We start from the raw sequence: 72,089 nt of genomic DNA on the forward strand, positions 1-72,089 counted from the left end.
CGCATCATCTAAAAGGAAAAAGAAAAAAATAATAAGAACAATTAATTAACTTGAACAAAAATTGTTGTACATAATCAATACCGTATATACCGGCGTATAAGACGACTTTTGAACCCCGAAAAATCGGGTCTGAAGTCGGGGGTCGTCTTATGCGCCGGTAATACAAAAAAAAAAAAGTGTAAAAAAAAAAAATTTATTACTCACCTCCCCCGGCGTTCTGTCGCGCTCCGGCAGGATGTCGCTCGCTCCAGCAGGCTGTCGCTCGCTCCTCGTCCCCGGCGCAGCATGGCAGCATAGCTTTCTGAATGCGGGGCTTGAAATCCCCGCTTCCAGAAAGCTAATACACACGCCGGTAGCCATGACAGCATTGAATGGCTGTGATTGGCTGAAGGCGCACGTGTTAGCAATCACACCCATTCAATGATGTCATTGAATAATGTGATTGGCTGAAGCCACGTGCGCCTTAGCCAATCACAGCCATTCAATGATGTCATGGCTGCCGGCGTGTGTATTAGCTTTCTGGAAGCGGGGATCTCAAGCCCCGCATTCAGAAAGCTATGCTGCGCCGGGGACGAGGAGCGAGCGACAGCCTGCCGGAGCGAGTGACATCCTGCCGGAGCGCGACAGAACGCCGTGGGAGGTGAGTAATGAATTTATTTTTTTTTCTCCACTGAATACCGGCGTATAAGGTGACAGTTGGGGGGTCGTCTTATACGCCCCGTCGCCTTATACGCCGGTATATACGGTACTTAACACATTAGATGAAGAGAAAGAGATACACTAAATAAATGGCATAAAGTGGTAGTCAGCATTGAGGCCTTTGGGGGCTAATGTGTCGAGGTCATGGATCCACTTCAATTCCCTTTTTTTTTTAACAGTAATTGGCGATCCCCCCCTCTAACCAGAGGTGGAATGTGGTCAATGACCTGAAAGCATAATTGGCTCACAGCGTGTTTTTTTTCAAAGAAGTGTTTAGGAACCGGCAAATCCATATGTTTATTACGGATGGTACTCTTATGACTGGTGATCCTGCTTCTCACCTCCTGGATTGTCTCACCAACATAGCCCAACCCACATGGGCAGGTTATGAGATAAATAACGTAGCTGCTGGTGCACGTGAAGCGTTGCCTAATCTTAAATTTCTGTCCTGTGTAAGGATGACGAAAGCTTGAGCCCTTGACCAAATTGCCGCAGCAAGAACAATTGAGACAGGGATACTTACCATTTTTTGGGGGTGCAAGTACCCTTTGTGAAGCCAACGAAATTGGCCTAAATAATGGTTTTACCAATTTGTCCCTTAAATTAGGGGGCCGCCTGTATGCCATGAGGGGTCGCTCCTTAAATTCGACCACTCTCTCGCAGCCATGGCCAATGTTTGTTGATAATCCCTGATATTTTTCTACTAGTGATACCATAGGTAGACACGAAAGGGATCCTCTGAGTGCTCTTTCTCGTTGTATTAGATGTCAGCAAGCTGTTGCGTTCCACGCATGGTACATTACGCCTAGTTTTGTTAATCAGTGTGGCGTGATAACCTCTAGTGGTAAATTTCTGGCACATTTCATTCAGCCTCAGATCAAAATGGGAGTCATCAGTCAAGCGGCATACCCGTAGCATCTGGCTAAACGGTAAAGATTCTACCATTTTAGTAGGGTGAAAGCTACTGAAATGTAAGACACTATTTCTATCTGTTTCTTTAGTAAACAGGTCGGTGGACAGTCTATTAGAATCCTTGTAGACTAGTACGTCCAGGAATTGTATTTTATCCATGGATGACACAGATGTAAACTGTAGTTTTGGGTAGATAGAGTTTAAAAAAACTCTGAAATTCCATGAGTAGTGTGGCACTCCCATCCCAAATTAGAAAGATGTCGTCAATGTATCTCAACCTTTGACGTACATGAGGCCAGAATTGAGAGGTGTAAACATATAATTCTTCAAATCGCCGCATATATATGTTGGCGTATGAGGGGGCTACATTGGAGCCCATGGCTGTGCCCTGACGCTGCCCATAGTACACACCCGCGAAGAGGAAGTAATTCTTCGCGAGTATGAACTCGAGCAGCGACAGGGCAAAGCCAACACAGCCATCTGACCAATCCGAATTTCTGATGTAAAATTCAACTGCTGCAAGGCCCAAGTTGTGTTCAGTAGAGGTGTAAAGTGAAGTTACGTCAAAAGACGCTAAGATTGTATCAGCGTCTACTTCAATGTCCTGTATGATCAATAGAAGATGGCTTGTGTCCCGGACAAAGGAATTGGCCTCACATGCAAACGGTCGTACAATTTTGTCCAGAAATCTGTCTGCGTTGCTAAAGATGGATTCACAACTTGAAACAATTGGCCTCCCCGGTGGATTCAAGAGGTCTTTATGTATTTTTGGGAGAGGGTAGAGAGTTGGGATGTAAAACATCAATGAACCGCTGTAAGTCCGAATCAATGATTCCGTCCATAACGGCATCAGTTAAGAGTATTCTAAGTTGAATTTGTAATCGTGACGTAGGATCATATTTCAAAACCTCATACACTTCCCTATCATTAAATTGCCTCATGACCTCTTTGTGGTATTGGGTGATATCCATGACAACGACCGCCCCTCCTTTGTCTGCTGCTTTTATGATAATAGATTGGTCCTCTGTAAGCGAATTCAACGCTTCGAACTCAAGTTTATTCATGTTGGATCTTCCAAATTTTTTACTACCATTTTGACGCCTTAACTTCGCCACGTCCTTTTGGACTAAAGAGATATAGGCTTCTAGACATGAGTCGGAGCATGAAGGTTGATAGCGGCTTTTGTTGCGCAGTCCAACGCCTGCCAATGAAAAACCATTATGGGCGTTGGACTGTGCAGCAACCCCGCCAGGTCTACCAGAGAAAGAACGCTTCAGTCGTAAGTTACGAAAAAATCACCTCAAGTCTAGATCCAGTTGGAACCAATCTGTGTGTCCAGTTTTTGGGCAGAAAGACAGGCCCCTAGCGAGTACCTTAGTTTCAATCTCAGAGAGCGGCCTTGAAGAAATATTGACGACTAAGTTACATTCAGCGTCGTTCGACCCATTGGTGGTCTCGATGGCGTGGGTCTGGTTGAAGGACTCTCTCTTCTTGGACCTCTTGTGCTTGATGCCTCCTCTTCGCTTCCTGTGTCGAATTCGTCCTTCTTTTTGCGTTTGTTCGATGTGCTCCATCCTAAAAAAGACCTACCATGTTCCAGTTATGCCCACCTACACTATCGTTCCCATACACTATGGATTTGGCAAACACTATATTTTGAATTGTTTCTTACACATCTGATTCCATTTTTTGCTTCATTGCTTTCTCTCCACCCCTTTTTTCTTTCTTTTCCCTTCTGTGTTTTTGCTCCCTTTTTTTGTTGCTGGATATTTCTTTCCTTTTTTCTCTCCCTTTTCCCTTTTTTCTCCATTTTTTCCCTTCTTGCTTTCTTTTTTTTTGTCCCCCTTTTTTCTTTTGCTCTTCTTTTGGTTTCTTTTTTTCCTCCTTTTTTTCTTCTTTTCTCCCCCTTTTTTTCCCTTCCCCTTCCCCCTGTTCCCCTTTTCCCCCCGTTTTTTCTTTTTTCCATCCTTTTCTTCTTTTTTTCTCCTGTCCTCCTCTTTTCTCTCCCCCCCCCCCTGTTTTTTTCCCCCTTTTTATATTTTTCTCTCCCCTTGATTTTCCCTCCCCCCTTTCCCCCTTCTTTTCTTCCCCCCCCCCTTTTTTTCTCCCCTTGTTTTTTTTGCACACTGGCATGCACGTATTTTCCTTGATTTTTAACACTATGTGTTTCTTCACCTAATGAACCTATTTATATCACACCACGTTGTGTGTATATTATATATTCACTTTTAGTGCATTATTTCATTTTTATTAGGTTTTTGAAGTATTTGTGACCATATGAAATATTTTCCTTATCAATACTGATTCATTGGATAGACACTCAGTGATAATTGTGGGCACCATAATTACACAGCATGTGCTATGTGCTCTATATGCAGCGACTGACCATCATTATAGGCCAGACGTTTAGGCCCGTAGATGCGCCTTGTTGTGGCATAATTATGTAGCTGGGTGGCTATGGGACGCTTGCGATGCGCATGCGTGGGTGACGTAAGCTGTAGCGTCATGCCCGCATGATCATCGCTACGCACTGCGTCTGACGTCACACGTTACATGTTGACGCGCCCGGATGCGGCATGACGAGATCAGTCATGTGCGCATCTACCATACACAGGCCGGCCCCTTCACGTCCTTCTGACGTGATGACACGGCCATGGACGTAATGACACGTCCGCGTTAGTCACAAATTACCGGTATAAGCGGGCCAACATGGGTGTCTAACAAAGTTTGCACTATACGTTATAAATAAATCTTGGTATTTGTATAGCGCCAACTTGTTCCGCAGCGCTTTCAGGTAATTGCTGCTTATTACCCCCCCACCAAGCTGGGTTCTCATTTTGCCACCCTTGGAAGGATGGAGGGCTGAGTCGGCTTTGGGTCGGCTACCTAAATCAAGCGGGGATCGAACTTGCAACCTTCAGGTCGCAGGCGAGAGCTTACACTCTGTGCCACACAAAGCTCTAGGCATTTCCCTATAGCTCTGAGTACCTTGCATAGATATTTAAATGGCGGTTTTTCTTCTGACTACATATGGTCAGATGTATGTTGTATGTGTGTTGCCTGGCAACCTGGGGTAACCCGGATGTGACATCACATGGGTGGGGTTATGCACAGTATCATTCCACCACCATGCTATTTAAGAGCAGGCTGTTGCACTAAGTGGGCATCCGGAACATGGAGTCTGAACCTTGTCTCACTAGTTTGTTGGTGCGTATCGGCGCAGGTTTTAACCTTTTTCTTTTATACTAGGATTTTATACTAGTATGTACATGTGCTTCTATATGTATGTATGTATATATACTCAGTGGCTATACATGTGCTTCTATATGTATGTATATATACTCAGTGGCTATACATGTTTGTCATTGTCTTTGTAGGCTTGAAAAAGACCTTGTTTGTAGGTTGAAACGTTGCCTCTTTTAAAACTGTGAAACAATATAATATGCTCCTCTAATTAAGAAGCCTTTTTCTCTGCATCATTACATGCTGCCACATCTTTGCTATATTATTTGGATTGTTGAAGGGGTCTATGTCCATAGCCCCGGTGCTGGCTCTGCATGAATATTTTTTATCGCCACAGAGAAGGAAGCCTTTTGAATTTCTCTCTGTCCCCCACCCCCCAAGTTCTTTTTTTCTGGTGGGGTCGAGTGAGTGCCACGGTTCTTTTTTGCTAATTATTGTGCAGGAACTATCTTGTCATTTGTTATGTGTATTGCACAGCTGCCGTGGATGAAGAGTTGGTGTCTGAATGTATCCGTGTCATGTGGTATGTTTGAAGTCTATAAATATGAGTTGTTGGGTGTGACAAGAGGCTTCTAGTTCTTCTTCAGAGATTGTTCATCTGTTCTTCTGAGTGCCAGCCACATGGGGGTACCTTCAACCCTCATGTGGTGAATAGAATGAAAGGGGAAGAAAGGTATCTTCAGGACATCAATGTGAAGAGCCAGTATTGAGTGAGGAGAGAGTGAGTAGAAAGATGAACCCAGACCACCGTGCAGAGGTACTGTGTCCAGAAATTATCTGTGTAGCGTTTGCCCCTTCCCTTTTTCCAGGAGTGGTCCCAGACAGATAACTAGGACTGTCGGAGCGGTGTCATCCTGAGTATACCCCTTCCAGGAGCGGTTCTGTACAAGTCTTAGAGATTATAGGACCAGCATCATCCTGTGTTCTTCCTAGACCGTTTTCTCTGTATTGCCTGCACTGGTGTACTACTGTATCTTGTGAAGTGTTCCAATTACTTAAAGTAAAGTTTTTCCAGGCCATGACTCTTCCCAGGGACTGAGGTACTAAAAAGTTTAGTGTGGGGACTCTGCTTATTATATATGATGTTCTATACCAGTGGGAAAGGAACAGTAGCATCCCCCGTGACAACCTCAAAATCTCAGTAAATGTTTATTGGCTATACCTATCCTAGAGGTGTCTGGAAGCGGCCTGATGGCACTTGGGCCGAGGTCATGTGTAGCCCTCCGATAAGGAAACTGATGAGTGCTGCCATGACCCGTGACAGTTTTAGCCTCCCAGCTCCTCCTCGTAGACCTCATGTCCCGAGTAGACCGTGCGGGTCACCACACTCCTTTATTTTCCCTAGAGACAAGCAGCGGATGTGTCTGGTAGAAGCTGATCTCCTCCACTGAGACAACATGCAGCGTGTCTAGCCATGCCGGATATACATGTGTATGAGGATCCTGAGGGGTCATTGAGCCGCCATGTAATATCTGTCTGGCTTCTAGACTGGCAGCTATGTGGCTCAGATAACTACTCCTGTCAGGTCATTATGCCATAAAACCTTCCACACGACTTCTCCAACCGGCTGCTGACTTTTACAATATTTGTCTCACAGCTTTTGTATGAGGATGAAGATCTGACCAACATAAATACTACAGAGCTAAATATTGTGGTCAAAGAGGAGTTTGAAGAGGAGATTCCTATAGATAACCTCTCAGGTGAGTAGTAACCACTACATACAGCAGAGAAGAGTCACAGATTCTCCTCGGTCACTGGCTGCAGATAGTTATGTAGATTTATAAGCTCTGGGATCTGTCAGATTTTCCGCTGTATATTCCCCCATTCAGCCAAAGTACAAACTAAATATGGCTGACAATGTGATCTGTTATAGGAGATAACACAGGATGAGCATTTATAATATGGATGGGGAATATATGTGTGAGTCTTTCTTCATCATCTGCTGTCAGTACTAATTGGGGAAAAGTGCCTAAGTTTCGGAGTTCAGAACCAATAGACTCCTATTGTTAAGGACCCTTACACATGACCGGTCATATTAACCTTTCAAGCCTTGGGTTCCAAATTAGTTCGTACCTGGATGCATCAGGGAGGCCAAAAACTACACAAAGATAGTTAAATGGTTCCCACAGATACGTAGAGTTGAGCCGCGGCAGATATACAGCTCACTCTGCTTAAGGCGTGCGTACACTGAATCTTTATTCACTTTGGTATAGTTCTAATACAGGAAAGGAATACGTCATTAGTCATAGGGTTAATCTTATTGGGTTAGAAAAACATCAAGAATCATGTATTGTTCAACAATCAGCGTAGTGAGAATATATATGTGAAATGTCCTTCAAATGATTATTCCTCCCTTGTGAGTTTGGATGATCGCAGCGTCTTATCAGCACGATTTGCTCTTTTCCCAAAGCTCAGGACGTGGGGGAGTCTCTTCTGATAGCGACTGTACCAGGCAAATGTTCTCGGATGAATAGAAAAAAAAAATCATTAGACATTGCACCGAAGCTCATGCTCTAAAGTTATTTCTGCTTGAATTATTGTTTCACTACGCACAAGCTTATTTACATCTTATAATGCTCCATTTTGTATCTAGCGGCCATTTTGAGACAGATTCTTCCATTTTATGGACCTGTACCTTCTCACTATCACATTACTATGTGCTAACACAATAGACCATGGAGACATAGACCTAGATAACAGAAGATTCTTTGGAGGTTTGAAGGTTACTGCTGTGAGTGTCAGGACTTCTGCTCAAAAGGGACTTGAAGAAAACCATGTGATGCTTTATATGAGTTCTTTAGGGAAAAACAGCAACTAATCTTGGGGCAGAAATGGCCAAACTCAGTCTGTATGGAAGATACTATTTATGTAGCCATCCTGAAGGGAAAGGAACCCAAGGCTTGTGGAGGACTCTTCTGTGAGTGTTTTTGCAGGACCCTTTAATAGATCCCCCAGGGCCCCCATATTATTGCTAGCAGTGACAGTTAGTTACTTATAAGACCAGATTCAGATTTGCAGATTTGCTTTTTTTTTTTGCAAATATTTCGATCAACATCAGGAATAGAAGGAAACCTATAAAGAACGTGTACTTCATTATAACAGAAGACGCATCTGCTAATCTGGTATCTGGGCTGAAGGCTTCGTTTGTAGACTCTGGTATAGATCCGGCACCAAATAATGGACAATATACTGTAGCATACTGCACTGTCTTGTCCAGGACATATCAGCGGGCATGGCATGCCTGAAGCCAGATGGACCACATTGTAGGCAGTTATAATGCCATGTGATAGATGTGGCACTCTTGTGTTTTCTGTTAAGCTTCTAGTATGGAGCTAAACAACGTATGGCGGCAGCACTAGTGTGTGTACTAATCCGGCCTTACACTTGCTCCACCGCCATGACTTCTTTATACATGACCATACTGCTCCCCTCTGTGATAAAGTACATGTAGCAGTCAGGAGTGTGTGAGACGGACACCACCTAATAGCACTGACTCAGAGGGACCTTTATGGTTCCCCACTGAGCATTTACTAGAAGAGTGGTGACAGGTACACTGATACATGACCCTGTGAAGATGGGGGCTTCACCACAGAAGGGGGAACTGCAAGAGAACAGCCTGGTAGGCCGGACATCATGATCTGCTGGTCCACGCTCTGAGCTCCACTGATAGACTGGGATGCCATTGCTGTTTTTAGTGAGTTAATAACTGAGTTTTGCCACCTGACTTGTAGTTGGTATTGAAATGTTTCTCAACAAATCTAATCCTCTTTATATAGCGCATGCATATTCTGCAGCACTCTACATCACTCGACATTTTGGGTTCTATTTGGGCTTTCAATTTTTAAATTTACCTAATAGCATGTTTTTTTTAAATATGGGAATAAACCCATACAAACTCCATGCAGATGTTGTCCATAGTCAGATTTGAACCCAGGACCCCAGTGCTACAAGGCAACAGTGTTAACCATGAAGCTACTGTGCTGTTTAATAATATCAATATAACTTGCGAAATAGTAAAATCCGCTCTATTCTTGGCAGATGCTGGTATCTGGAGCTCAGAAGGACATCTGATGTCTGCAGATTGTAAAGTAGAAGATTCTCATATCACACAAGATCTATATGAAGAACCTGCTATTATACCAGATATCCTCTCAGCCCTTTACAGCAATGATCCATCATCTGATCCTCTTATACAGTTCCCATCTTCTGATTTATCACAGACTCATCAGCAGAAGAAAGATCACAGAAGGGGAGAGCATCAAAGAGCTCACTCAGGGGAGAAGCCATATTCATGTCCAGAATGTGGGAAATGTTTTATAGACAAATCACGTCTTGTTAAGCATCAGAGAACTCACACAGGGGAGAAGCCATTTTCATGTTCAGAATGTGGGAAATGTTATACTCAGATTTCAAGTCTTGCTATACATGAGAGAATTCACATAGGGCAGAAGCCATTTTCATGTTCAGTATGTGGGAAATGTTTTACTGTAAAATCAAGTCTTGTTGCACATGAGAGAATTCATGCAGGGGAGAAGCCATTTTCATGTTCAGAATGTGGGAAATGTTTTACGGAGAAATCAAATCTTATTAAACATCAGAAAATTCACACAGGGGTGAAGCCATTTTCATGTTCAGAATGTGGAAAATCTTTTCTAGACAAATCTTATTTTGTTAAACATCAGAGAACTCATACAGGGGTGAAGCCATTTTCATGTTCAGAATGTGGGAAATGTTTTAGAGCAAAAGAAAATCTTGAAACACATCAGAAACTTCACACAGGAGATAAGCAATTTTCTTGTACAGAATGTGGTAAATGTTTTACAGTGAAATCATATCTTGTTAGACATCAGAGAATTCACACAGGGCAGAAGCCATTTTCATGTTCAGAATGTGGGAAATGTTTTACAATGAAATCAAGTCTTGTTATGCATAAGAGAATTCACGCAGGAGAGAAGCCATTTTCATGTTCAGAATGTGGGAAATGTTTTACAAAGAAATCAAATCTTGATAAACATCAGAGAAGGCACTCAGGAGAGAAGCCATTTTCATGTTCAGAATGTGGAAAATCTTTTATAGACAAATCCTGTTTTGTTAAACATCAGAGAACTCATACAGGGGTGAAGCCATTTTCATGTTCAGAATGTGGGAAGTGTTTTAGAGCGAAAGCAAATCTTGTAACACATCAGAGAATTCACTTAGGAGAGAAGCCATTTTCATGTGCAGAATGTGGGAAATGTTTTACATTGAAATCATATCTTGTAAGACATCAGAGAACTCACACAGGGGAGAAGCCGTTTTCATGTTCAGAATGTGGGAAATGTTTTACAGTGAAAGCAAGTCTTGTTATGCATAAGAGACTTCATGCAGGAGAGAAGCCATTTTCATGTTCAGAATGTGGAAAATGTTTTACAGAGAAATCAAACCTTGTTAAACATCAGAGAACTCACACAGGGGAGAAGCCATTTTCATGTTTAGAATGTGGGAAATGTTTTATTCACAAAACAAATTTTGTAAGACATGAGAGAAGTCACACACGGAAGTAGCCATTTTGTTTAACTCATGTTATTTACAAATTGTAAAACAAAAGTGAGATCTTCTGCAGGAGATAGGGGTGTATAGTTGGAGCAGTAAATGATGATGATTTTCGCACAATTGCCACTAAACGTCTGATATCCAAAGAGCAAATACAATTCTGATAACCCACCATATAATGCCCCGTAGCTTTCCTATTAACCTCTTACTAAGTCTATTTTGGGGTTAAAGACCTAAGTGGTTATTGTGGCATTGCAAAAGTCATAACTCATTGACAGCCACAAGAGGGCTTGCATATTTTTGGACTTTTTAATGGCAGCAATCTGGGTAAATAGCCTGTGTTAATGAAGTTTTTAAGGGGAGATGGTAGAAAAACCCTTCAGAAATGTCACCATTGTTTTTGGCATTTATTTTAATGGCATTCACTATTCAGTAAAAATAAGTATCTTACTTTGAATTGCATAATTACTGAGGTACCATAAAGGGAAATATAAAAACTTACAGTTTTTATATTTCCCTTTATGTGATACATTTAGGTTAGTGTAGGGACTCCCAAAACGCGAGGAGCCATTACTGTGATTCCAAGCTTACATAGATTTTGAAAAAAAAATTTTCTACTTCTGAACAATAACATATTTTAAAAGTAAACAATTGAATATGTATCACTGCATTCTAAGATCAATAAACTTTTTATTTTTCAAGGACACTAAGCTATATGAGGTCTTGTTTTATGTGAGGAGAGTTGTAGTTTTGTTGGTACCAGTTTGAGGTACGTGGGACTTTTGGAGAGCTTTTTATTGCAATCTTTGGGGAGATAAATAAAGGAAAAATAGCAATTCTGCCGTTAGTTGTACTATTATTCTTACAGCGTTCACCCTGCGCGATAAATAACTAAATATTTCTTTATACTGGGTTATAATTTTACACATTTCCTTGGTATTTTATCCAAGCCGGATTTTTTTTTTCTTTAAACTCAACTTATGTAATCTTTTTGGATGCTATTTTTTTTTTAGTCCCTTCAGGGGACATGAGGTTGTGATAATACATTGAATTACTTATGCGGTGCATTCTACCAAGCCTATGACAGCAGCCTATTAGACTCCACTGAAGGCGGAGTCTAATAGGTTGAGCTACTTCCGTCTGTCACGGGAACCCATTGGTACCTTGTGATCGCACTGTGGGGGGCTGATGGCTGACAGAATGGTCCCCCACCCCCTGCTTACATGCTACAGTTGTTGGTGACTGCGGCATGTAAGGGGTTTCACTAGCAAGATCCGAAGGCTCTCTGCTACTGCCTGTTAAAGCCGGAGTCTGGCCAGCAATTGACAGTCAAGCCACTGCCTTAAAAAGATGTATGAGCAAATTAAAAGCCCTTTAGTGAGGTCAGTAAAAAGGCGTATTGGCTGTCACTAAGGGGTTAATATAAAACCATCTCTGAACTTGTTAATAATCATTATTAAACATTTGCTTTTGAAACATAGCTGCTTGTTTTGTGTTTGCGCCAATCTTTCTTCATCAGTTCGATGTTAGGATGTTGCCTGAGATCCGATGGACTGGAGGGAGGGCTGGCAGGCAGTTGGTATACAGTGAGGAGAGGATCACACTGCGGATCCCAGACTTTGTGGAGTTTAGGACCCTTTATTTTCCAAGAGCCTCCTTTCATTCTCCTGTGATCAGGGCTTCCATCTATCTTTCACTCGCAGGTATCAACTAATCTGTAGCAAAACCTTCAATAAAACGGATGGACTTGTATCAGGGAATTGAGCGATCCCAGCATGATGCCATTGTAGAAACCTTTACAAACTTGTACAAGTCATCTCCTGTTATGCCGTTTGCCGATGATACCAGGGTTCCCATCGCATATAGATGTTCCAGAGAGCTGATAGCCCTTTCTTTCCAGAGGCTTGTATCTTATAAATGCAGAAATCTCTTATTATTCCACAAAAGTGTTTCTGCAGAAGATCAGTAATGCTAGCAATATTTTCTATTAATTTCTATACTTGTGCTGATAACCTATGGATAAGCAGACGTCGGGGATTTAGGTTCATGGGGTCGAAGATGAAGAATGGGTACTATAGAAAATAATCTCTGTTGGGTAACAATATGTTGTCAGCAGAACCAGCCATGTAATTTCAAGAAATAAAGTGAAAGCGTGGCACTTACTCGAGAGGAGGGGGGTATAACTAGCAAAAAGCCCCCTGCTAGAAGTAAAGACTCCTATGTCATGAATCAGTATCCAGAACACTCCCAGCACAGATACAAATAGATGACAATAAACTATACAGGTGGCAATGCGTTTCTGTGCTCCAAGGCACCTTCTTCAAGCCAATGATAACAAATACAATGATACATACACATATATATAATAAAAAAAACATATACATTACATTTCTTCTGATTAGCGTCCTCCAGCGCCATGATGGTGGGCGGAACTGAGCACGTCCTAATGCCGCGTCATCACGGTGGTCATGTGACAAAATCCAAACTGCGCTCCATGAAATGCGAGCTAACAGGAGTGTCAAAAAGGTCATCCAGTAAAAGAAGATCACAATGGAAATTAATAAGAACAAGGTGTCTAGAAGAAAATATATAGTAAGACACTCAAAATATCAAGGAAATAAAAAATATATTTTCATCATCAATTCCCAAAAATTATTATATTCAGAATAAAAAAATTGTATATAAAATAAAAACGACTGCACTGTGCATGACCGATAGCAAGCTGCCACAGTCATCCGCGATACATATAATTCACGTATGTGTGGTTATCGACCGGGCTCACAGCCGGAAGCGACTGTGTGCCTCCCGCATGTGGAATCCGGCCGTGTGAGGTGGTCTAAGAGAAATATAGTAAAAATGCAGCTTTAAGAGCTACAAGTAAAAATCATAGAAGGCGAGAGGTTACAGGCAGAGCTGAGAAGGCAAGTGGAAATGGAATTGCAAATCCAAGAATCTCCAAAACTGTGCAAGAAGAGACGTGCTAGAGGCTTGGCCTTAGTGCACACCTGATAAGAATGGAAGATGAGAAAAATGTGTTCCTTAAGCAGTTTGGGGAAGGTGCCAAAATCAAGAAATCTTGTCAAAGCAGATTTCAACACTTCAGGCTCAGGTGTTAGGTATGGAAAAGAAAATGGAGAAGAATACTCCATAAAATCACTCAATACCAATCAAGAAGCCACTGTGAGAACACAGTATGGGGACACAGATTGGTTTGGCATCGGCAAAGGCGTCCGACAGGGCTGCATCCTCTCACCCTTCTTGTTTAACTTACATACGAAAGTGATCATGTGGAAAATGAACCTAGATGAGTTGGAAATCGGGGTGAAAATACGTGGCAGAACCATCAACAATCTGTTATGTGGATGATACAACTCTGCTTGCAGAAACAGAAGAAGGTCTGAAGCAGCTGATATGTAATATTAAAACTGAAAGTGAAAAAATGGGCCTCTACCTGAATTTAAAGAAGACTAAAATTATGACAAAAAAATGGCCAAATTCAAATCAAAATTGACAATGAGACCATAGAATGCGTGCGAGACATCATCTTCTTTGGTTCAAAAATTGACCAGGCTGGAGAATCTATGCCAGATGTAAAACATATGATAGCATTGGGGTGAAGCGCAATGCTAAACATGGACAAAATCTTGAAAAGTAGGGATATCGGCATAGCAACTAAATGCTATTACTGGGGGTGTGGGCAGAGGACGAAGTCCTGGGGGAAATGCAACTGCACCAGGTTTGGCCCGTGTAACTTCTTCCTGGTTCATCCAGTCTTTGGAGCGATGAAAGCAACCGTAACTGATTTAATGAAACGTTCACAGCTGTACTAGCATCAGAGTCCGCTTTATGCCAACGATTGCTGAGGGTGTGTGCAGAGGCCGAGGTCCTCAGGGGAGTGAAAGTCTGCCATGTTTGGGCACTGTAATTGCTTCATGTTTAATACTTTCCTTGGGTTTTATGGGCTCGCCTATGCCGTGGGTGCCCAAAGTTTTCCCATTGCAGTGTTTTAGCTATCTGGCGCAAATACACTGGGTAGTGTGCAAACGACTTTCCTAGTGCGGTGTTCAGCTATCTGACACCTACACAGAATGAATTGTGTGGGGACACATGGATTTCCCATAGCTATGTAACTCACGGCAGCTTGAGTCACACAAGGTGGAGGCTGGGACCGAGCCTGACCCAGGACCCGCTCATGTGCTTCCCACACAGAGTATTGCGGGTCCTACCTCGGTCATGGTTTCTCAGGCTTATTATGTCACCTCCTCCTCCTCCTGCTTGGGGTCGGGGGATCTGCGTTGGTCGGCATGTATTATCTCTCGTGCTACAAATTACTACAGTTATCCGAGATACAGGATTGGAGCATTCACAAGAAGCGTTAGTGATTTCATGAGACTTTCACAGGGTCACTGTACACCTGTGGTGGTTACTTTTGCGACACCTCTTGCTTCAAATCAATCTTTGGTGTTAGTATGTGCTGCTGCATTGTGGAGATGTGTAGAAGTGCTGGCACCAGAGTCCCCTTTATGCCCACGTTTGCGGCTCCTGACAATTTTGTGACAGAGGTGCCACAGGATTGGAATGATGATCGTACGTCAATCTATCATCAATTCTCAACAGCATTGTGGGCTATCGCCCACACTTTCAAAGAGGGTCGCTGCCTGGCCCTGCCAACCCTCTGCAGTGTGTGCTTCCAGTTCCTCCTCATCCAGTACGCACTTAGAAATAGACATGAGGGTGGTGTAGCTATGAAGCGAGCGTGTGGCATGAGGGCAGCTGAACGCAGCGCAGGGAAACTTTTGTGTGCGCTGTGGACACATGGTCTTGTGGGGGCACTTTTAATGAATAAACACAAGTTCTATCGGTGTATTTTTAACACATAAAAGAAGTACAACATGGCGAAAAAGAATGTCAAAATTACGTGGATATGCAAAACTTTTACGGAGCTATTCTTTGTTAAAGTGACACGTCAGATTTCTAAAATTTGGCCTGGTCATTAGAGCTCAAATAGGCTTGATCACTAAGGGGTTAAGGCTGCTGTAAGATTGTGGTCTGCTAAAGCCATTAATGGGAGGAATATGAGGTTAGAGTTAGAAATTATACTTTAGGTAATTTTGGGATTGTTTTGAAGTCACAGTATGGATAATGTGGAAAATTGCCGCTAAATAAAGAAAGAGTACCCCATGGCTCATTTCCTATAAGGGCCCACTAACAAAGGGTAATTGTGACATATATATCATGACGGCACAACAAGTCTTGCCCAATTGCAACATAGCAAAATAAGATGACAAGGCAGAAAATAATATCCTATGAAAAACATGTAATTTGGGAAGAAGCACAACTGATTTCTATTGTCTGGGAAGATAGGCACACCTGTGAATGGAAAGCATAAAGTCTGCAGTATGGAAAAATAAATCAGAGATCATTTTTTGGTTACATCAACAACTTGGCTCATGGCCCTTTTCATCGATTTCTATGACTCTATACTCTGCCATTTTTCTTCACTCTCTGTGCCTCCTGTTTGACAGCAAGAACTCTTGGTTCTTCTCTGCCTTTACAGCCGTGTTTCTTTTTCCACTGCTTTCGCTTTGCCTCCTCCACTTGCCTTCTCTCCTCTATACAGCAATGGTGTCGGGATCAGTGGAAGCGCTCCAACAGTGCCAAATGACTTTATCAATGTATAGAGATATAAAGAACAAAGGACTTACCCGGCACTGTGTGAGTAACCCTGTAAAGGGTTAACTCACTAGTGCCTCCACATCCGGGATAGCCTGTAGTAAATTAGACAAACTTCCTTCCCTATCCTGTCCGGAGAGCCGCTTGGATGTCTGGGGTCCCCAGAATCAGGGAGCCCAGTATGCACAGGAATCAAAAGAGAAAAGTGTATCCAAAATAGCGCTTCACGGGATGAAGTATATTATTCTACACCTTGAAAGGTGTAGGTTTTAATGCAACGCGTTTCAACCCACTCACGGGTCTTTTTCAAGCATATATAAATACAATTTACAGTGTTATAAATAGTCTAAAAGAGATGACTCACATTTAGCAGTCACAGCAATGCTCACGGCCCCCGCCATCCTGTGGGCGGAGTCACCACGTCAGCACGGTAACGTCATCATTCAGAGACATATAGTGTTCTGAAGTTGGAGAATGACAAATCAATATTAAAATTAGTTATAGAAACGGGTTGGTGGAGAAGCCAGCCCTTATTAAAACCTTAAGTTGTTTCTAAATCCCATTAGTAGCGTGCCGGTAAATGCCCCGGTCATGTGGGGGATGCGTAATGACGTCATTACGTCATGCGTGCGTTGCCTTAGTAACGAGGAACGCCGCGGTTCCCCGGGATCGCAGCTAGCCATATGAGGGGCACGTAGTGACGTCATTACGTCATACGTACGTTGCTTTGGCAACGAGGAACGCCGTGGTTCCCCGGTATCGCAACTGACCTCCAGACCGTATGTATTCTGATGTGTCTGCACTGTGACATCCCTACATGATACATTGGCTGCCAAATCTTGCCCTATGGTTCATGTGGACTATATGGCACTATCATGAGGTGCAGAAGTAAATTACATACAAATTTAAAAATAATAAAAAGTGAAAGATAAAAGGTAAAAAAGGAGATGGGAGTGAAACATGAAAATAAGGGGGGGGGGGGAGAAAGGGGGGGGAAGAGGGGGAGGGGAGGGATGCAGTGCAGTTACACTGTTCCTATTAATCAAATATTATTATGTTTCATGTTCTACTCCCTTTTACCACAGAAAATGTGAATAAAAACTATTTTGCACTTATTATCATTACCATTACTGGCATAAACCTAATGTATCATGAATCATAAATCATGAATCATAAATTATCATAAATTGTCATAAAATCTCATAGAAGACCCATACATAAATTATCTTATGAGTTATATGTCCCTGCAATATATGTTCAAACGAGATATAGGGTTTTGTTATATACAATAAAAGTTTTCCAGGATGCAGTCAAGTTCTTTTCTTATCTTTTTTATAAAGTGATATTCTACCATATTTTTTCTTCCTATATTTTCTCCAATACCTCGTTTAGGCCTTTTGGGACCAGTGTATCAAGTCTAAAAATCCAGAACATTTCCTTGTTTCGAAGATCTGAAATGGATTTGTGGGAAATGTATTCTAATGGGGTTACCCTTAGTCCTGACGGATCACACTTATGTGCCTTAAAAAAATGTCGAGATACGCTGTGCTTTAAATAACCTTTTCTGATGTTGCACTTATGTTGAGATATTCTTGTTCTAAGGGAATTGCTTGTGCGGCCTACATATTTCGCCCTACATGGACATTCTAGAAGATAAATAACGTATGATGTGCCACATGTTAGATGTTGTTTGATATCAATGTGCTCTTTACCATTGGCCATAATCTGCTTAGTTTGGTGTGTTAAATGTGAGCAACACTTGCATTTTTTCTTTTCACATCGAAAGACGCCATTCTCTTGCTTAATCGTTTTCTTTTCTTGTTTTTCTTTTTCTTTTGCTGGACGGGAAGGTGCCAGTATATTTTTTAGCGTTCTGTTTTTGCGGAATATGCAGATCGGGTTTTTTGGTAGATTTCTACTCAAATACGGGTCTTCCCTTAAAATGGACCAATTTTTCCATAGTATTTTTTTGATGGAGCTGAAGTGGGAACTATATTTGGTGATGAAAGCCGATTGAAATTTCTTTTCTGGTTCTATCTTTTTTGTTATTCCGGTGATCCTTTTAACCGATGCATCTCTTGGTTCTCTCAATGCCTTTTTGAAGGCACAATCTGTAATTGCTTTGGGGTAGCCTTTTTCTGAAAATCTCTCGGTGATTATTTTAGCTTGTTCGATAAAGTCACTGTCATTAGTGCAATTGCGTCTTACTCGTTTATATTGGCCATAAGGCACATTCACTTTCCATTTTTTGTAGTGACAACTCTTAAAGCTGAGGTAGCTATTTGTATCTACCCGTTTGAAATGGGTTTTAGTATTGATTATATTACCCTCTGTTATGGACAGTTCTAGATCCAAAAAAACTACATTATTTTCGCTGATATGACCAGCGAATTTTAGATTATATTGATTTTTGTTGAGAATAGTAATATATTCCTTGAGATCTTCTTTTTTCCCTTTCCAAATTAGCAGGATGTCGTCAATGTATCTCTTGAAGAGTCTAACCACAGCACAATGGATTATTTAAAAGAAGAGTGGTTATTATTACCAACCAAAATTATAGATTTTTTGGGAAATTACCATAAAGATCTCCCTAAAGCCACTTTCCCATCTGTAACTAGACTAAGTCAAGATCTCCCCAGATGGGATGCCACAGTAGAATCTACGGGTCAACAAACCATAGTAGAACCTTCGTGTCAACAACCCACGACAGAAATTACAAATCAACAAACAACCTTATGCTCCTTTAAGACTTGTATACTTAATGCTTGGAGACATGCTCTTGACTGTATATTTTTGAACATTTACCAAACCAACAACCTTTCTCCCAGAGGGCTGAGAGTGGGCATTAGATCAGCCTTCCCGGATGATGAGGTTTTTTCAGGACAATGGTGCTTAATGCTGGGAACATTTTCATCTTTAATGTTAAATAAATTAATAGAGAAAAGGGGCTTATTAACATTGCAGTATCTACAAAAAGGTATTTCTTTGGGCAATACCAGTCCCAGAGAAGAAATAATACATGTTATAGACACTATTTACAAAATAGAAAAAGAAATTTTAACTAGGAAGATAAAAAAGCTTACACGCGATTATGAGGACTATCAATCTGAAACTTTTTTTTCCCACTGAATACAAAAATAAAAATAAAAACAAAAATAAAAATAGAAACACGAATAACAACAATAACAAAAACAAAAATAAAAATAATACCCTAACCCAACCAGGGTCTAGGACCACACCATTATCTTATCATAATAAGAGTGGCCACACTCTAGCTCCAAGGAAAAGAATATGGGCAGGTGAAACCATCACCTATACCAACTACAATAGGAATAAAGATAAATTTCATAATCCACCATCCCATCCACAGTCCAGTGTTCAGACACGTTTATCTACACGCCATACAGTACCAGAATATACATCATCTTATTCTGGAACAGAATGTAGACCTTTTCACCACACGAGAGAACATCATCCATGGGGGAATAGACAGGGATCTCTTGCACACAGAGAGAATCCTTCTTCACACCGGCCATATTTGCACCAAACCAGATACAGAACGGAGAACATAACACATTTACCTAGGAAGATAGATAACATTACACAAACTGACATCACATATCCTAGAACTCCCATTCGGATTTGTAATAGGGCACCAAGACCCATACACACTGGATCAGAACTCACAACGGCTCAGTTTTTAGATGAAAACATCAGTTCATTGATTGTAATAGATTCCACACAATGCAGCCCTAACCACAGACCACATACTCCAGAACCCAATACTAATTGTGAGAAAATATACACACCCAGAGTGACCCCTCAGGAATTCAACTTCTCCACTCCGGAATTGGAACCTCGATTAGTTGAAAATGCACTACTAAACACCACAATGGCGGATTCTCCGACAGATATACTAGATCTATGCATAACCAACACACAAACCCCAACAATTGTCTCTGCACCTAAGAACCCAAATCCCCGGGTTTTTTTAGAGACCCCCTCCCCTCTCTCTGGGCAAGTAAGGATCACCCGAACCCTACCCGTTACCTTGAGGAAAGAGAGTCCCCCAAAGGGAATACGATCCAAAATCACCCAATTCTACCCGCGGATCCAACAGAAAGAGAAAATAAATGCACCAAGAACGGTAGGAGGAAAAGAAGGGGAAAAAGAGGAGGGAAACATATCACAAAGACCAACAAGACCAAAAGAACGGAACATACTACAGAAGAGGATTTAATGGGTTTTGAAGAAGCAAAAACCTATGGTATATTCAACATATCCAATCATATGTTGAAAAGAAAGGAGGTGGAATTATTGTCCAACGGCCTTTCTTTTTGCCCTACCACGGGGTCTAAATTGTTCGATCTCTTTGTAGATTTAAATTCTTTTATCAAAAAACTTACCTTGAATAGATATTTTATCATCAAGGAAGGAGATAAAGAAATACAGAAATACAACAAAGCAATGACTACTGCAGTGGACGAGACACACAAAAATGATGTCTTTTGTCTATATGATCCAGTTCCCACGGATCTAAAACTTAAAACCAAATTTTATCCAACAGAAAGTAAAGGGGAATATATAGAGCTTTTTTACCACAATGTCCTTAAAGATCTGAGACATATGTGTGGAAATAGCTCTACAGAGAAATCCAACTTAACGAACACACAAAGAACCACTCTGAAGGCACTACAGCAAAAGAAGGATATTGTCATTAGGTCAGCGGACAAAGGGGGAGGGATAGTAATATTGGATTACCAACAGTACCATCAAGAATCCATGAAAATTCTAGATGATAAAACTTACTACCGCAAACTAACAAAAGATCCCACTAAAGAAATCCTAGAACAATTCCATAAATTAATGAAAGAAGCACTCTCTTCTAATAGTCTGACAGATATAGAATTCAAATACATCTGTGATATATCGTATGACAGCCCATACTTCTATCATATACCTAAAATCCATAAAAATATGTTTAACCCCCCCAGGACGCCCCATCATTGCTGGGATGGGCTCTATCACCAACAAATTATCTGAATATGTAGATGCACAGCTACAAAAATATGTAATAACCTTACCTTCATACGTAAAAGACTCAGGCCACATACTCGAGATCTTGGAAGAAATAAAGTGGGAACCAGACTACATCTGGTGTACCCTCGATATAGAGTCACTCTATTCCAATATTAATCATAATCAAGGAATAGAAGCAATAAAGACCATTCTCAATGAAGATCCCCTAATGCCAGACCAACAAAAAACTTTTTTAACAAGAGCAATTTTATTTATATTACAGAACAATTACTTTTTATATAAGACTACCTATTACATGCAAACGTTGGGGACCGCGATGGGGACGAAGTGTGCCCCATCCTTTGCGAATCTTTTTTTGGGGGTCTTCGAACGTACCAGATTCAAGGACCCACGCATCAGACTCTTCAAGAGATACATTGACGACATCCTGCTAATTTGGAAAGGGAAAAAAGAAGATCTCAAGGAATATATTACTATTCTCAACAAAAATCAATATAATCTAAAATTCGCTGGTCATATCAGCGAAAATAATGTAGTTTTTTTGGATCTAGAACTGTCCATAACAGAGGGTAATATAATCAATACTAAAACCCATTTCAAACGGGTAGATACAAATAGCTACCTCAGCTTTAAGAGTTGTCACTACAAAAAATGGAAAGTGAATGTGCCTTATGGCCAATATAAACGAGTAAGACGCAATTGCACTAATGACAGTGACTTTATCGAACAAGCTAAAATAATCACCGAGAGATTTTCAGAAAAAGGCTACCCCAAAGCAATTACAGATTGTGCCTTCAAAAAGGCATTGAGAGAACCAAGAGATGCATCGGTTAAAAGGATCACCGGAATAACAAAAAAGATAGAACCAGAAAAGAAATTTCAATCGGCTTTCATCACCAAATATAGTTCCCACTTCAGCTCCATCAAAAAAATACTATGGAAAAATTGGTCCATTTTAAGGGAAGACCCGTATTTGAGTAGAAATCTACCAAAAAACCCGATCTGCATATTCCGCAAAAACAGAACGCTAAAAAATATACTGGCACCTTCCCGTCCAGCAAAAGAAAAAGAAAAACAAGAAAAGAAAACGATTAAGCAAGAGAATGGCGTCTTTCGATGTGAAAAGAAAAAATGCAAGTGTTGCTCACATTTAACACACCAAACTAAGCAGATTATGGCCAATGGTAAAGAGCACATTGATATCAAACAACATCTAACATGTGGCACATCATACGTTATTTATCTTCTAGAATGTCCATGTAGGGCGAAATATGTAGGCCGCACAAGCAATTCCCTTAGAACAAGAATATCTCAACATAAGTGCAACATCAGAAAAGGTTATTTAAAGCACAGCGTATCTCGACATTTTTTTAAGGCACATAAGTGTGATCCGTCAGGACTAAGGGTAACCCCATTAGAATACATTTCCCACAAATCCATTTCAGATCTTCGAAACAAGGAAATGTTCTGGATTTTTAGACTTGATACACTGGTCCCAAAAGGCCTAAACGAGGTATTGGAGAAAATATAGGAAGAAAAAATATGGTAGAATATCACTTTATAAAAAAGATAAGAAAAGAACTTGACTGCATCCTGGAAAACTTTTATTGTATATAACAAAACCCTATATCTCGTTTGAACATATATTGCAGGGACATATAACTCATAAGATAATTTATGTATGGGTCTTCTATGAGATTTTATGACAATTTATGATAATTTATGATTCATGATTTATGATTCATGATACATTAGGTTTATGCCAGTAATGGTAATGATAATAAGTGCAAAATAGTTTTTATTCACATTTTCTGTGGTAAAAGGGAGTAGAACATGAAACATAATAATATTTGATTAATAGGAACAGTGTAACTGCACTGCATCCCTCCCCTCCCCCTCTTCCCCCCCCTTTCTCCCCCCCCCCCCCTTATTTTCATGTTTCACTCCCATCTCCTTTTTTACCTTTTATCTTTCACTTTTTATTATTTTTAAATTTGTATGTAATTTACTTCTGCACCTCATGATAGTGCCATATAGTCCACATGAACCATAGGGCAAGATTTGGCAGCCAATGTATCATGTAGGGATGTCACAGTGCAGACACATCAGAATACATACGGTCTGGAGGTCAGTTGCGATACCGGGGAACCACGGCGTTCCTCGTTGCCAAAGCAACGTACGTATGACGTAATGACGTCACTACGTGCCCCTCATATGGCTAGCTGCGATCCCGGGGAACCGCGGCGTTCCTCGTTACTAAGGCAACGCACGCATGACGTAATGACGTCATTACGCATCCCCCACATGACCGGGGCATTTACCGGCACGCTACTAATGGGATTTAGAAACAACTTAAGGTTTTAATAAGGGCTGGCTTCTCCACCAACCCGTTTCTATAACTAATTTTAATATTGATTTGTCATTCTCCAACTTCAGAACACTATATGTCTCTGAATGATGACGTTACCGTGCTGACGTGGTGACTCCGCCCACAGGATGGCGGGGGCCGTGAGCATTGCTGTGACTGCTAAATGTGAGTCATCTCTTTTAGACTATTTATAACACTGTAAATTGTATTTATGTATGCTTGAAAAAGACCCGTGAGTGGGTTGAAACGCGTTGCAATAAAACCTACACCTTTCAAGGTGTAGAATAATATACTTCATCCCGTGAAGCGCTATTTTGGATACACTTTTCTCTTTTGACTCCTCTATACAGCAGCACTTATCAAGCACCAGTCCTTTCGGTATTGGTTCTCCACATCTGCATGTCTTGTCACCACGCATTTCACAGGGGACCTGACAGCTGCATAACTAACCGGGGGCGGGGCTTAACACAGTGGCTGTCTGAACTGCTGTCGGAGCTGCCTGGGCCGTGGCTCTGTGGAAGGAGTGTGAAGCGCACTCTGCACCACTTTTCACTATACTGGCACTGGATTTGTCTCGAGGACGACCTCCCTGATACAGGGGCTTTATTTTCTGACCGACAGCATCCATTATGGTCCCCCAGTTACTATTACCATTTAACTGCACATCTCAGTCCTTCCTCTCACTTCCAAGAAGGCCCCAAACAGACAACCCATCACTCCAATTCTTTTTTTGAACCCGTCTGTCACTCTCTAGCTGGAAGTCAACTCACCGCCATGTTGCTGTGGGCATCTTTCTGGTCAGACATCTTTATCTGCCAGACATTTAATTTGTGTCAAGCAGGGAGGGAGACTTCTTGCTGGACTGCACTGGTGTCCACAGCCATATGTGGCGAGCACTCTCTTCCTCAAGCCCTTCTACACTTCTTGCCCCGCTTGCCACTATAGTAGGGCTTATCCTCCGCCAGGGCTTGATTTACCTCCATGTCGCATGCGCTGCTGTGACCAAACATAACAGCGGCTGGGGTCATATCCAAGGTCCTCACCATCTCTGATATCACTGGTGATGCAGCCGCGTCATTGAGGGGTCAGAGCTTCACAGTGACACCAACCCATAAAGTAAAAGGGAGTCATTCCACTCCCTTATAGATGCCCCATAGTAGTGCCAAGTGCAGTGCCTTATTAGAGGCAGTATTAGGTATCCCTTAAAGGCACAACTTGAGGCACCAGAGCTATAATGCAGAATGTGTAATAGTACCCACTACAGCACACTAGGACCCCCTAATGTCACCTGCCAACTGTCTTGTATGTGGAATAAATGACTCAGATTCAAGGCCCCGACTTCACATTTGACAGGGTAAAAGTGTCATCAGCTGCAGCATCTCTTTAATAGGGCGAGCCAAAATAACCCAGTCAGTCATAAAACAGAACCAGCTACCCAGAGGGGCCCCATAAAAGTTCCAGTCACAGACCCCATAACTGCATGGTATGCCAAAGCTTCCCCCTAGAGCCATCAGCAAGCCATCATGTCGGCCGCGTAGAGGGTTCAGAACAGCACAAGGCTCTTTCAACTAAACCACATAGTAACATTTGGATTTATTTGGGATCCACGGCGTAATCAATAGGAATGTTTGCACCATTCCTGATTAACGTTCAGAGATTGTGCGAACAATGGAAGAAATCACACAGAGACAGAATGTCAGTGTAGAAAGTCTTCCTGGACTGTGCCTTATTAGTAGGCATATAGCATTATGAATTAACTGCCCTTTATGGGCATGCCAGAAGCAATACGTGATTGTGAATCCAAGCATGGGATTGGGTAGTCCAATTAAGGTCTTTATACATCTGGTCCCGCGTGAGCTTCTGTCGTCATGGACGTCCGACATCATGTGGTTTTAGATGAAAAATGGCAACATCTTCGGTGTTCGATGGAGGGGCAGGGGCGGAGTGAGCAGCGCGTCGTCAAATGACGCCTGAAGGTTATGTGCAGGTAAAAAATGCGCCCTGAGGTTATGTCTGTGTATTTCTATCTAGCTGCATATTCTGATAATGGCTAGCAGAACAGGATGTGGCCGGCACATTCTATTCTGCTGGCTCAGGAGGTGAAATAGACATTTCACCTTGTATATATATAAATATATCCTCTACAAATCCCCCTTGAAACGGTCTGTTTCACTAACTGTTCCTGCGCTATTCCATAGTCCTCACCAGTGGACCCTCCTCAGCAACCCAGATCTAGGCAGGCCCTTCAAGCCAACCAAGGCAAGCTATCCAAGCCAACCATGGGTTCTTCACAGCCCTTGCGACTGGCCCACAGCTAGCTCGTTGGTTCCCCATAGTCACTGACTCAGAATCCCAAGGAGGGTGATCTGGACCTAAGACTGGAGTGTGTTGTAAATTGGAGTCAGACGCTTCAAGGGGGTGTGAGGCTTGTTCACAGTCTGAGGACACATTCAGCAGGTTCATGGTGGGAGCAGCACTGGTGGCAGTGGTTTCACAGGTTCTCTGGACACAGGGGATTATACAGCAAGTTACAACGATAAAGATAACTAATACACACAGCACAGCTATCCCTACTTGGGCCCTGATACCATTGGTCCTAGCTGGTCAGCAATTTCCTATAAGGCATCTCTGGTGTAATTTACAAATCTCTGTTGGTTATCATAGATATAGTTTAACCAATTTACGTTTTTCTAATAGTGATCCCTGGCTTTGTATTGATTTAGTACCCCCCTAGGCATCCCTATGGCATCTCTGTACACGTGGGGGTCAAAGCTACCTCCTGGGGTCTCGATTTCTCTTTTTGTTCGGTGTGGGGGTTTGTTCTCTGAGGCATCTGTATTGTCGGGTAGTCTGTGTAGGGGCATTAAGGCCTTCTGAAGGGCACATTCTCCAGTCCAGTCCCCTTCAAGTCTGGTGCGTATCTTCCCGTCACCACACACCCAATAGACATCTCCTAGGGACTGGACTTGTCCCCTTGCTTGGGTTCCATCCTTCCGGGAGGCGCAGTAAATGTCCGTGAAATTCCCTAGGAATCTACCATTGCCATAATTGACAAAGCAGGTGTAGTTTCCTGGGTATATCACAATCCCCTCCCCTGGGTACGGTACTTTAGTAATAATAGGGTACTCTTTTTTCCATCTTTCACAGCCTGTCCTATTGGTGGTGGGGTTAGTATAGAAGCTGAGTGTGAGGGATTATAAGAACCAAAGTACCTCCATCTTGTCTCTTCATATACACAGTTAATGGACAATACTAACATGATTTTAACTAACATTTACATGATGATTCAGCATAAAAGCTAAAAATATTAATCCTGATTATGAGCAATGTACATCTGGTATCTTGTGTTATCTTGTGCTGGACACTGGTTCCCGTAAGACTCAAGGACAGACAGTTTCTCTTCAGTTATTGTAAAATCTAAAAATATGTGGGAAATTCCAGATTGTCAAGAACGCACGTACACTGTTTTGCATAAAACGCCTTCATTTCTTTGAAATGGTATATAAGACTGAAGGTTCTGCAATAAATCAGAAATTTCTAGCATACAGCCTGTTGCTGTGTCGCATTGATTTTTCTCCAAGCCGGCTTGATACTCTAATTTGGCAATCAGTAACATATTGGAAGAAAACCCTTAGCTTTTTGCCGACGCTGAGAAAACAGTTCTCATGGTCCTCTGGGAGCTCAAGAGGGACAGTTCCCAGATGGGGCCTAGCACTGCCACAGACATAACAACCAGTCCGGTAGTGCTTGCCCGTGTTGTACTTCATCCATTCTAACCACAGGTTGCGGTCAGAATAACCAGTCTCTATGGCCATTGTGTCCAGAGGAGGTGGAGCCTTCGTGCAATGGGAGTCCTGGATCCAGGAGTTTCTCCCGTGTAGTTTCACTGGTAAGAACCGTCGTATTTGGGGTCAAAGGAGTGATTTCTAACAATTTTCTTCATATAGACCCAAACTCCGGGGAGCAGGTCATTGGTCCCCGTGTCAGTCTCTGGATCTGGAACGGAAAAAAAACCTCGAGAATATACATTAGGATTGCCTTGTGTCTGCGTCCTTCCAAGGTCCGGTTGCATCCGGATCCGAATCGACCACGTCCCCACATTGGGCGACAGCTATCATGGATTTATTTGGGATCCACGGGGTAATCAATAGGAATGTTTGCACCCTTTCTGATTCACGTTCAGATTGTGCGCACAATGAAAGAAGTTACACAGAGACAGACTGTCAGTGTAGAAAGTCCTCCTGGACTGTGCCTTATTAGTAGGCGTATAGCATCTTTTATAGCATTATGAGTTAACTGCCCTTTATGGGCATGCCAGAAGCAATACGTGATTGGGTTGGGAATCAAAGCATGGGATTGGGTAGTCTAATTAAGGTCCTCTTACATCTGGTCCTGCGTGAGCTTGTCATCATCATGTCGTTTCAGATTTAAAAAACGGCAACATCTTGGGTGTTCGATGGAGGGGGCAGGGGTGGAGTGAGCAGTGTGGCATCAATTGATGCCTGGGGTTATGTGCGGGTAAAAAATGTGCCCTGAGGTTATGTGCGTGTATTTCTATCAAGCTGCATATTCTGATGACGGTTAGCAGAACAGGATGTGGCCGGCACATTATATTCTGCTGGCTCAGGAGGTGAAACAGACATTTCACCTTGGAGTTCTCAAGCCGTGGAAGAAAGAAGAAAAGAAGATACTGACAGCACAAGTCAGAGACAAAAAGCTTGGACATTGACAAAAATTTGGACATTTATTTGCTAAGGACTTTACAGTTACAAGCCAGCAAGGAAGCTTGTGAGCAGCTGAGTGGAAGGTGTAATCTCTAACGCACAGATGTAGGATTCTCAAGAGGTCTACTAGATGTAGTGAGTCTAGAGTTTTCGTAAATGTACATATTGCTGCCCGAGAGATGGAGGACTTACCAGAATATGTATCTGTGATTGGGTCCAGCACCAAGTTAAGGTCTCCCCTAAGACGATCCACGAGCCTTCTGCGAAGTCAGCCAGGTTTCTCAGGAATCTGTTGCATCTGTAATCTGGTACTGGTTGGGGAGATACACATTAGCAAAAGTAAACATTTTGCCTGCCACTTCCAGCTTAAAGGGGTTGTCCCGCGGCAGCAAGTGGGTCTATAGACTTCTGTATGGCCATAATAATGCACTTTGTAATATACATTGTGCATTAATTATGAGCCATACAGAAGTTATAAAAAGTTTTTTACTTACCTGCTCCGTTGTTAGCGTCCTCGTTTCCATTGAGCCGACTAATTTTCGCCCTCCGATAGCCAAATTAGCCGCGCTTGCGCAGTCCGGGTCTTCTGCAGTCTTCTATGGGGCTCCGTGTAGCTCCGCCCCATCACGTGCCGATTCCAGCCAATCAGGAGGCTGGAATCAGCAATGGACCGCACAGAAGAGCTGCGGTCCACGGAGCAAGAGGATTCCGGCGGCCATCTTCACCGGTAAGTATTGAAGTCACCGGAGCGCGGGGATTAAGGTAAGCGCTCCGGTAAGCTTCCTTTAGGTCCCTGCATCGGGGTTGTCTCGCGCCAAACGGGGGGGGGTTGAAAAAAAAAAAAACCCGTTTCGGCGCGGGACAACCCCTTTAAGAAAAATAAATCTACCCGCAGGGTCTGTCATGGAATCAACAACCTGGTGCGGGAGGGATCTATGCAGGGCAATGGAGACTCCACCCGCTTTCCTCAAGGGGTCAGGCCCATGGAACCATGAAGGGTAGTGCTGAGAACTACCCATCGGCACACAGCCCTGCCTAAAGTGGCTCTCCTGGAGTAGAGCCACCATTACCTTCTTCCCATGTAGATGATAAACGAATTGTCTTCTTTTCTGGGGACTATTTAAGCCTTTGGTGTTAAATGTGCAGAAAGTTACATTCGCAATTTGTGCGTTACTGTCAGTAGTATGCGTATGGGCCTCCCATCTCCCCACGGGGATGGTTATAGGTAAACGGAGGGGTGGTATAGCACACACAAGGAAAGGAGAAGGTAGGGTGATACAACCTGGACACATAAAACAGAACAAAACCTTACGGACAAACGAGCTATGAGTGCCAAGGGAACTCCCGCTCACTGGTAAACTGCCCTGAGTTGGCAGTAAATGACAGTTGTACGCACTGTCTTCCCTAGATGGGAAGGTGGCAGCTTGGAGGAACTTCACCCCCTCCCGCATGCAGACCCGACCCTAACTTAAATTTCCAACTAGTGGAACTAATGAAACATGTTGCTGCCTGTGACCACTTTCAAACCAGACCCTGATTCGCTGACTCTGCTTAACTTGGAGCGAACAGTCCTAATTAAAGGAAAAGAAAGGCAAAAGGGAACAGAAAAAGGGACGCCTGTTGGGAGTTCAGTCTCTGGAATCGCTTCTGGATTCTCTTTTCTCGCTGCGTTGTGACGCTCTACGTTGACGTTGTGGCCTTCTTGTTACTGATTGCCAGGTGCTCGGGGGGGGGGGGGGGGGGGGGGAATCGTCAGGGAACATTAAGACGGCCAATCCAGAAGTTGTACAGATGGCAGCTTAAGGGACCCTAGAGACTTGGGAAGGTCTCCCAGGCCCCTGAAACTCGCAGACCTGCCATTTTTGGATGCATGTAGCTGCAACAGAAAGCCCCAGCAGTACGGGATTCCCCTTTCTTGGAGGAGCATCAGCTGGGCCCTGCGCAGAAGGAGGGTATGGTAGGAGAGGTCTGGCAGGATCATGATCTTCTCTCCCTTGAATGTTATGTCCTTCATGGCACAGGTTTTTTTTCAGAATTAGGTCCTTATCTTTGTAGAAGTGTATTCTGCAGACTACGTGTCAGGATCTGCTTGGATCAGATGGTTTGGGGCCCGGCCACCTGTGGATTCTGCCTATTTCTAAAGTTGTATATGATTTATATTAAAATAAAATAAATCCTAAAATCCTATAGCTCTCACACTGACCACAGAACCTAATAATAGTCTAAGGTCAAGGCTTACCTCCTCTACTCCCAGCACACTGAGCATAGAGCTTAATAAAAAGTCTGATGTCACAGCTGACCTACTCCCCTCCCTGCACACTGACCAGAGCCTAATAATAGTCTGATGTTACAGCTCAACTTCTTCCCTCTGTGCACACTTACCACAGAGCCTAATAGTCTGATTTCACAGTTCCCCTCCTCCCCGCATACTGACCACAGAGCCTAGTCTGATGTCATAGCTCACCTCCTCCCCTCTCTGCACATTGGCCACTAGGCGTAATACTAGTCTGACACTTCCTGTTCTGTAGAGGAAAAGTCTCAGCCATCATCTCATTATCATCACAGGCCAGAATTCACTGAGAGGTGACACCTATATACTGATAACACATAACCCACCATTCACAATAGGTGATGTCACAGCTCACCTCCTCCCTGCACAGGTCACAGGGCATAACCAAAACCCTTGCCTTCAGCGAAGGTGTCAGGGCAGTGGCTCCGCCTGCCATTTCTCTTTCCTTATACTTTTAATTTCTTGTCATATTTCAGGTCTCCTCATTACACGACGCTGCAGAATCTTCTGGAGTTGCAGTCACTTGAGCGCATGCTGATGGTGTTCTCTCCCTCAGATGACCCCTCGCTCTTTACCTTCCTCACCCTACAGAATACCTTAACCCTTTGCAATCCACTGTCTGACCTCTGAAGACATTATGATTTAAGGCTGTGCAGCTCCGATGTTGGAAAACATCCGTTGGGGTTCTCTTACTGTATTTTGCCAGCCTCTCTGCTGTCGGAGCCTATCCAATGTGTCACTTCATGCAGTACTGGCTTTAGCCAGCAGGGAGCGCCGTTGTCTAACGGAAGAAAAAGAGTAAGCCCCCTAAGAAAACCAGGATACAAATTGGATTGGAAAGGGTTAAAGCATAACAGAGCATTTTCAGTGTTCGCCATATCCTCAATTACTGCCTGTGTGTAAGACGGATGTAGCACTGGGGAAGGAGAAGGTGGCGGTAAGAATATGACACATTGGGCTTTCCCTCCTTGCAGGACACTGCTCTCCGAACTCCCGTCCGGCATCTGTTCGACACTGCGACCCTCCATGTGAGCAACCGTTTTTCCTTAATGTATGCAGGTAATCTAATTAGAAAGTAACACTACATAATCTGCTAAAGGCACTTTCTTTTGAAAGGAAGCAGCGCCTCCTAGTGGAAATTTATGATAGTAGACCTGAAATGTTAGCTGAACCAGCTATACCAGCCAGGCATCTCCTGGGTAGCGGGGCGGCTTCCTTTGAGAGACTGGTGCCCCGCATCTCACTTTCAAACGGCCTCAAGCATATTTACATATGGTCTCTGTGGAGTTCAGTAGAAAAAAAAAACGCACTTTCCACGGACAGAATACGGACTCCTATTGGTCACGTGGCTTAACACCACACGGACTGTGTGGGGAAAAAAAACACTCATCCCGTGCGCCACTCTGATCCAACGTACAGATGACACCCACCCATTAACACCACCAGTGATAGAAAAAAACAGCACAGAGATGCCATCCGGGCGCTGCCTGTTTTTCTTGAGATTATGAAAGCATGGATCTGTTTGGGGGGGTTTTCGTGGATATAAAATCTGATGTCACACGGAAATAATAAAACCGACACGCGGATCGCCTTTGTTTGAAAAAATGTCAGTTTCTTTGGTGACTCGATGCCAATTTGAGCCTATGGTAATCATTTGGCAACACCAATCCTGCATGCAAATTCGGACGTCAGAGTGTGCACTGGGGATCCTCCTCCCCTGACCTTTCCTCCGTGGTTCCGCAGGAGAGAAGGGAGGAAACGTTCCGGGCGCTCACACTTCTGGGTATGTGCACCCACAGCAGCACTGAGAAGAGGAGGAATGGCACTTAGACTACAAGGGATGAGGTAAGTGTATGGGTTTAGGGGGAGGAGGCCATTGTGGGGTCACTATCACTACGGAGACCGCTGTGGGATTGCAAAGGGTTAATGCAGAATAAATATGGTCTACAATAATAAATTAATATAACATACTGTAAAGAATAAATGAACTTTTAACATGTTATAGAACGTTACTGTGTGTTCTCTGTGCTGTTACATAGGACTGCAGGTGACATTATCTGTCCTCAGCATTATCACTGTGTTATCTGTGGTGTTACATAGGACTGCAGGTGACATCATTATCTGTCCTCAGCGTTATCACTGTGTTCTCTGTGGTGTTACATAGGACTGCAGGTGACATCATTATCTGTCCTCAGCGTTATCACTGTGTTCTCTGTGGTGTTACATAGGACTGCAGGTGACATCATTATCTGTCCTCAGCGTTATCACTGTTATCTGTGGTGTTACATAGGACTGCAGGTGACATCATTATCTGTCCTCAGCGTTATCACTGTGTTCTCTGTGCTGTTACATAGGACTGCAGGTGACATCATCATCTGTCCTCAGCGTTATCACTGTGTTATCTGTTACATTGGAGTACAATTTTACAGTATTGTACTAGTGTGTTACCCATCGCCGATGATGAGAATGGTGGGTTGCAGCAGCAGGAGGAGGAGGAGGAGGGGACGGCGAGCAGGAGATCACGTAGCTTCAGGAGCAAGATCCCGTGGGCCGGCACACGCCGTGTTATTCGAGGCAACCAATGTTACCAGAGACAAAATTTTGGCAAAAAAAACCCGGCCTCATTCGAAATCGGCCTTAGTAGACGTCAAAGCTAGTAGAGGTTTTACTGTATTGATTTCTTATTTTTTAAATGGCAAAACCCCCTTAATCATAACCTCTTAGATAGATGTAACGATGTCCTCATAACCCCGTGGGGGTCGGACCCACAGTGAACATGACGGTGATGTTTCCTCTCATGATTTTTATATGGTTTGCGCCCCCATACGAATGTGTTCGGATCTTCCCAGATATGCAGTTCTGGGGTTTCTAAGCGTCTTGCAAGGATGGGAATGCTTCCGCCTGATTCATGGCGATTCGGCGGGCTGTGCCACAGTGGAAGAGGAGGGGGGAGAAGAAGTTACTGGGGTGTGAAGGCTGTTGGTATTGCAGATGTTTCCTGCTCTGGTACATTACAAGTTCCCTGGGGGTTGGGGCAGTCTTCCTGAAGCCTGCTTCAAAGTCCCAAAGTCCCCCTTCAGCACTCAGTTTTCCTAGATGCTGAAATGCATTTAACCCTTCTATTTGCAAACTACACAGAAGTGTTGCTAAATCACGTGTGACTAAGCTCATACCTCACATACCTCCTCTACTTTTAGTTATTAGGAAATTAATTAGCACCAGTATTTGTGGTGGCAATGAGCCACACCGCTCGGCTACATGTGCGTCACACGCACACACAGTTCTGCTACATGTGCGTCTCACACACAGCTCTGCTAAATGCATGACACACACCACACACAGCTCTGCTACCTGCGCGCGTCACACACACGCACCGCGCATGCGGCCCTGCTACCTGCGCGCGTCACGTACCGTGCAAGGCCCTGCTACCTGCGCGCGACACGCACCGCTCCCGACCCTGCCACCTACGCGCGTCACACACACCGCGCCCGGCTCTGCCACGTGCACGTCACACACCGCGCCCGGCTCTGCCACGTGCACGTCACACACCGCGCCCGGCTCTGCCACGTGCACGTCAAACACACCCGGCTCTGCCACGTGCACGTCACACACGCACCCGGCTCTGCCACGTGCACGTCTCACACACACCGCTCTGCCACGTGCACGTACACGTCTCACACACCACACACCGCTCTGCTACGTCCACGTCTCACACACCGCTCTGCTACGTCCACATCTCACTAACCGCTCTGCTACGTCCACGTCACACACCGCTCTGCTACGTCCACGTCACACACCGCTCTGCTACGTCCACGTCACACACCGCTCTGCTACGTGCACGTCACACACCGCTCTGCTACGTCCACGTCACACACCGCTCTGCTACGTCCACGTCACACACCGCTCTGCTACGTCCACGTCACACACCGCTCTGCTACGTCCACGTCACACACCGCTCTGCTTCGTCCACGTCACACACACACACACCACACACAGCCCTGCTACGTCCACGTCACACACACACACACCACACACAGCCCTGCTACGTCCACGTCACACACACACACACACACACCACACACAGCCCTGCTACGTCCACGTCACACACACACACACCACACACAGCCCTGCTACGTCCACGTCACACACACACACACACCACACACAGCCCTGCTACGTCCACATCACACACACACCACACACAGCCCTGCTACGTCCACATCACACACACACACACACACACACCACACACAGCCCTGCTACGTCCACGTCACACACACACACACCACACACAGCCCTGCTACGTCCACGTCTCACACACACACCACACACAGCCCTGCTACGTCCACGTCACACACACACACACCACACACAGCCCTGCTACGTCCACGTCTCACACACACACACCACACAGCCCTGCTACGTCCATGTCACACACACACACACCACACACAGCCCTGCTACGTCCACGTCACACACACACACACACACACACACCACACACAGCCCTGCTATGTCCACGTCACACACACACACCACACACAGCCCTGCTACGTCCACGTCACACACACACACACACCACACACAGCCCTGCTACGTCCACGTCACACACACACCACACACAGTCCTGCTACGTGCACGTCACACACACACACCACACACAGCCCTGCTACGTGCACGTCACACACACACAGCCCTGCTACGTGCACGTCACCCACACACAGCCCTGCTACGTGCACGTCACACACACACAGCCCTGCTACGTGCACGTCACACACACACAGCCCTGCTACGTGCACGTCACACACACACAGCCCTGCTACGTGCACGTCACACACAGCCCTGCTACGTGCACGTCACACACACACAGCCCTGCTACGTGCACGTCACACACACAGCCCTGCAACGTGCACATCACACACAGCACTGCTACGTGCACGTCACACACAGCCCTGCTACGTGCACGTCACACACACACACCACACACAGCCCTGCTACGTGCACGTCACACACACACACCACACACAGCCCTGCTACGTGCACGTCACACACACACAGCCCTGCTACGTGCACGTCACACACACACAGCCCTGCTACGTGCACGTCACACACACACAGCTCTGCTACGTGCACGTCACACACACACACAGCCCTGCTACGTGCACGTCACACACACACAGCCCTGCTACGTGCACGTCACACACACACAGCCCTGCTACGTGCACGCCACACACACACCACACACAGCCCTGCCACGTCCACATCACACACACACCACACACAGCCCTGCCACGTCCACGTCACACACACACCACACAGCCCTGCCACGTCCACGTCACACACACACCACACACAGCCCTGCCACGTCACACACACACACCACACACAGCCCTGCTACGTCCACGTCACACACACACCACACAGCCCTGCTACGTCCACGTCACACACACAGCCCTGCTACGTCCACGTCACACACACACCAGACACAGCCCTGCTACGTCCACGTCACACACACACCAGACACAGTCCTGCTACGTCCACGTCACACACACACCAGACACAGCCCTGCTACGTCCACGTCACACACACACCAGACACAGCCCTGCTACGTCCACGTCACACACACACCACACACAGCCCTGCTACGTCCACGTCACACACACACCACACACAGCCCTGCTACGTCCACGTCACACACACACCACACACAGCCCTGCTACGTCCACGTCACACACACACCACACACAGCCCTGCTACGTCCACGTCACACACACACACCACACACAGCCCTGCTACGTCCACGTCACACACACACCACACACAGCCCTGCTACGTCCACGTCACACACACACCACACACAGCCCTGCTACGTCCACGTCACACACACACCACACACAGCCCTGCTACGTCCACGTCACACACCACACACAGCCCTGCTACTTCCACGTCACACACACACCATACACAGCTCTGCTACGTCCACGTCACACACACACCACACACAGCCCTGCTACGTCCACGTCACACACACACACCACACACAGCCCTGCTACGTCCACGTCACACACACCACACACAGCCCTGCTACGTCCACGTCACACACACACACACCACACACAGCCCTGCTACGTGCACGTCACACACACACACCACACACAGCCCTGCTACGTCCACGTCACACACACACACCACACACAGCCCTGCTATGTCCACGTCACACACACACACCACACACAGCCCTGCTACGTCCACGTCACACACACACCACACACAGCCTTGCTACGTCCACGTCACACACACACACCACACACAGCCCTGCTACGTCCACGTCACACACACACCACACACAGCCCTGCTACGTCCACGTCACACACACACACCACACACAGCCCTGCTACGTCCACGTCACACACACACCACACACAGCCCTGCTACGTCCACGTCACACACACACACCACACACAGCCCTGCTACGTCAACGTCACACACACACCACACACAGCCCTGCTACGTCCACGTCACATACACAGCTCTATGTCCACGTCTCACATACAGCTCTGCTACGTCCACATCTCACACACACAGTTCTGCTTCTGCTACGTCTCACACACACACCACACACAGCTCTGCTACCTGCACGTCACAAGCTGCTCAACAATCAGTCCCAGGTGCGTCAAGTGGACTCTACAAGACAGCTACAGGCGGACTGTCGGAGCGATGCTCAACAATTAGTCCCCGATGTGCCTGTCAGACTCTACAAGCCAGCTACGGGTGGTCTGTTGGAGCATGCTCAATACTCAGTCCGCAATGCGCCCGGCGGGCTCTACAAGCCGGCTATGGGTGCTGGCCATATTGTAGCTCCAAGTACAGTCGCTGGAGGACTCGCACCCCCCACTAGTCCAACAACAGGATGTTAGCGCCAAACTATTTAGGCTGTAAAGCTCTGGGCGTAATTTAGCGACTATTCTGAGTCATGACTCATACTAGAAGTCCCATGTAAAGCTCAGGCACGAGTCGTGCTAGCGGGCCCGTGTAAAGCCCAGTCGCGCGGCGAGCTAGCGGGCCCACGTAAGGCTCAGTCGCGCGGCGAGCTAGCGGGCCCACGTAAGGCTCAGTCGCGCGGCGAGCTAGCGGGCCCACGTAAGGCTCAGTCGCGCGGCGAGCTAGCGGGCCCACGTAAGGCTCAGTCGCGCGGCGAGCTAGCGGGCCCACGTAAGGCTCAGTCGCGCGGCGAGCTAGCGGGCCCACGTAACGCTCAGTCGCGCGGCGAGCTAGCGGGCCCACGTAACGCTCAGTCGCGCGGCGAGCTAGCGGGCCCACGTAACGCTCAGTCGCGCGGCGAGCTAGCGGGCCCACGTAACGCTCAGTCGCGCGGCGAGCTAGCGGGCCCACGTAACGCTCAGTCGCGCGGCGAGCTAGCGGGCCCACGTAACGCTCAGTCGCGCGGCGAGCTAGCGGGCCCACGTAAGGCCAGGGTTACCTCAGGCTGTGAGGCAGGAAGCTCCGGGTTGCTGCAGTCAATACAACTACAAGCCGGCTAAGCGGCCTCTCGGCGCCGCTGCTCTCATACTACATAGAAGCCACCTTGTGGCCGGGAGAGGTTACGGCAGTCTACGGTTAGCACCTTCTCAGGCTGCTCCTCCCTGCTTGTCCCACCACACGCCCCCTCACAGAGCAGTGCGGACTTCACCGGACAACGGCAGGGAGCAGTCACACCGGCAGGGGGCAGTCACACCGGCGCCGCACGGGCTACTCGAGAAGCCGCCTACGCCGCAGCAGCCGCAGCATACTGCCGACCCCACGTGGGATCCTGCTACAGCGGCCACAGCACGTGCTAACTGTACCCCAGATGACGGACCAGCTGATAGGTCCGGACGGGTCTCGCGGCTTCATTGGTTGGAGCTGTGCGTTCCAAATCGGCTTCCTCGTCTGTCATTGGCTACACGTTCGCTAAGGATCTTAGGGGCGGAGCTTTCTCCCTAGCTCCTTTGCAGCCATTCGCTTTTCGGCTCCGGTTCCTCGTGCTCTCCTGACACGTGATTCGCACATCCCCTGCCGCCATGGTGAAGTCAGCCAAGGTAACGGGCCGGTTATTACTGTGTTATACCTATGTATTTCAGGTCTTCTCTCTGTGCGCCGTGCGGTAACGGGGGATCCAGGCAGCTTATTGTGGCCGGTCGCTGGCAGCGGGTCTTGCATTGCGCCACGGTCCACGAGGACCACATGGTTGTGGAAGGAGAGGACGATCCCACCAGTGGGGTGGAGCTCTGTGGTCATGTGACAACGCCGCAGCATCATCGGGATCTCGTGTCGCTGTGAAGTCGCGCCTTTTTGCTGGGATTTTCGCCCTGGGGATAGCGCGAGTTTAGAAGAGATCCCACGCCATCCGCCAGCAGGGGGCGCTGTTACCGATGGCCGGCTTTCGCTGCAACGGCGGGGGTGCATCGGGAGGGCAGCGCCGGGGCGGTGTATCGGAATAGCCCCCGCTGTTAACCCCTTAGGCCGCCTGCAGACGGCCGGGTCGGATCCCCTGTGAGAATTCTGTCAGCGGGACCCGACCCGCACCCCTGCAGGGACCAGTGCGGGTCTCCCCTTCTCCTCCGCCTCTGTGACGTTTCGGCCGCCGCCCAGCTGGCGCAGAGGGCGCCGGGAGTGGCATCTCTGTGCGGGCCTCTGCGAGACCTGAACAGAAATAGAGCATGGCACGACAAATCGGACTGCGTTATCTAATGCGATCCTCGGCAGACGGGCGGGAATGCTTCGGGAAATCCCGCCGCGGGATTGTTCACCTGTGTGCAGGGGGCTTACATGCCAAGACCTACGGTGATCATGGCATGAAAGGGGGAGCGACGGCATCAGATCCCCGCCGTGTGATTGGATGCCAGATACGGGTGTGCGGCATTACCAGTACAAGCGATGGGGCGTGGCAGGACGGATGTCCCGCGATGCTGGATCATAGGCGGTGCGAGGCGCTGCACGGATAGACAAAGTGTAAACTAACAAACAAGGGATCCTATATGGCAAAAAGTGTAAAAAAAAAAAAAAAAAAAAAAAAAAACTAAAAAAGCTGTGTGTTCCCCAAACTGGTGCCCCTAAAAACTAGCGCTCGTCACGCAAAAAACAGCCCCCACAGCCGCCGTCCGCGGGAGAATAACAGTCCTGGCGCTCTGAGTGCAGCGATGTAGGAGGAAAAAGAATCCCCAAAAAATGTTTTTTATTGCAGAAAAGTCAAAAAACCTACAAAAAAATAATTTTGGTCTCATTGTAACCGTAGCGACCGCAGAAATAACGTATCGCGTCCTTGGTGCTGAACGCTGTAGGAATAAACTGACAATCGATGCGTTTTCTCTCCCTGCGGTCATAAAATCATTTATAGTTCCCCAATACGGTCGACGCACCCAAACATGGCGCCGATAACTACGGCTCGCCTCGCATAAAACCTGCCCGTGTGCGGCCGCGCCGACGGAGCAAAAAAGGTATGGCTTTTGAAAAATGGAGATGAGTCCGCCAAAAATCGTTGCGTCCTAAAGCCCAAAGCCGGCCGTGCCCTTAAGGGGTTAATGCTGCCCCCCGAAGACTAACTTTACACTGAATCCAAAATGGCTGGTGCATGCGGACGGGGCGCTGCTGAGTTACTGGAGCGCCGGCCAACATGGACGACCTGCCGGGTCTCACATTGCTTCCTCTTTCAACAGGTGGAGGTTCCGGTTCAAAAACTGCATAAGAAGACCGCCCCTCCAGCCAAGACCACCGTCCCATCCAAGACCGCCCCCCCGGCCAAGACCACCACTCCAGCCAAGACCACCCCCCCGGCCGGAGCCAAGAAGGGTAATAAATCACTAGCGGTTGCTGACTGTAGCAGGGTCCGCCGCCCGAACACCAGGCATTAGTAACCACATGAAGAGTGAGACATTTGCGCTCCCCCGATATACGGACTAAGGCCTCAGGTCCACGGCATTAATTGACTTTAAAAATCCACACATATGTCTCCCGCACGTGCGATCCGCGCCCGTAGGGAACCCTTGGGCACCCGCAGCTAATTTAAATACCTGCAGGTGTCATTTTTCTCCGGTGCGGGGATTGCATGTGTGGGAAAACGCCCGCAGCGCGCTTCATTTTGTGCGGTTTTCCCTCACGGATGGCTTCCACAAGTCAATGGAAGCCATCTGCCCCGCGACAGACGCAGCTGACACTGCGGCCGTGCCGTGGGACCGCGGGAAAGCGCATGCGCCATGCAGAAGAATGAAGATCTGGCCCTGACGGAGGAGGAGAGCCCCACTGCATCTGGAGAGGTGGGTGAAATTCATTTTTTGGCCTCATGGCTGCGGGATTCCGCCGCTGTCGCGCATACCTGCAGGGGCCCCGCCGTTGTCATGTATACATGTGAGAAAGCTGTAGTCTGATGTCATGGTAGCGTCGGGCTCGATGACTGCTGCTCTGATCGTTGGCCTCCAGCATCATTTTGTCCCTTGACGAGGCGGCCCATCGGATGCCATTCCAGCTTTTTCTGACCCATTAAACGCCGGTTTCTGGATTCTCTGGCTGATTTCTTCATTTCGGAAGGTAACGGTTGCAGAGGACATGTAATAACTGAACCGGTTGGGTCAGTGAATTTATATCCACTGCCTGTGACAGCATTTTTTTCTAGCCACGGACGCAACATACAACATATAACATATGAAAGTTATTATACTGAAAGGCAATTATAAGTCCCAGCGTCACAGAAGAATATAAATTTAGTATCAAAGGTGATTCTATCAGAAACGGTGTGAATCTCGGAGGGGGCTTCTACATCAGTGGATATTATGAGAAACCCAGAGCAGAGGTAACCTGGTGGCCCGGTGGTGGCCCCCTAATCTCAGTTTACAGACACTACACTTTCACACTCCTTGTCACTGGACTGATTATTTACGGTTATGCTCATCCCTCCCTGGTTGTTATCTAGGTCCTGTTAATCGTGACATGTCTGTGCCCTCCCAGGTGATCATGTTTATATGGTTTTCCTATTGATTCCATAATATTAGTTCGGCTGGATCTGTTGGTCTTAAAATATCAAGTTGTTTGTGTCCCATAATGGCCCCAATTAAAAAAAAAAAAAAGAAACTTGCATCGCGCCCCACAAAAGCTCTCGCAGAGCTCCATCGATGGGAAAGAAACCAGTGTTAGGCAGGGTTCACACAGGACGTATTTTCGTCGGAAATCTCAGTTTGGTCGCAGCGAAAACCGCGAGATTTCCGCCGGGAGAACCGCTGTGGTTTAAGCCGCGGCGGCTTTGAAGCGGCCCGGCCGTATCCTTTTCCGTTGCGGCCGGCTCTCCCGTAGAGGAGAGCGCGGCCGTGATGTAAATAAACAAAAAAAAGAAAGTAAACAGACATGCTCAATCTTTTGAAGCTGCGGCGGCCGCAGTTTCAACCGGATTTACCGCAGCGGATTAGCCGTCCCGTGCGGACGAGGTTTCGGAGAAATCTCGTCCACATGGCTGGCTAATCCCGAGATTAGCGGCTGCGGGCGGATCTGCTGCGGCAAATCCACCCCGTGTGAACCTAACCTTATTGGTCTGTAACATCTTGTAAAGGTAGTAAAACCGGACAAACGATCTGTACTGATTGTACCGACTGCAGAAGGGAGCTGACATGTGGCCCTTATGGAGCTGACTGTACTAGATAAACGGAGGGGCCCTGTGGCCACTAATGTAGCTCGTGGTTCTTTTTACCTATCCCTGAACCAATGGGAGGGTTCCTAATGGCCCCTGGTTGGGCAGGATCCAGGACACTACTATTGGGGCCACTATGGGGGATACTGTTACTATGACGAACAGTACTGGTGCCAATGTAGGGCCACTGAGGCCACTGATGGGGTCACTATTACTACTGGGGCAACTATAGGGGTCACTATTGGGGCTCACCCTCATGGATGTGGGCACATTTCAGTCCTGCCCGCATGTTTCGCCCGCTCTGGTGTGTTTTTAAGTGCATATTTGTGCATGCAGAGAATCCCCATAGACGGCTCATTGACATGGTGTGCAGGTAAGCAGCTATCCTGCGTACTCGCTGTGTATTTGTGCCGCCCATCTATTTCCATGGCTTATCGCAGTGTGTAATACGCCCCAACAAGGTCATGCTGTATATTTTATCATGTGATTGTACATCATGCGAAAAGATACTCATGGGAATGAGCCGATTGACATCAATGGGTTCTGCTCACTCCGTGTTCCTCACACAAGACATCTGTCACTGAAGACCGTCACAAAGGGAAGTACAGTCCAAATATGATGGCGACTTTTGCTGGTTCTTACAGAAGGAAGGCCGCCCTCACTTCCTGCGGGTTCAGCGGCGTTCTTACAGAAGGAAGGCCGCCCTCACTTCCTGCGGGTTCAGCGGCGTTCTTACAGAAGGAAGGCCGCCCTCACTTCCTGTGGGTTCAGCGGCGTTCTTACAGAAGGAAGGCCGCCCTCACTTCCTGTGGGTTCAGCGGCGTTCTTACAGAAGGAAGGCCGCCCTCACTTCCTGCGGGTTCAGCGGCGTTCTTACAGAAGGAAGGCCGCCCTCACTTCCTGCGGGTTCAGCGGCGTTCTTACAGAAGGAAGGCCGCCCTCACTTCCTGCGGGTTCAGCGGCGTTCTTACAGAAGGAAGGCCGCCCTCACTTCCTGCAGGTTCAGCAGCGTTCTTACAGAAGGAAGGCCGCCCTCACTTCCTGCGGGTTCAGCGGTGCTGTCATGCATTCTTGACAATGTTTTGGCTGCATCTTCAGCACAGCTGAAATTGCAGCCAAAGAAGCTATACTCGCCTACCAGGGGCCGCCCGGGTCCCTCCCGCTGCTGCCCGGCGCTGCTGTAGGCTTCCCGTGCGCTTGTCAGTGCAGATGGAGCATCTATTACTGGTAACTGGGTTTGAGAACCTTACCTCCAGCATTGCTCTGATTGGTTCTCGCTCACTGGCTCAGCCAATCGGAGCCGGTGCTCAATGCACCAATCAGCCATTCATTGAGCGGTCCCATTGAATACAACGGGAGTGCTGTACCGCAATTAGTATCACAGTAAAAAGTGCGAGGGGGGGGGGGTCGAGATTTAAGCGTTACATCGCCCCAAACCAGTCGACTAGTAATATTACGGCACGTCCAAACTGTTATAAAGTGAGACGAGCCGCGAGTATTCAGTGTCACCCGCGGAATCAGCACAGGGCGGCGATTTGTCTTTGCTTTTTTATTTTATTTTTAATACTTTCTTCTTCCATTTAGAAACTGTAAAGGAATCCGGAAAACGCAAAAAAGAAACGGCGATAAATGTCGCTGCTGCAGAGAAACCGAAGAGAGAAGGAGCCGAAGGTAATCATCTGGTTTAGCATCGCCACGGAATCTGCGCTGGTCTCTGGGAGTCATCCATACGTGGCAATATAAAACAATCACCGTACACGGCCATATACTTACTGAGTACGGAGGGCCGATAGCTGCATCCCCGCATCATACAGGTAGCAGACCACCAAATGAGGGAGCTAATTACACCCGTGATGAGACGGCCACTCACTCTATATTAAGAGGCTGTGTGAGCGGCTGTCTCATCGGTGTCCCTCACAGGTGTAATTGGCTCCCTCATTTGGTAGTCTGCTGCCTGCATGGTGAGACGATGCAGCTATCTGCCCTCCGTAGTCAGTAAGTATATGGCCATGGTCTGTGTTTGCTGGTATTCATCCAAGTGTAAATGAAGCTCATGGTGTCTGCGCCCGTCTTTAGACCTGTTCCATTATGCCTGAGGAGGCTGGAAGGCTCTCTGTAACATCATGTATTCCTGTTAGCCATTAAACGGTATCATATCTACAAGATGTCTTGATTCCTCTTGCTGGGAACAATCACACTTTATATGCACTAAAATAGACCCAACAGGAGAGCAGACAGATTTTTTGTGACCACCGGGGGAGGGGAGGGTGTATCCCCTGCAGTGATCTGCCAGTTCACTGACCACCAAAATGGTCACTGCAGTTTCCTAACTACGTCAGGCAGACTGTTTCTTCACTGCTCTCTGATTACCCAGAGCTGGCCAATCGGAGAGCTGGTATAGCTCATAGGTGAGGGTCTAACACTACTAATGCATTATGCGCACTAGGTAGTTGGCTGATGCAATCTTCAAACTACCTAATCCCCATAGTACAATGGTAGTTGGACTACCCAATGCATTATACCTGCTCTCAGATTCCAAAAAGGGGCCCTCTGATCTGGAGGCACATTCTGCAGAGGGACATCGGTACATGCAGCCTGAGAAGAATCTAACGCTCCTCTATGTGTACATATTTTGTTCCTCTGAAGTAACCATGACTTGATACATTTTTCTGCGTGAACAACACCTGTATCAAATTAACTCGGGCGAAGCCGGGTATATCAGCTAGTACGTGTATACGGAGCAGCTGTAACTGAGCTATGCAGCCGAGTCCTGGCAGTTGAATCCTTTTAGATGCCACAGCATCCAGCTATGCTAGAGGGGTACCCCCTGCATGATCACTATCGGCACTGTCCTCCCCGTGACACGATGGGGCACACCGATGCGTTGCAGTGAGGCTGCTGTCTCGGTACAAAGTTAATGGCACGATATGTTTTTCCTATTGATTACATAATTATATTAGTTTGGCTGGATTCATTAGTCTTAGGCCTCATGTCCAGGGCTAAAATAAAATCCGCAGCGTGATCCGCGCCCCATAGGGATACATTGGATACCCGCAGGTAGTTAAATACCTGCGGATGTCATTTTCCCTTCAGGCACGGATTGCGTGTGCGGGAAAACACCTGCACCATGCTCCATTTTAGTGCGGGTCTACCGCGGGGATACCTTCCGCAGGATTCTATTGAGGCCTATGGAAGCCGTCCGGATCTGTGGCACACCCGTATCAGAATGTCTGCCGAGCACATCCACCGGGCCGAAGAAAGAAGATCCGGCCGCGATGGAGGGAAGATCCGCAGCGTTCGGACAGGTAAGTAAATCTTTTTAGGCCTCATGTCCGCGGGAAAGGAGGGACCCGCTGCGGGATTCTGCATGAAGAATCCGCGGCGGGCCTGATTTTTTTTCCCCCGGTGGACATGAGGCCTTAGGATATCAAGTTGTGTGTCCCAAAATGGCACCAATAGAAAAAAAACTGCAGCTCCTCCCACAAAAGCTCTCGCAGAGCTCCATCGATGGGAAAGAAACCAGTGTTATTGGTCTTCAACCTCTTGTAAAGGTAGTAAAACCTGACAAACGATCTGTACTGATTGTACCGACTGCAGAAGGGAGCTGGCATGTGGCCCTTATGGAGCTCACTAGACTGGATAAACGGAGGGACTCTGGCGGCGGCTGGCGGAGGGGCCCTGTGGCGGCTGGCGGAGGGACTCTGGCGGCGGCTCACGGAGGGGCTCTGGCGGAGGGGCCCTGTGGCGGCTGGCGGAGGGGCTCTGGCGGCGGCTGGCGGAGGGGCTCTGTGGCCGCTGATGTAGCTGGTGGCTCTTCTTATCAGCTCGCCATTAAGTTCTTGTTTGTAGACATGGCTGCAATCCAGATCCTTCACCCCCTGTTGTAATCACTGGGTAACTGTGGGGTTTGAGTTTGATAACAAAATATATAAGTTTCACGGTAGATCCGTTTTTGGAAGTGGCTCCTCCTGTAAACGGGAGGATGACGACGATTTGTCTTTAGTTTTTATTTTAAATACTTTCTCTTTCCATTTAGAAACTGTAAAGAAATCTAGAAAACACAAAAAAGAAATGCCAATAAATGTCGCTGCTCCGAAGAGAAAGAAGCAGAAGAGAGAAGGAGCGGCAGGTATTTGTCTGGCTGGGATTTGGTTTGGTTTTGTCGTGTTTTTCTTTCTTCCACCTTTCATGAGTTAGATTTTTTTTCTGTCTGTATATCGTTCAATGAACAGGATAAATCCAATATTTTTAGGTCTGGACCTGTACCGATGTGCGATTACTAATTGTCTTTTATCTATTTTTGTTACTGGAAAACTAAAGGGCGGAGCTTAAACTTAATTTTTTTTTTTTGTTACCGTAAAGCATTTTATTGGGCCTTTTTCTCATCTGTATCATTGGGGAGCACCGCTATAGACTGTGGGTATAGCTTTTGCCACTAGGAGGCGAAACTAAGCAGAGAAGTGTTAACTCCTCCTACTAGCTATAACATTCCTGCAGGCACCAGCTACTCCGTTTTTAGCTTTGTGTCTGCAGGAGGCAGACCTTTTAAGTCAACAGTCTTCAGAACCAAATGGATGTGGGAAACACTGGGCAGGCAGGACTCTCCCTGTTCCCCCAACGAGGAGGGAAGATGGCAAGTTGTCGTGCCTCCCTATTCTTCTTGGAGGAGGACAATCAATTCTGTTTGATCATGACCCACTAGCCATAGGGTTCCCCATCCCAGAACACACCCCGGTAGGTCAGCGAATAGATGGCGTTCACTGCTGGATATGAGGGAACCTCCTCCAGCATCATTACACTTTGCAGAGTAGGTAAGTAAATGAGTGAATATTTTTCCGGACCCCCTGCTGTGCCACTGTACTCGTTAGTCGGTGGTTCAATCCTCCAACAGGCAGCCACATGGCCTTAGATCAGTCTGCCAGTCCTCCGGGCAGCCCTATAAGACACTGAACCAGTATGGGCCCAATCCCTCTTGCAGGCGGTCTCAGAACCAAAATGGCATCTAATTCTTTCTAGAAAGACTGGACAGCTAGTTCAGACAGCCGTCTCAATGTGGACGTCGTTCGATCATGACCTCTTTCCCTGCTGACCCTAATTTGACTGCAGAACGGACCACAAATCTTCCACTTTGTGGATAGCCGCATTGTTGCTATAAGGCGTACTCAGTAAATTCAGAGCTGCCTCCTAACGCACTCCCAGAGCGTTCTCCAAGTATCCTTCCTCCGCAGATACAATGCGAAAAGCTCTGGTCCAACAGTGGAGCCGAATGCTTTGCTAAACCGAAGAGTTACATGGTATGTTGGGCCGAATGAAGACAATGTCCATCTAGTTCAGCCTGCTGTAAGACCCGGATCAAAAACCCGCCGGTCACCTAAAATTTATATCCTGTAATATCCTTCTGCACTAGAAAGGCATCCAGTCCCCTCTTAAACTCCTCTATGGATTTTGCCATCACCACTTCCTCCGGCAGAGAGTTCCACAGTCTCACTGCTCTTACAGTAAAGAACCCCCTTCTGTGTTGGTGATGAAACCTGCCTTCTTCTAGACATAGCGGATGTCCTCTTGTTACCGTCGCAGTCCTGGGTGTAAACAGATCCTGGCAGAGATCCTTGTATTGTCCCCTCATGTACTTATACACAGTTATTTGGTCGCCTCTTAGCCGTCTTTTTTCCAGGGTAAATAATCCCAGTTTTGATGCCTCTCTGGGTATTCCAGTCCCGTCATTCCATGTATTAGTTTAGTTGCCCTTCTTTGAACCCCTCCAGCACTGTAACCTCTTTCCTGCACACAGTGCATAATCTTACATTTAAGATTTGAGATGGCTTGCATCCTTTTAGCCAGCCGACACCCCAACCACCAGTGGTTGTCCCCAGCAGCGCATCCTCCAGTGTCCCGTTTGGCAAAATAAAATACTCTCTTCGGCTGACGTGCCTTTCTTCAGCCTGGTGTGACGGGTGCCTTGCGTCAGCAGAGCATTTGCTGGAGTTCCTAAACAATTGCGCTGAGGACTTTTGTTTCCATTCCTTCTCTGGACGAATCGGATAGGGAAGTTATTTTGGGCTCTCCCGGAGCCCCATGCCTGGTCAGCCTTTGGTCCAAGTTTACAGCCAGAACATTTTGAGGCCTTCAGGCACTCGCACACCAGGGTCCAGAGGGGGCCCTCCAGTCCCTCCTCCCTGAACAGTCCCTCTCCTTCCTAAAGAAAGCACATGTAAGGGGTGTGGTAGGAGACTTCTACAAATCAAATGCATCTACAAGGCTTCTCTCAAAGTTTGAAGAAACCCTGGGAAATGGCAAACGCACATCCAGGAAAATGTCATTTCTCCGTAGACCATTCATGGCCCCCACACAATTTTCCAGACCAGCCTTTATAACCTCCTGGTATTAGTCTACCACCGAATAATATCGGCTTCATTCTAAAAACGGCCTACGGTCTATCTCCATGCAGTATCTCACAGGAGGCCCACTATAAACTTTTAGTCCGTTGGTACAGGACGCCTCAGTGGCTATTTGATCATAAACTCGCTCCTCATCACAATTGCTGGAGATGGGAAGTGGGCATAGGCTCTTACCTTCACATTTGGTGGGAGTGCCCGTCTGTGACTTCCTTCTGGCAGGGAATTGAGGCGACCCTACGGAAGCTCTCTCCTAACTTTCAGATCACTCCAGAGATTATATTTCTATGGAGACCCTCATCAGGCTTCCATCCTCTAAAACAGAAACCGATTGCGTACTTAATCGACGCTGCAAAAGCACTTATCCCTCTTCTGTGGCTCCAAAACCCCCACCCTCCCTGACTCAATGGATAGACAGAGTCGATTTGACCTGTAATTTGGAAGAGCTAGTCATTTGGTCGAGGGGCACACATGACGGATTCCTGGAGTCCATGGAGGAGCATCAGACCCGGCCTGTAGACGACGACTATGGCTATAAGAAGACCAAGGAGCTTAAATCTCCCTGCCTGCAAGGCTACAACCTACACATACCCATTACGACTCACGGGTCAGAGTTGTTGAGTCACGTGACTCACAAATGACAGTCAGGCGCCTGCACTCTCTGAGGTCTCACGCTACCTTACCCCCCACCCTACTATCTATAAACTTCCCAGATACGGCAGACTCTTAGCTTGGCCGGTACAGGCATCCATGGACTCAGTTCCTGGGGTTAAAGTCCCGAGATGCGAGTGCCGTTTTTCAAGGAATCTCTAAGGGACTTCCTCTTAATTGGTTCAGGTTCTCTGCAGAGAGCCGCTGGTGGTAAGCATTTTCCTTTCAGTGAGAGCCGTACCTGCATTTACCAGCGCCAGCCACTACACAGAGGTCGGCACAAGCATTTCCGCTGCTTCAGGTCGAACCTATGTGTATTTGTGGCGCACGCGCCCACTAAGCTCCTTTTTTAGGGCCCCAGGACCCGACACCAGCCGATCAACTATTCCTGACCTATACCAACATGTTTCGCCTTATGGCTTCCTTGGGGGGAACACTCCCTAAAGCCCTGCTCGTTGCTCCCCCTGAGGACACCGCAAAGCAAAACATGTTGGGTGGCTATTAGAGAAGAGCGAGTCTACTCGCTAAGGCACATTACTCGAGCGAACAGTGCCTTAGCCGAGTATCTCCCCGCCCGTCTCTAAAGATTCGGGGGGCCGGCGGGGGGCGGGGAGGAACGGAGGGGAGATCTCTCTCTCTGTCACCCGTGCCGGCCCCCAAATCTTTACTCGAGCGAGTAGTGCCTTAGCCAAGTATCTCCCCGCTCGTCTCTAAAGATGCGGGGGCCGGCGGGGGGCGGGGAGGAACGGAGGGGAGATCTCTCTCTCTGTCACCCGTGCCGGCCCCCAAATCTTTACTCGAGCGAGTAGTGCCTTAGCCGAGTATCTCCCCGCTCGTCTCTAAAGATGCGGGGGCCGGCGGGGGGCGGGGAGGAACGGAGGGGAGATCTCTCTCTCTGTCACCCGTGCCGGCCCCCAAATCTTTACTCGAGCGAGTAGTGCCTTAGCCGAGTATCTCCCCGCTCATCTCTAAAGATTCGGGGGCCGGCGGGGGGCGGGGAGGAACGGAGGGGAGATCTCTCTCTCTGTCACCCGTGCCGGCCCCCAAATCTTTACTCGAGCGAGTAGTGCCTTAGCCGAGTATCTCCCCGCTCGTCTCTAATGTGCCTTAGCGAGTATACTCGCTCATCTCTAGCGGCTGTAGATGAGATTTTAATAGGGTTTGGTGCTGATTTTTAATCCCTACATAGGCTTTTGGCCGTTGGCCAAAATGGGGACTTTTTTGCCTTTGGCAATTAGAACTGTTTGCATGACCCGGAGTATTCCTCGGGCAATCTGATGATCTATTCCTGAATATTGGATTTATTGCGCTAACGATGTACGCCCGCTGTTCGCAGTCTTTACACCTAACTGATTTTGCGTTCTCACAAATGTTGTTGGCAGAGAAGGCCGCACGAACTCTGTTTGTGAAGAACCTACCCAACAGCGCAGGCGTCAAAGAACGACTACAGGAGATCTTTGGAAATGCCAAAGACATTCGCCTTCCTGTTGGTAAAGGGTGAGTTCATTCTCATTGAATATATTAAACTAATTAGGTTTGTGGTGAAATCTAAAACTTACTGTAATTGTAATTAATCCTAAAGTCACACTTTTGAACAGATGATAAATGTGCTTCTACACGGATGTAGAAATATTCCTACAGTTTTGTATATCTGCATTTCTATATTCTGCTTGAATTACAATTGGCTATAAGCCTAATCAAACTGCTAACGACCACTTGTCAGCGAGTATGTATGTGAGTGCTTCGCATCTGGTGACATCGTTGCTCGCCCTGCTGTGGGAGGAGTCAAGATTGTCTCGGGAATCAAGATGCATGTAGTAGAGCTGTGTGTGTGAGATGTGCTGTGTGTGATGTGTGTGGGGTCAGGATGGATGGAGTAGAGCTGTGTGTGTGATGTGTGGGGGTCAGGATGGATGGAGTAGAGCTGTGTGTGATGTGTGGGGGTCAGGATGGATGGAGTAGAGCTGTGTGTGTGATGTGTGGGGGTCAGGATGGATGGAGTAGAGCTATGTGTGTGATGTGTGGGGGTCAGGATGGATGGAGTAGAGCTGTGTGTGTGATGTGTGGGGGTCAGGATGGATGGAGTAGAGCTGTGTGTGATGTGTGGGGGTCAGGATGGATGGAGTAGAGCTGTGTGTGTGATGTGTGGGGGTCAGGATGGATGGAGTAGAGCTGTGTGTGATGTGTGGGGGTCAGGATGGATGGAGTAGAGCTGTGTGTGTGATGTGTGGGGGTCAGGATGGATGGAGTAGAGCTGTGTGTGTGATGTGTGGGGGTCAGGATGGATGGAGTAGAGCTGTGTGTATGATGTGTGGGGGTCAGGATGGATGGAGTAGAGCTGTGTGTATGATGTGTGGGGGTCAGGATGGATGGAGTAGAGCTGTGTGTGATGTGTGGGGGTCAGGATGGATGTAGCAGATCTGTGTGTGTGATGTGTGGGGGGTCAGGATGGATGGAGTAGAGCTGTGTGGGTGTGGTGTGGGGGGTCAGGATGGATGGAGTAGAGCTGTGTGGGTGTGATGTGTGGGGTCAGGATGGATGGAGTAGAGCTGTGTGTGTGATGTGTGGGGGTCAGGATGGATGGAGTAGAGCTGTGTGTGTGATGTGTGGGGGTCAGGATGGATGGAGTAGAGCTGTGTGTGTGATGTGTGGGGGTCAGGATGGATGGAGTAGAGCTGTGTGGGTAATGTGTGGGGGTCAGGATGGATGGAGTAGAGCTGTGTGGGTGATGTGTGGGGGTCAGGATGGATGGATGCAGTAGAGCTGTGTGTGTGATGTATGGGGGTCAGGATGGATGGATGGAGTAGAGCTGTGTGTGTGATGTGTGGGGGGTCAGGATGGATGGAGTAGAGCTGTGTGTGTGATGTGTGGGGGTCAGGATGGATGGAGTAGAGCTGTGTGTGATGTGTGGGGGTCAGGATGGATGGAGTAGAGCTGTGTGTGATGTGTGGGGGTCAGGATGGACGGAGTAGAGCTGTGTGTGATGTGTGGGGGATAGGATGGATGGAGTAGAGCTGTGTGTGTGATGTGTGGGGGTCAGGATGGATGGAGTAGAGCTGTGTGTGTGATGTGTGGGGGTCAGGATGGATGGAGTAGAGCTGTGTGTGTGATGTGTGGGGGTCAGGATGGATGGAGTAGAGCTGTGTGTGTGATGTGTGGGGGGTCAGGATGGATGGAGTAGAGCGGTGTGTGTGATGTGTGGGGGTCAGGATGGATGGAGTAGAGCGGTGTGTGTGATGTGTGGGGGTTAGGATGGATGGAGTAGAGCTGTGTGTGTGATGTGTGGGGGTCAGGATGGATGGAGTAGAGCTGTGTGTGTGATGTGTGGGGGGTCAGGATGGATGGAGTAGAGCGGTGTGTGTGATGTGTGGGGGTCAGGATGGATGGAGTAGAGCGGTGTGTGTGATGTGTGGGGGTTAGGATGGATGGAGTAGAGCTGTGTGTGTGATGTGTGGGGACAGGATGGATGAGTAGAGCTGTGTGGGGGTCAGGATGGATGGAGTAGAGCTGTGTGTGTGATGTGTGGGGGTCAGGATGGATGGAGTAGAGCGGTGTGTGTGGGGGTCAGGATGGATGGAGTAGAGCTGTGTGTGTGATGTGTGGGGACAGGATGGATGAGTAGAGCTGTGTGTGTGATGTGTGGGGGTCAGGATGGATGGAGTAGAGCTGTGTGTGATGTGTGGGGGTCAGGATGGATGGAGTAGAGCTGTGTGTGTGATGTGTGGGGGTCAGGATGGATGGAGTAGAGCTGTGTGTGATGTGTGGGGGTCAGGATGGATGGAGTAGAGCGGTGTGTGTGGGGGTCAGGATGGATGGAGTAGAGCTGTGTGTGTGATGTGTGGGGGTCAGGATGGATGGAGTAGAACTGTGTGTGATGTGTGGGGGTCAGGATGGATGGAGTAGAACTGTGTGTGATGTGTGGGGGTCAGGATGGATGGAGTAGAGCTGTGTGTGTGATGTGTGGGGGTCAGGATGGATGGAGTAGAGCTGTGTGTGTGATGTGTGGGGGTCAGGATGGATGGAGTAGAGCTGTGTGTGTGATGTGTGGGGGTCTGGATGGATGGAGTAGAGCTGTGTGTGATGTGTGGGGGTCAGGATGGATGGAGTAGAGCTGTGTGTGTGATGTGTGGAGGGGTCAGGATGGATGGAGTAGAGCTCTGTGTGTGATGTGTGGGGGTCAGGATGGATGGAGTAGAGCTGTGTGTGTGATGTGTGGGGGTCAGGATGGATGGAGTAGAGCTGTGTGTGATGTGTGGGGTCAGGATGGATGGAGTAGAGCTGTGTGTGATGTGTGGGGTCAGGATGGATGGAGTAGAGCTGTGTGTGATGTGTGGGGGTCAGGATGGATGGAGTAGAGCTGTATGTGTGATGTGTGGGGATCAGGATGGATGGAGTAGAGCTGTGTGTGATGTGTGGGGTCAGGATGGATGGAGTAGAGCTGTGTGTGATGTGTGGGGGTCAGGATGGATGGAGTAGAGCTGTGTGTGTGATGTGTGGGGGTCAGGATGGATGTACCATGTTGTACAGCTCTGTGACGCATTATGCCACCAGAAACACTGGTACTATAATTTCCTAATAATTAGTGAGCAGCTGTTGACGACTTGGTCATTGTGTGAATACGTAATTCTCTGTTCTCATATAGGATTGCTTATGTGGACTTCAGCACCGAAGCCGAGGCTGATGCAGCCCTTGTAGACAAGCAAGGTACAGAGATCGAAGGTCGCTTCATATTCATAGATTATACTGGTGAGAAGAGTCAGTTTTCTGGATGCAGAAGAGGATTGGTGGGAGGTGAGTCTATAGGACACTATGTGAACCAATAGTTGACCATTTCTATCTTCTCCCTGTGGTTTAATTCCTTGCAGGAGGCAGCGGGGTTGGCTAGTTTCTTACTTGTCGGTAAAGTATCTCAGTTTGATCCACTGGTTTAGTGGCTGACATGACGGCCAATGAGAGAATCTGAGTACTTATGTAGAAATCGATTTGGATGGTGAAGTTGTGATTCAGCTGACTGATTTAGTTTACAATGATTCCATTTAACGCTGGACTTCACGCACATCTGAAAGGCTAATGAAAAATATGCTGACCGCTGTTAAGGAAGTCATGGAAGTGAAAAACGTGAAAGAGATGTATTGCCCTTAATGTAAATGTCTGCTTGCATGAGAATTGTTTCTTTTTTCTAGACGACTGCAAGGTGCTTGCCGTAAGAAACCTGGCAGTCAGCGCGACCGAAGACCGTTTACAGGAAGTGTTTGAGAAGGCAATATCCATTAAAATTTCACAAAATAAGCAAGGAAAGCCCATGGGGTAAGCCTCGCCTGATGGGGTGGATGGCCGTTACTGCTTGGGAGGCAGAAGATGTTCAGATCTGGGTAGGGACCATGGGAGATCTGGGTAGGGACCATGGGAGATCTGGGTAGGGACCATGGGAGATCTGGGTAGGGACCATGGGACTATTGACCACAAGGTCATTGAACCTTTTTTTCTTTTATTCCCAGATATGCTTTTGTTGAATTTTCATCTGCAGAAGAAGCAAAGGAAGCCCTAGAATCTTATAATGCCACAGAGATTGCAGGCAGGTCAATACTGATTGAGTTCAGCCAAGGAGTAGACTCTCAAGGTGGAAAAGGTATGAAGATCTTCTTTCTTTTCTCCTCCCTTACCCAAAAAAACTGACAGTCTTGTGCTGGAAATGATGATGAAGCCGTCTGAACTTCTGATGAGAACTTTTTTTTATCTCTAGATAGTCAAGTACTGATCCAGCTGTAGGCATTGTGTGTCTTAATCCTGGTAAGGGTGCTACTGCATGAGCACCACCAAGACTTGGGATTTAGCTGGAGTTGCCACGCTGCATCCGGACTTGTACATTCAGCTGGTAGTTGGCAACCACCCCTGGTGCTCATGTACTCGTACCCTAACTGGTTTGTTCTAATGTGGACTTGTGTGCTCACTCATCTTCCTGAACTGTTTTAGGATCAACGCCATTAAAAACGCTGTATGTCAGAGGTCTTTCTGAGGACACAACTGAGGAGACCTTAAGGGAAGCATTTGGCGGATCTGTTAGTGCAAGAATAGTAACAGACAAAGACACTGGCGCATCCTTGGGGTAAGAGCTGGGGTCGAATATCAGATGTGTGCAATTCATTGTCTTGGGGAAAAATTGCAAAGTTGGTCCGAAACTCTCTGATTGAGCTCCGTGCAGCCGGTATTTTTGTGGCTGTAGATGGATTCGCGCAAGAAGAATGAAAATAAAAGGCACTCTTGGCTTTTAAGTCCTTCAAGTGAGGTTTGAAATGCTTCAGTGCAACATGCTAACTAGAATAAAAGTAAAACATTGGTTGTCTTTTCACCTCCACCACACTAGCTGTGAGTGTGCCTTCAATCATTTAGGCCTCCACCACACTAGCTGTGAGTGTGCCTTCAGTCATTTAGGCCTCCACCGCACTAGCTGTGAGCTTGCCTTCAATCATTTAGGCCTCCACCACACTAGCTGTGAGTGTGCCTTCAATCATTAGGGCCTCCACCACACTAGCTGTGAGTGTGCCTTCAATCATTAAGGCCTCCACCACACTAGCTGTGAGTGTGCCTTCAATCATTTAGGCCTCCACCACACTAGCTGTGAGTGTGCCTTCAATCATTTAGGCCTCCACCACACTAGCTGTGAGCTTGCCTTCATTTATTTAGGCCTCCACCACGCTAGCTGTGAGTGTGCCTTCAATCATTAAGGCCTCCACCACACTAGCTGTGAGTGTGCCTTCAATCATTTAGGCCTCCACCACACTAGCTGTGAGTGTGCCTTCAATCATTTAGGCCTCCACCACACTAGCTGTGAGTGTGCCTTCAATCATTTAGGCCTCCACCACACTAGCTGTGAGTGTGCCTTCAATCATTAAGGCCTCCACCGCACTAGCTGTGAGTGTGCCTTCAATCATTAAGGCCTCCACCGCACTAGCTGTGAGTGTGCCTTCAATCATTTAGGCCTCCACCACACTAGCTGTGAGTGTGCCTTCAATCATTTAGGCCTCCACCACACTAGCTGTGAGTGTGCCTTCAATCATTAGGGCCTCCACCACACTAGCTGTGAGTGTGCCTTCAATCATTAGGGCCTCCACCACACTAGCTGAGTGTGCCCTCAATCATTAAGGCCTCCACCACACTAGCTGTGAGTGCGGGTTGGGCGCAGCTCGTATCGGAGAGCACACGGACACTAGTCTGTGTGTTGTCTCTTAGGCACAAGATATGACATTCCTTGTCATTGTGCTATTTGTCATCCTTAAAACTGCCAGGAATAGGACCTGCCGTAAGTTTATAGGCAGTCTGTTTGTGCATAGTCACATAGGCCTATAATGTGTCTGTGTGCTGTCCAAGGGTTAACACGGACCCCATGCAGTCTGGTAGTGTGTGCCCCTAGCCTTAATGTTGTGTCTCCTTGCAGGTTTGGTTTTGTAGAATTCTCTACAGCCGAAGATGCTAAAGCTGCAAAAGAAGCAATGGAGGATGGGGAGATTGACGGAAACAAAGTTACATTAGACTTTGCTAAACCAAAAGGGGAGGACGGCAGAAGAGGTGGTCCGTGCATATCCAGGACTGGGGGGCCACTTTAATACCGGTTGTCAGAACCACCTTTGTTCTCCCACAACTATGTGCCCATAAATATGCCTATCTCAAAGAGGAGTCAAGCCGCTAGCAGACACTTCTGGCAGCGGCTTATGTTGCAGGGGTCCCAACAGTTAGACCCCAAGTAATCTATCCATTTTTCTCTATCCAGGGTAATTAAAAAATAAATAAATAAATAAAAAATAGGCCTCTTACTGGAAGACCCTTTCCCTGCTCAGGATATTCCTGGCTAGATAAAGAGCTGGGTTACAAACGTCATGTTTTGTTCTGGAGGATCTGTCGCATTACACAGTCAACCCACGATTTGGATGGAGTGGATATTGCAGAGAATTTAAACTTTAAAGGCCCTTTTACACGTAACTATCAATGCACAAAATTTGTTCAAACGCCCAATAATGAGTGATGATTGTTACATGACCTACCTATCTTACTGCTCATTCAGCGTTTCCTTTGCTGGCTCTACCTCCCATCCTCTTTCCTTTGCTGTTGGGGACCTCCAGGGCTCAGTCCTCGGCCCCCTCCCCTCCTCTTGCCCTTGCTGTTGGGGTCCCTTCATGGCTCGGTCCCCCACTTTTCCTCTTCCCCTTGCTCTTGGGGTCCCCCAGGGTTCAGTCCTCGGCCCCCATCTACACAGCCCCTATCAGACAAACCATCAGGAGTTTTGGCCTCCAATACCACCTCTACGCTGACGACACCAAGCTATACACCTCTTCCCATGACATCTCTGCACCTTTCCTCTAAAACCTCACCGACTGTCTGTCCGCTGTCTCTAACCCTATGTCCTCTCTACCTATAACTAAACCTCTCTAAAACTGACCACCTGGTGTTTCTGCCCTCTACTAACCGACCTCCTCCTGACATCTCTATCTCATTGTGTGGCACCTTAACTCACAGCACGCCCGCTGCCTTGGGGTTATATTCGACTCCGATCTCTCCTTTGCCCACTACATCCAATCTCTGGCCTGAACATGTCAGCTGCACCTCAATAACCTCACAAGAATCCGCTCTTTTCTCACCGCGGACGCGCTGAAAACGCTCACTGTTGCCCTTATCCACTCCCGGCTCGATTATTGCAACTCGTTGCTGATCAGCCTCCCCTGCACCAGACTCTACCCTCTCCAATCCATCCTAAATGGGACAGCCAGGCTCCTCTTCCTGTCCAGCCGCTACTCGGACGCCTCTGCCCTGTGCCAGTCACTGCACTGGCTGCCCGTTAAATACAGAATACAATTCAAACTCGCCACCTTCATCCATAAAGCCCTCCACAGTGCCGCGCCGCCCTACATTGCCTCCCTCATCTCAACCCACCGCTCAGTCCACACCCTCCGTTCCGCTAATGAAATCAGACTGAGTGCCACTTTAATTCGAACCTCTAATTCTCACCTCCAAGACTTCGGAGCAGCACCAGTCCTCTGGAATGCGCTACCCAAAACTATGTGCGCAATCCCTGACTCCCAAAACTGAACTCTAGAAATGCATTTCTTCAGGGAGGCATACCATATCCCCTAAACCAACCCCCCCTGTACCCCGCCTGATAACGTGCTCCCTAACCTGTTATGACAATAGTAAAAACTGCTCTTTTTGACATATTTTACAGCCTGCAGATTTGTACGGGCCTGGTGGAAGAGAGCAGTTTAACCACAGAGTACCACTAGCCATGGATGCTAGCTTACTGTGGACAAGACCATCTTTAAGTCTGTGTCCTTTTCCGAAGATAACCCCTATTTTGAAATCTGATGGCCATATGTCATCCTATTGTTTCAAATTCTTGATCCTGCAAAAACAGTTCCTCCTAAAGCGCAGAACTGGCCTACATGAGGCTTTTGTATGGTAACTATCCCATCGCAGCAAGCTATTGGTAGCAGTGGGTTTTCGATGGGCTGGACCTTTTCATGAGGCTAGATTCAGACGAACGTTTATCGGCTCTGTTTTCACGCTGGCCGATATACGTCGTCTCTCTCTCTGCAGGGGGGGGGGGAGCCTGGAAGAGCCAGAAGCAGTGCTCTGAGCTCCCGTCCCCTCTCTGCCTCCTCTCCGCCCCTCTGCACTATTTGCAATGAGGAGAGGCGGGACAGGGGCGGGGCTAATTCTCGTAACTTGGCCCCGCCCCCGTCCCGACTCCTTTCATTGCAAATAGTGGAGAGGGGGCGGGAGCTCAGTTCCTGCTCCTGGCTCTTCCATCCCCCCCCCCCCCTGCAGATGAGGACACCGTATATCGGCTGGGCGTGAAAACTGAGCCGATATACGGTCGTCTGAATCCAGCCTAATAGTTAGGGCCAAAAAAATTCAAGTTGTCTTTTTTTATGTATTTCCAGTGTAAAGGACAAACTAAGATTGTTGGCATTCATGGGGTTCATACGCGTCATGGAAATCCTGGAAATATGGCATTTTCTGATTTTGTCACGAACTTTCAAAAACCTCAACTTAGAGCTTTAGAAGAAAAATTCCATTTTGCAAAAAGAAATCTATATTTATATAATAATTTCTGAGATTCTTGTGTGTTTTAGTTGTTTGTCCAAAAGACAATCCAGTATTGTATTAACCCTATGGGCCAAAGGAATAAAGACATTTTTTGGATAAATATAACTAAAAAAACACAAGAATCTAAATACTCAGTCTTAAAAGTACAAAAAAAATGTCAGGTTTTTAAAGTGCATTGAAGTTTTGTTCTCCGCCGGCCTCTCATGGTTGGGGATTTTTTTATTTAAAAAATAAAAAATGATTTAACTGGAAGTAGCTTGACTTAGCAGGGTGTCTCTCATTATTTTTGTATGTAAAACATAAAAAAACAATAAACCTTTGGGTGGATTCAGACGACTGTGTATCGGCTCAGTTTCCACGCCAAGCCGATATACGGTGTCCTCATCTGCAGGGGAGGGGGGGAAGGATGGAAGAGCCAGGAGCAGGAACTGAGCTCCCACCCCCTCTGCCTCCTCTCTGCCCCTCTGCACTATTTGCACTGAAAGAAGGCGGGGCCAAGTTTCGAGAATTAGCCCCGCCTCTCCCAATTGCAAATAGTGCAGAGGGGCGGAGAGGAGGCAGAGAGGGGGCGGGAGCTCCGAGCACTGCTCCTGGCTCTTCCAGGCTCCCCCACTGCAGAGAGAGACGACGTATATCGGCTGGGCGTGAAAACCGAGCCGATATACGTTCGTCTGAATCCAGCCTTTGGTTGCGCAGTGTATTTCGAGTCCCGTCATTGAAAATCAAGATCATGGATTTTTTATTTATTTATTTATTTTTTTAAACCTGTATGAACAGTGATTTCTCAGAGTTGACAAAGGATTCAGGGGTACCTGACCACAATAGAAGTAATCCATGTATAAATGAAACGGAATCAGAGGAAATCTTCCTTACTTGAATTCACGCCATTCCCCGCAGCTCATTACTGACAGGGGAATGGCCGCGAGATTCTATTTGGATCCCACGCACGCGCTCTAGTAAGCGTTAGGCGCCGCTGATTTGGAATACATGGCTGGATGGCTTGATCCATACTTTACTCCTGGGGGTGGAGACACCTGCATCCTCCATTCAGTGCTCCTATGAGGGCATCCATTGCATTTCAGGTACGCCTGTTTTTAACGATCATGTTTGTAATTGGACTTTGTGTTTGGTATAAATAGGGGGTGTATTGTATATGGGTTTATGGACTTGACAAAGACCGCGCACACTGCGGTCGAAACGTTGTCATTTTGCTGGGCACAATAAAGGTGAAATCAAGTGAGGAAGATTTCCTCTGATGCTGTTTCATTTATACATGGATTACTGAACGTTTACCGGTACGGGATCCAGAACCGGGTGAGAAGCATCTACTGAATAGTTTATAATTCCTCCCTCTGCCTTGAGGTACATGTGTGTGCTGCGGCCATTTTCAGTTTCAGCTGACCACAATATAAGCACATCTTTATATATATAAAGACGAAAGCCCTCACTGACTCACTCACCGACTCGCCAAAAGTTCTCCAACTTCCCGATGTCGTAGAAACATGAATTTTGGCACAAACATAGATTATCTCCAAAATAGGAAAAGCTAATGGGTCCCAACTCGATTATTCAATTCTAGCACAAAAGAATTTGCGTAGAAATTTTACGTACATAATCTAAATCTCTCACTTCCCAATGTCATAGAAACTTAAAATGTCATAAATAGGAAAAGTTAATAGGTCCCAACTCGATTATTCAATCTATGCGCAAAAGAATTAGCGTCCAAATTTTACGTACGGAATCTAATTTTCTCACTTTCCGGTGTCATAGAAACGTGAAATTTGGCACGAGCATTGATTAAGTCGTAATTGGAAAAACTAATGGGTCCCAACTCGATTATTCAATTCTATGCGCAAAAGAATTAGCGTCCAAATTTTACGTACGGAATGTAATTTTTTCACTTTCCGGTGTCATAGAAACGGGAAATTTGCCATAAGCAATGAATATGTCATAAATAGGAAAAGTTAATGGGTCCCAACTCGATTATTCAATTCTAGCGCAAAAGAATTAGCGTCCAAATTTTACGTACGGAATGTATTTTTCTCACTTTCCGGTGTCATAGAAATGTGACACTTGCCATAAGCAATGAATGTCATAAATAGGAAAAGTTAATGGGTCCCAACTCGATTATTCAATTCTAAGCGCAAAAGAATTAGCGTCCAAATTTTATGTACGTAATCTAATTCTCACTTCCTGATGTCATTTTATATGAAGGAAACGTCGCATGGTTACCTCCACGAGGTGTTTCCTGGGTAACGCAGAGAACTATGCAAAATGGTGAACATATGTTTTTCCTCAGTATCTCTACAGTAACCACGACTTCATAAGATTTTCCGTGTGAACACCAGATAAACACCAGTACCAAATTAACTCGGGCGAAGCCGGGTATATCAGCTAGTAATCTATATACCTCAGCTCTAATGACATGCAACTAGTCCATTTGTCATTTCTCTCAACAGAGATGCAGCTCTCCCTCCACCAGCCCAAATACAGGTTAGCATAAGTGGGGGCACAGGGGCTCCCCATCGCTGTACCCCTGAGCTGGTGGAAGAGTGTGCCGTTGAAAAGGAATATGTTGCTTTTTAAAATGAATTCAAGGAGTCCCAGCAACAACTCATGACGATGGAGATGTAAACCCCTTCGATTCAAAAAGAACCCAGCAGCTCAACATCCCACCTCATGAGCAGTGGAGCTGTAGGACTCCATCACGAGATACCCTAATGTTCTGTGTTAAATCCCCTGCAGCAGAGACAATCCATTTCCCTTGCAGGGGTGAGAGACCTTTGTGGATTTTAGGTAAACTGTAAAAAGTTGACAGTTGTGGTCTCTTGGGCAACATAAATAACAGTTCCCCCTGTCTAATCAAGCAACTAGTTCCTGCATCTTTCAAAATTTTGGATATCTCATTCAGATAGGTGTCAGTAGGGTCGTGGCTCAATACACAATAACTCCCTTGTTATCCCGGATGCATCTACAGATCTCCAGGTATTGTGGTCGGTCCATTAGGTTTCTCCAGTTCATGTAACGCTTGTGCTTCATCTCTGGGTAGATTTTGATCCTGAAGCTTGTTTTCAAAGGGACAAGCTCTTCAGCTCACTCAACAATGTGCTCAAAGATATCAATGCTGGTATATTCTCCCACAGGAGGAGGCCTGGTGCTTTTAGGGCTAAGATTAGTGAAAAGACCCCCCCCCCCCCCCCTAATCCCTTTCTCCATCCTCCAATAACTCATTCAGCTTCTGCAAGTGAGGAAGGTCATCTTGCACAATTCCCAGTTCAAGGGTCTGTTTGCAATTGCATGTGCTAAAGTACTTGGCCCATTGGAGCTTATGGGTAAAGTGAGAAATGTCCTTAATCCCATCAAATATGTTATACTCAGTTGTGGGATGATCTGACCCCAAACTAACAGTGGAGAAATTGATTACAATACGATTAGCGGTCAGATTCGTGACCTGGCCGGGATGGTTCAGGACCTGTCGGGGCGTCTCAGCCATCATGAGCAGCAGTGGGTTGTGCCCGCTGATCCAGTACCTGAACCTAAATGCCCGTTACACGAGGTGTTTTTGGGGGACCGGAAAAAATTCTTTTGTCTTCCAGGAGGCTTGTAAGTTGTTTTTTCGCTTGCGGCCTCGTTCCTCTGGGTCCAAGCCCCAAGGGGTGGGAATTGTTATATATCTCTGCTCAGAGAAGGGCCTCAGTCATGGGCCTATTCTTTACCGGCTGATTCCGCTTGTATGCAGTCGGTAGACTTTTTTCATTGAGCTCGGGAATCTTTTTGATGAACCCGATCGTGCAGGTTACGCAGTCAGTAAGTTGTTGGCCCTACGCCAGGGGCACCAGTCGGCAGAAGAATATTGCTCTAGTTTCAGGCAGTATTCAGGTAAATCTGCATGGAACAACTGCTCGCTCAAAGATTTGTTTTTGGTAGGCCTGTCTGACGCAGTAAAAGATCTGGAAATAGGTTAAGGATGCGCCAGGTGTATTTAGTCAAATATACCAAATTGGTAGATAATGAGTATTCACTCACCCGGTGTCTAGCGAGGTAAATCTTGTGTGAGGTACCCCGCTGACACCGGCAGTCCAGGAAGGCATATAGAAGGTCTTTAATCCAAGATCCGTCCGATAACGGAGAGCCACAGGAAAAAAATCACAACCACACCTAACTAGGGGCTTGATAAATAAGCCAGTATAGATAAAAAACAAAAAATGTATTTCCGCGCTCTTAAGGATAAAGTTAAATCTCTCGAGTAGAACATTTAATAGGATAGGCCAATGTTTTTTTTAAAATTCCTCTGATTTGTACGTTATCGTTGCTAAATTTGGTTATAAAAGATGGATTAGTTTTATTAAAATTTTTTGGGGTGGAATTATAGGGTAATATCGCTGGAATATTCGGATCTTTATCCATTACTTTATTAGTGGCTATCTTGTTACATGCATTTTCAATTATTTGAATGGGATAGCATTTTTCTTTAAAACGCTCTTTTATAATTCTCGCTTGTTCCTCATAGTCCTTGTCTGAGGTGCAATTCCTCCGTATGCATTTGAGCTGGCCATAGGGAATATTACGTTTCCAGTGTTTTGCATGACAGCTATTATAATCTAAATAGGAATTTTTATCGCCTTTTTTAAAATGTGTCTTAGTAATTATTTTATTAATAATAATAATAATAATAATAATAATATTATTATTCATAAGGACCAAGTCTAAAAATATAATCTGATCTCTACTGGAGGTACATGTGAATTTAAAATTATTATTAGAGATGAGCGAGTATACTCGGTAAGGCACATTACTCGAGCGAGTAGTGCCTTATCCTAGTATCTCCCCGCTCGTCTCTAAAAATTCGGGGGGAGGTGGGGGGCGGGGAGCGGCGAGAGAGGGCAGGGAGGAACGGAGGGGAGATCTCTCTCCTTCTTTCCCCCCCGCTCCCCACCTGTCACCCGTGCCGGCCCCCGAATCTTTAGAGACGAGTGGGGAGATACTCGGCCAAGGCACTACTCGCTCGAGTAATGTGCCTTAGCGAGTATACTCGCTCATCTCTAATTATTATCATTAATATTTAAATTATAAACATTCTTTTGAACTGGTTTCGGAGCCTTTCCAAATGATTAAAATGTCGTCTATAAAGCTCTTATAAAAAACTATATTAGTATCTACAGAATAAGATTTTTCAAAACTACCCGTAAAAGATTTGCGAACGCAGGTGCAAATTTACAGCCCATTGCATTACCAAGGGTCTGGAGATAAAAGGCTTTTTTATATTTTTAAGGATAAAATCAATTTACAGACATGATTAAAACTTCCCCGTGTTCGTCCCCTCCTAATTTTTTGATAATTATTAAAAAAACTAACTGATTCGTCTATAATTATGCCACAAAATATTATCTTAAATGAACAAAAATCTGTTGATATCGTTGACGAGATCAATTTGACTCCTTGCAATCCCTTACCCATTAATTCTCAGTTAGCTAGCGCGTGTACAAAAAGTTCTGTTTCCACTTCTCTTTTTTTAGGAGCACGCCCGAAAATAAAACCTGCGTCCTTTTTAAACCCAGAAACTATACCGATAAAAAAGAAAAAAAGTACCCCCCCCCCCCCCCCCCCCCCCCGTAACAAGATCCAAAATAGCACAACTCTTCCAGCCATCGATACTCAGGAGTCCAATTATAAAAAATATTCCCGTAGGAGAGGGAAAAGAGGCGGAAAAAGAATTAATAAAAAACAAAAGACTAACTTCCATCAGAATACGGAAGTAAATAGTAAAACAGCCGCGGCCCACGGTATTTTTAATATTTCTAGTCCTATACTTTTAAAAAAAGGAATTTTATTTATTGATAAGAGGATTGTCATTTTGCCCATCTTCTAATTCTAATTTATTCGAACTTTTTATTGATTTAAACAAATTTGTATGTAAAATTAATCTTAATAAATATTATATTATGAACAAAAGAGATAAACTTACTGAGACTATAATTGACTTCAATCTTAATGAACCCATTACGACAGATTTGAAGTCTGAAAGTAAATTTTATCCCACTGAGAAAAAAGGTCCTTTTATAGATTTATTTTACAATAATATCCTTAAAGAGTTTACTGATATGTGTGATGCTAAAATCTGACATTCATAGAAAAAAACATTTTAAAAAGTTTTCGTAATAATCATGATCTAGCTATTAACCCATTTAGGACCAGCCACTGTATATATACGGCGGCTGGTCCTGGGCTTAGGAGGACCGCTGATAGTAAAAATACAGCGGTGCTCTAAGTCTCCTGCCCTCTGCAATCAGTCAGAGGCAGGAACGGGTTATCAGCTGTTAGTGACAGCTGATAACCTGGAGCAGAAGGCAGGAGGGGTTTTTAACCCTTCCTGCCTTCTGCTTCCCCAATATACAGTGCTCAATGAGCACTGTATGGGCAAAGTGAAAGTAAGAAGTACTTTCACTACGGGAGCCTCGAGGGGGTCATGTGACCTCCCGAGATTCCCTGCTATGCAGAGCTGGAGGGTCAGACTTAGACCTTGGCAGTTCTGCAGGTGACTAATGTCACCACAGGGGTTGCTTTCCCCTATAACTAGGGCTCCTATGGACGCCCTAGCTATAGTGGGAAAGTGTCAAATAAAGTTATAAAAAAAAGTGAATGTCCCCCAGAGGTCCTATATGACATCATGAGGGACATAGATAGCAAATTACACAATACATACATAAGTAAAACAAAACAACAGAATAAAACAACAATACATACAAAAGAAAGAGAATAACACAAAGCAGACGTCAACAAAAACTGTCGCCGTATGCGCCCTGTAAACCAAAACCATACATACTATATAGCAAAACGTCCGAAATAAATAGAGGAACCCATTTCCATACTTTATTTTAGTGTAAATATAAAAATTTTTTAAAAAAACTATAAATGTTAAAAAAAAATCATTTTTTTTAGCATTTTACCCCCAATAAAACTAAAAAACGGAAAAAAAGTCAGTGAAAAAAATATTTTAAAAATAGTCCTATATGTCACGGGAAAAAAACGCAAAAATAATTTTGGTAGCTAAAGGAAAAAAAATGGAGCAGTAAAACCGCCACATGGGTAAAATCACTAAAAAGTGTTGGTCCTTAAGGTACAAAACAACCTGGTCCTTAAGGGGTTAAACGTGCAGATAAGGGTTGGGGGATTGTCTTAATGGATTATAATCGCTGTGATAAAGTTAATTTAGAGATGCTTAATAATACCAACACTTATAAAATTCTTTTGAAAGATCCTACAGATAATATTACTAGTAAATTAAAAATCTTGATTAATGAAGGAATTCAATAAAAATGACTCTTGAAAAATGAAGGTTAATATATTACCTCTATAGAACCGGAAATTCCATTCATGTATCATCTCCCAAAAGTCCATAAAAATGTACTAAATCCACCGGGACAACCAATAATTGCAGGGGTTAACTCCATTACTACCCTGTTTCCCTGAAAATAAGACATACCCTGAAAATAAGACATAGCATGATTTTCCAGAATTTTTGAGAATGCAAAATGATTTTTCAGGCTTTCTGAGGATGCTTGAAATATAAGCCCTACTCCAAAATTAAGCCCTGCTAACAGTTAATTAAAAAAGTCAATTTAAATAGTGTCCAGGCAGCTATACATGTAAAAAAGTTAAACCTTTTTGAACAAAAATTAATATAAGACACTGTCTTATTTTCGGGGAAACACGGTAGTAGATTGGCCGAACATATAGATAGACTTTTACAAAAAATACGTGATATATCCCTTCCGACATTTAAAAGATACCGGACATCTACTGGAGTTAATTAAGGAATTAACATGGGAAGATAATTACATATTCTGCACATTGGACATCAAGTCCATTTATATTAATATTCCCCATAATTTAGGTTTATTAGCCATCCAAACTTTTTTAAACGACGATCCATTAATGCCTTTTAATCAAAAAACATTCATTTTAAAATCTATAGATTTTATCCTTAAAAATAATTATTCTTTATGTTAAAAAAACCTTTTATCTCCAGACCCTTGGTAATGCAATGGGCTGTAAATTTGCACCTGCGTTCGCAAATCTTTTTATGGGTAGTATTGAAAAATCTTATTCTGTAGATACTAATCTAGTTTTTTTTATAAGAGCTTTATAGACGACATTTTAATCATTTGGAAAGGCTCCGAAACCAGTTCAAAAGAATATGTTAATAATTTAAATATTAATGATAATAATTAGAGATGAGCGAGTATACTCGGTAAGGCACATTACTCGAGCGAGTAGTGCCTTGGCCGAGTATCTCCCCACTCGTCTCTAAAGATTCGGGGTCCGGCACGGGTGACAGGTGAGCTGCGTCGGGGAGTGGGGGGGAAAGAAGGAGAGAGATCTCCCCTCTGTTCCTCCCTGCCCTCTCTCGCCGCTCCCCGCCCCCCACCTCCACCTGAATTTTTAGAGACGAGCGGGGAGATACTAGGATAAGGCACTACTCGCTCGAGTAATGTGCCTTACCGAGTATACTCGCTCATCTCTAATAATAATTTTAAATTCACATTAGATTCCCCCCCCCCCCCCGCCCCGAATCTTTTCGCCCGAGTAGTCGGTTATTCGAAAAAAGCGGTGCTTGAGTGCGAAATCGCCCTAAACAAGTACGTTCGCTCATCTCTAGTACTCAGTTTTTCTAAACATTTTAACGATGATCATAATGCAGATTTTTAAAAAAATGAAAGTTACTCCCCTTGAATTTATCGAGACCAATTCTATAAATAAATTACGAAAGCAGGAAATGTTCTGGATCCACAGACTTAATCCGTTGACTCCGTATGGTCGGAATGAAGCGCTAGAAAAAATGTAACAGTGGTTTTGATTTTTATAATCTTTTATAGTTCTTACCATTGAGATCTTCTTAGGTAGCACTCATTTTATTGTAGGTATCGGTATTTGTATTCTATTTAATTAAACCCGTGTATTCTATATAGAATTGTTTGTAATATGCTTTATCTTGACTGTTAGCTGATTAGTAATTTATTTTTATTCATACTAATATTTGAATATTCTTCACAGATTTTTTATGCCACACGTAATTGTATTATACGATATGACTAGCTATATACTATATGCTAGCTCCGTACTGAGAAAGCATTGCGGAGACTACGTTCTGTTTGTTAACATAGTCTAATTAAAGTTGATTGAAAACTTGGAACGCTACGTGCGTTCCAAGTGTGAGGATATATATATATATATTGCCATATGTTTTTTATGCTTTTATACCTGTATGCAAGTTCTATTCAATTCCAAATGAGAGAAAAAACTTATATGTCGCCTTACATCAGATATTCCAAGGCTTTGCAAGAGATGTTTCTAGAAATTCAGAGATGATACCGAACCAGACACAAGAAGAATCGGACGAAGGACGCGTACTTGGCTGTTTTCCCAGAAGCCCATATCAAGATGTTCCACTATGTACCTAATTTTCACTGTCTCAGGCCGGAAATCCGGACTTCCCATATATGGAGAATGCATGCTTGGCCGTTTTCTTAGAATTGAGTGGGTGATTCTTTGCACTGGAGTTAATTGAATACGTGATTTTCTGTACATAAGTCAGGGGCGCCGTAGCAAGATAACGACTGATTTCACTGTCTCAGTCCGGAAATCCGGACTTCCCATATATGGTTATGAGCCCATCACCCCTTGCTGGGGATGGGACAAAGGGTATAAGATCTCATGTAATCTGTAATAAAGCAGAGAGCCATGTCCCGTGTGAGGAATGATACCAGACCTGTGTGTGGTGTTTTCTTCTTACCGCCGGCAACGGGGCAAGTGGGGTGGGCCTGATTGGTGCTGTACTTAGAATTACCCTGACAAATGGCGCAACCAACTGGGGCGACAAAGCCAGAGCCTACAACGCATTCCACCCGGATCCACGCCACTGAGAAGCCGTCCTGCTGCAAACCGAGCCTGATCAACTCACAGAACTCCAGGTAAGGCCAGCATATATTTATGTTGTGTTTTACACTGCGAGTCTTGCAGCAGGACTGACTATCTGTGGTTTGTGACCGGACGGGTTGGGTTAAGAGTTCTACACGGTAACTCGTGTGGGCTTCGGGTTTGCCGTCATGGACCACTGACCGTGATATGCGCACCAATCGGTCACCCAGAAACTAGTCTGTAGTCTATTTGTACTTTGAAGTCCGTAGTGTTTTAACGATAGTGAAGGTTGTTTGTTGTATCTGCAGAAGTTTTTTTTTCTCTTTCTTTTCATTTAGTCTCAAGAGAAGGGACCCTCGGTTTAGTTTAGTTAGTTGTTAATGGTTTAGCAGAGAGGGATGCATTTTGTGAGACAGGCTTCATAAGAGAAGGGACTCTCGGTTGTTTTGCCTTATATATGGGGCTAACGATTTGATTTCAGAGAGATGCATTTTATGGGGCTGGTTCCATAGGAGAAGGGACCCTCGGTTGTTTTGCCGGTATATAAGGGGCTGACAATTTGAAAATTAAGAGGGATGCATTCTATGGAGCGTGTTATTATTATCATTGTTGTTGTTGTAATATGCGTAAGACCTTATTAAAGAAGATAGAGCCCCTCAAGGGCTGCCGCCGTGTGGATGAATCTGTAAAATGTAAGAAAACTCTAATGAAAATGTGTGACACCGACCCGCACGGCAGATTACAAAAATGGTGTCTGGGAGGGAGGTCTTTAGGACCCAGAGGCGCCTTGAAAGACCAAGGTTTGCTAGGAGGAGAGAGAGAGAGACAGTCAGAGAAAGTTACGTATGTACACATTATTTGTTTAAGAAAGTATCCGTAAGTGAAATGTTGGAAAGTACAGTAAGTGATCAAGAGGGCGTCAGGAGAGTGTCTATTGAAGGTTATATTGGCAGTTAGGTAGGGGAGAGAAGTATGAGGAACAAGCAAGTCGAGAAGAAAGTTACAATGCATGTGATTTGTTGGCAGAAAGAAAGAAGAAAATGTGTATAATACAAGATAGATAATAGATATGGATATATATGTGTGTATATATATGTATATACTGTATGTGCAAATAGTTAACTGAGCTTGCTTGTAGGGGAGAAGAGTTTTGTTGACATGTAGCTGCGAGTCTGTGTAAGCTTTCCAAGGTCGGAAGATAACAGCGAGAGAGAATGAAGTGCTGACCCTGGAGAATGTCTCTGCTTGCTTAAAATGAATTGAAATGAATTTAATTAATTATACTGTCTTAGTAGGCAGGAAATATAGCAATTTATATTCTTACTTATACAGGGGTTGAAAATGAATGTTGCAAGGTCCCAGCATATGTGTTAATTATGAGTTCAAATGCAGGCAATAGTTTATGCTAAAACAATTCAGTCTGTGTTTCATATTCGTAGAGAGATAACAGTTTGTTTTGAAAAGGTGGGGGCTTTCAGACTTGACTCTCAGCTCAGGGTCACAAGGGGGGCTGAAAAATACCCACAGATTCTAAAACACTTCAGCGTTTAATACAGCATATAATAGCTTCAGTAGATAAGAAAGATAGAATGTCTCAGTCACTCAGCAAACTTTTTTCACATAATTTGTCAAAGATAGCGCTCATTCACAATCTCATCTCAATAGAATCATGTACTTTATAACATTAAAAGCACTCACCTCAATGTTTTTCAACTGATGTATGTTTGTTTGTCAAACTTTTTTTTGTCTGTGCATCTGTATGTGCTGGTACACCTTTAAAGGGGGTGACGGAGCAGACTTGAGAGCATGGATGGATGAGAGTTAGTGACCCGTGTTCGGGCTGTGTGGAATGTGTGATGCAGGTAATGACTGGGGATAAAAGTCCTCCCCATGCATGGGACTTTGCTTGGTTGAGATGTGGACGTGTAGACTGTTAAGCTGAAATGGGTTCTGAAAAGAGACGCACGGAGCCAATATCGAAGGGGTGGAGCTAGATGATGTAATAGTACGTAATGTTTCATCCCTCTTGTCCACAAGGGAGGGGTGAGGAGCTTGAGCAGCTAGTAAAAGTTTTTTTTTTTTTCTCCTGTCTTAAATTTGATAAGATATTGCAGGCAGGAACAGACTAATAATGAATTCACTTAAAGGAATATCACATTTCAAATATGAGTAGATGTTTTGTAGATTATTCTGCCCCGATGTAACTCATGTCTGTTATTGGTGCTAACATTTTACAGGCCTTATTGTGCATCCATCAAATCTTTTTACAATGTTGTAATAACTTAAACCTGGGTACTATTGTTCCAATTGAGTACCCTGGTTTAAAGGGGGGGAGGAGAAGGCATAGGTGATCTAGGTATTGCAAGTCAGCCATTTTTAAATTTTTTGCAAGTCAGCCATTTTTAAATTTTTTGCAAGTCAGCCATTTTTAAATTTTTTGCAAGCCATTTTTAAATTTTTAAATTTTTTGCAACAAGGTTCTAATCTTTTTGAAATAGAATATCAGCCTGATTGTCTAGCATTGATGCAACAAGAAAATTTAAGTTTTAAAAAGTTACTCAAAGCCCTTGTTAATAATGCATATTTTGAGTTGTTTTTTATAGATGGTCCCAGGGTGATTGACGACTCCACACTGGATATACAGTGGTTACACAACAAGATGTCCTAAAAGCAGAATGCCTCCGAATGTCGCAGTTCAAGAAGCGGAACTAAAAGCCCTCGCTGAGGCGTGTGGAGTGGCCACAGGTAAGACGGCAAACATTTACACTGACTCCCGGTATGCATTTGGCATAGCTCATGATTACGGCCCAACATGGAAGGCCAGACAGCTTGTTACCTCAGCAGGACAACCAATTAAGAATGTTGCAGCGGTGCAGAGCCTCATGGAGGTTCT

General features: G+C 45.8%; 2 protein-coding genes and 1 non-coding gene across 4 annotated transcripts; all 3 read left to right on the forward strand.

Moving 5' to 3' along the window:
* The first annotated feature begins 6,268 nt into the window (after nt 1-6,268).
* On the forward strand, nt 6,269-10,397 carry LOC136628704 (oocyte zinc finger protein XlCOF6-like). The gene is made up of 5 exons (XM_066604807.1): nt 6,269-6,379; nt 6,452-6,554; nt 8,893-9,320; nt 9,369-9,718; nt 9,791-10,397. The coding sequence occupies exons 1-5, from the start codon at nt 6,269-6,271 to the stop codon at nt 10,395-10,397; spliced, it is 1,599 nt and encodes a 532-aa protein (XP_066460904.1).
* A 27,934-nt stretch (nt 10,398-38,331) lies between these two features.
* LOC136629045 (nucleolin-like) lies at nt 38,332-56,966 on the forward strand. Of its 2 annotated transcripts, XM_066605167.1 has the most exons (11): nt 38,333-38,559; nt 40,177-40,249; nt 40,286-40,309; nt 43,719-43,805; nt 46,171-46,263; nt 50,563-50,677; nt 53,823-53,971; nt 54,364-54,487; nt 54,679-54,809; nt 55,154-55,286; nt 56,616-56,966. In XM_066605167.1, exons 1-11 carry the CDS (start codon nt 38,542-38,544, stop codon nt 56,782-56,784), a joined length of 1,116 nt encoding a protein of 371 aa, XP_066461264.1. In that variant the 5' UTR covers nt 38,333-38,541; the 3' UTR covers nt 56,785-56,966. The 2 variants fall into 2 exon arrangements, with proteins under 2 accessions (XP_066461263.1, XP_066461264.1); XM_066605166.1 differs by having other exon boundaries at nt 38,332-38,559; nt 40,177-40,309.
* LOC136630979 (small nucleolar RNA SNORD20) lies at nt 54,868-54,943 on the forward strand. The gene has a single exon (XR_010792981.1). It is a non-coding gene; the product is annotated as a small nucleolar RNA SNORD20 (small nucleolar RNA).
* Nucleotides 56,967-72,089: the final 15,123 nt, after the last annotated feature.

This window comes from Eleutherodactylus coqui, chromosome 5 (assembly GCF_035609145.1).
Source record: "Eleutherodactylus coqui strain aEleCoq1 chromosome 5, aEleCoq1.hap1, whole genome shotgun sequence".
Classification (NCBI taxonomy): domain Eukaryota; kingdom Metazoa; phylum Chordata; class Amphibia; order Anura; family Eleutherodactylidae; genus Eleutherodactylus; species Eleutherodactylus coqui.

Excerpts from the sequence above, each read along its gene's own strand:
- LOC136628704 (XM_066604807.1), top strand. The coding sequence starts at position 6,269 with ATGCCGGATATACATGTGTATGAGGATCCTGAGGGGTCATTGAGCCGC. Across the intron at positions 6,555-8,892 it reads TCCTATAGATAACCTCTCAG|ATGCTGGTATCTGGAGCTCA; the intron begins GTGAGTAGTAAC and ends TATTCTTGGCAG. Across the intron at positions 9,321-9,368 it reads AGAAGCCATTTTCATGTTCA|AGAATTCATGCAGGGGAGAA; the intron begins GTATGTGGGAAA and ends GTTGCACATGAG.
- LOC136629045 (XM_066605166.1), top strand. Across the intron at positions 50,678-53,822 it reads CGCCTTCCTGTTGGTAAAGG|GATTGCTTATGTGGACTTCA; the intron begins GTGAGTTCATTC and ends GTTCTCATATAG. Across the intron at positions 54,810-55,153 it reads AGACTCTCAAGGTGGAAAAG|GATCAACGCCATTAAAAACG; the intron begins GTATGAAGATCT and ends GAACTGTTTTAG.